General features: G+C 43.8%; 3 protein-coding genes, 1 long non-coding RNA gene and 1 other non-coding gene across 6 annotated transcripts; 4 read left to right on the top strand and 1 right to left on the bottom strand.

Annotated features, from left to right (window-relative positions):
* Window positions 1–13,484: 13,484 nt before the first annotated feature.
* Window positions 13,485–17,388, top strand: LOC127310617 (uncharacterized). The gene is made up of 3 exons (XR_007857395.2): window positions 13,485–13,739; window positions 14,300–14,417; window positions 17,068–17,388. It is a non-coding gene; the product is annotated as an uncharacterized lncRNA (long non-coding RNA).
* Window positions 17,389–45,526: 28,138 nt separating this feature from the next.
* On the top strand, window positions 45,527–49,619 carry LOC127308848 (serine carboxypeptidase 3). Its single transcript, XM_051339752.2, has 9 exons — window positions 45,527–45,873; window positions 45,991–46,159; window positions 46,724–46,843; window positions 47,418–47,561; window positions 47,648–47,798; window positions 48,111–48,199; window positions 48,281–48,539; window positions 48,886–49,019; window positions 49,247–49,619. Exons 1-9 carry the CDS (start codon window positions 45,575–45,577, stop codon window positions 49,382–49,384), a joined length of 1,503 nt encoding a protein of 500 aa, XP_051195712.1. The 5' UTR covers window positions 45,527–45,574; the 3' UTR covers window positions 49,385–49,619.
* Window positions 49,620–51,183: 1,564 nt separating this feature from the next.
* LOC127308849 (altered inheritance rate of mitochondria protein 25) lies at window positions 51,184–58,426 on the top strand. Its single transcript, XM_051339753.2, has 12 exons — window positions 51,184–51,408; window positions 53,971–54,336; window positions 54,730–54,816; window positions 54,971–55,012; window positions 55,133–55,177; window positions 56,258–56,323; window positions 56,431–56,487; window positions 56,588–56,649; window positions 56,899–57,019; window positions 57,417–57,494; window positions 57,594–57,700; window positions 57,810–58,426. The coding sequence occupies exons 1-12, from the start codon at window positions 51,280–51,282 to the stop codon at window positions 57,838–57,840; spliced, it is 1,191 nt and encodes a 396-aa protein (XP_051195713.1). The 5' UTR covers window positions 51,184–51,279; the 3' UTR covers window positions 57,841–58,426.
* Window positions 58,427–58,928: 502 nt separating this feature from the next.
* Window positions 58,929–59,000, bottom strand: TRNAT-CGU (transfer RNA threonine (anticodon CGU)). The gene has a single exon. It is a non-coding gene; the product is annotated as a tRNA-Thr (tRNA).
* An 826-nt stretch (window positions 59,001–59,826) lies between these two features.
* On the top strand, window positions 59,827–62,079 carry LOC127308850 (uncharacterized). Of its 2 annotated transcripts, none has more exons than XM_051339754.2 (2): window positions 59,827–59,986; window positions 60,872–62,079. In XM_051339754.2, the coding sequence occupies exons 1-2, from the start codon at window positions 59,970–59,972 to the stop codon at window positions 61,761–61,763; spliced, it is 909 nt and encodes a 302-aa protein (XP_051195714.1). In that variant the 5' UTR covers window positions 59,827–59,969; the 3' UTR covers window positions 61,764–62,079. The 2 variants fall into 2 exon arrangements, with proteins under 2 accessions (XP_051195714.1, XP_051195715.1); XM_051339755.2 differs by having other exon boundaries at window positions 59,832–59,986; window positions 60,958–62,079.
* Window positions 62,080–72,089: the final 10,010 nt, after the last annotated feature.

The following is a 72,089-nucleotide window of genomic DNA, read 5'->3' as shown; positions in this document are numbered from 1 at the left end:
GAGGCGGAGTCGTTGAAGACATCTGAAAAAAAAATGTTCTTTAGTCGGATCCAACATCATCTTCCACAAATTCTTCCCTACCAACTACGGCGCGAGAGCGAAGTTCAAGGACTCACCGTAATGGCGTCTGCGGCGGTCGGAGTCGCCGGCGACGAGGTTTCCGCGCGGTGGCTCGCTGATGTTAAGAACAGGATGAACACGACGCGGCGGCGAAGTAACTCCGGCGATGTTCCGGTGAGATTCCGGCACGGCGGAGAGGGAGCTCGCGGCGGCGCTTGGCAGAGAGGTGAGAAGGGGGGTGAATGGGGGTTAAGGCGTCGACGGCGGATATTTATCGGCGGGACGAGATTCGTGCTCCGCATCCTGTGGTCGGAACGCAAGCGTCGCGCCGTTGGATGCGTGACACGTGTCCTAAACCCTAAGCGGTAAAAATGGCTAGAGATAAGTTACCGCACAAATCGCGCGAAAATGGCGCCAGAATTGGCGAAACCGTATGAGTCTTTTAAGATTTCGGGTAATTGCGTGAGGATAAGTTGGTTCTCATTCGCGAGCAGGGAGTAACCCGAAAATGTTCTTTGGAACGTCGATGGATGAAGTCCCGCAGGATGGGAGCATTTTCCAGCTATAAGTTGGAAAAAGAAGAAAAATGTGAAGTTGGAGTTCTTCAAGTTCCTCCGCGTTATCAACATTTGCCGAAGATCATGATGGACCAGCAAGGCGGAAACAGCAGGTGAAACTCGGAGAACTCTGGGGGCTACTGTTGTGGGTGTACTTCATGGGTGTACCATCGACAGTGCCTAGATCCGGCAAGCCCGGGTGGCCTGATGTCTACGCCCCCCTCCTTTTCCTGTAGACAGTGTTGGGCCTCCAAGAGCAGAGGTTTGTAGAACAGCAGCAAGTTTTCCCTTAAGTGGATCACCCAAGGTTTATCGAACTCAGGGAGGAAGAGGTCAAAGATATCCCTCTCATGCAACCCTGCAACCACAAAGCAAGAAGTCTCTTGTGTCCCCAACACACCTAATAGGTGCACTAGTTCGGCGAAGAGATAGTGAAATACAGGTGGTATGAATAAGTAGCAACGGCACCAGAAAAGTGCTTTGCCCAGGACAGTAAACAAGCAGTAGTAACGCAGCAGTAGTAACGCGGTAAGAAACGATAAACAAGCAGCGATAGCAGTATTTAGGAACAAGGCCTAGGGATCATACTTTCACTAGTGGACACTCTCAACATTGATCACATAACAGAATAGATAAATGCATACTCTACACTCTCTTGTTGGATGATGAACACCATTGCGTAGGATTACACGAACCCTCAATGCCAGAGTTAACAAGCTCCACAATTCAATGTTCATATTTAAATAACCTTAGAGTGCAAGATAGATCAACATAACCAAATAGATCACATCAATACCATCATAGTAATAGTTAACTTCACAATCTACAAGAGATCACGATCATAAACTACGCCAAGTACTACATGATGCACACCCTGTCCACTTTACACCATGCAGGAGGAATAGAATACTTTAATAACATCACTAGAGTAGCACATAGATGAATTGTGATACAAAACTCATATGAATCTCAATCATGTAAGGCAGCTCATGAGATCATTGTATTGAAGTACATAGGAGAGAGATTAACCACATAGCTACCGGTACAGCCCCGAGCCTCGATGGAGAACTACTCCCTCCTCATGGGAGACAGCAGCGTTGATGGAGATGGCGGTGGTGTTGATGGAGGAGCCTTCCGGGGGCACTTCCCCGTCCCGGCGGCGTGCCGGAACAGAGACTCCTGTCCCCCAGATCTTGGCTTCGCGATGGCGGCGGCTCTGGAAGGTTTCTGTGGGTTTCGTCGAACGTATCAGGGTTTTCGCGACGGAGGCTTTAAATAGGCGGAAGGGCAAGGTCGGTGGACTTCTGGGGGGCCCACACTATAGGGGGGCGCGGCCCCCCCCCCCCTTGGCCGCGCCGGCCTAGGGTCTGGTGGCCCTGTGTCCCCCTCTCTAGCGGTTCTCGTGTGTTCTGGATGCTTCCGGGCAAAATAGGAACCTGGGCGTTGATTTCGTCCAATTCCGAGAATATTTCGTTACTAGGATTTCTGAAACCAAAAACAACAGAAAACGAGACGGCACTTGACATCTTGTTAATAGGTTAGTTCCGAGAAAATGCACGAATATGACATAAAGTGTGCATAAAACATGTAGATAACATCAATAATGTGGCATGGAACATAAGAAATTATCGATACGTCGGAGACGTATCAGCATCCCCAAGCTTAGTTCTGCTCGTCGAGCGAGGTAAAGCGATAACAAAGATAATTTCTGGAGTGACATGCCATCATAACCTTGATCATACTATTTGTAAAGCATATGTAGTGAATGCAGCGATCAAAACAATGTATATGACATGAGTAAACAAGTGAATCATATAGCAAAGAATAGTACTTCAAGACAAGCATCAATAAGTCTTGCATAAGAGTTAACTCATAAAGCAATAATTCAAAGTAAAGGCATTGAAGCAACACAAAGGAAGATGAAGTTTCAGCGGTTGCTTTCAACTTGTAACATGTATATCTCATGGATATTGTCAACATAGAGTAATATAATAAGTGCAATATGCAAGTATGTAGGAATCAATGCAAAGTTCACACAAGTGTTTGCTTCTTGAGGTGGAGAGAAATAGGTGAACTGACTCAACAATGAAAGTAAAAGAATGGTCCTCCATAGAGGAAAAGCATCGATTGCTATATTTGTGCTAGAGCTTTTATTTTGAAAACATGAAACAATTTTGTCAACGGTAGTAATAAAGCATATGTATCATGTAAATTATATCTTACAAGTTGCAAGCCTCATGCATAGTATACTAATAGTGCCCGCACCTTGTCCTAATTAGCTTGGACTACCGGATCATCGCAATGCACATGTTTTAACCAAGTGTCACAAAGGGGTACCTCTATGCCGCCTGTACAAAGGTCTAAGGAGAAAGCTCGCATTGGATTTCTCGCTATTGATTATTCTCAACTTAGACATCCATACCGGGACAACATAGACAACAGATGATGGACTCCTCTTTTATGCATAAGCATGTAACAACAATTAATAATTTTCTCATATGAGATTGAGGATATATGTCCAAAACTGAAACTTCCACCATGGATCATGGCTTTAGTTAGCGGCCCAATGTTCTTCTCTAACAATATGCATGCTTAACCATAAGGTGGTAGATCTCTCTTACTTCAGACAAGACGAACATGCATAGCAACTCACATGAAATTCAACAAAGAGTAGTTGATGGCGTCCCCAGTGAACATGGTTATCGCACAACAAGCAACTTAATAAGAGATAAAGTGCATAAGTACATATTCAATACCACAATAGTTTTTAAGCTATTTGTCCCATGAGCTATATATTGCAAAGGTGAATGATGGAATTTTAAAGGTAGCACTCAAGCAATTTACTTTGGAATGGCGGAAAATACCATGTAGTAGGTAGGTATGGTGGACACAAATGGCATAGTGGTTGGCTCAAGTATTTTGGATGCATGAGAGGTATTCCCTCTCGATACAAGGTTTAGGCTAGCAAGGCTTATTTGAAACAAACACAAGGATGAACCGGCGCAGCAAAACTCACATAAAAGACATATTGTAAACATTATAAGACTCTACACCGTCTTCCTTGTTGTTCAAACTCAATACTAGAAATTATCTAGACCTTAGAGAGACCAAATATGCAAACCAAATTTAAGCATGCTCTATGTATTTCTTCATTAATAGGTGCAAAGCATATGATGCAAGAGCTTAAACATGAGCACAACAATTGCCAAGTATCACATTATCCAAGACATTATAGCAATTTACTACATGTATCATTTTCCAATTCCAACCATATAACAATTTAACGAAGAAGAAACTTCGCCATGAATACTATGAGTAGAGCCCTAGGACATACTTGTCCATATGCTACAGCGGAGCGTGTCTCTCTCCCATACAATGAATGCTAGGATCCATTTTATTCAAACAAAACAAAAAACAAAAACAAATCGACGCTCCAAGAAAAGCACATAAGATGTGATGGAATAAAAATATAGTTTCAGGGGAGGAACCTGATAATGTTGTCGATGAAGAAGGGGATGCCTTGGGCATCCCCAAGCTTAGACGCTTGAGTCTTCTTAGAATATGCAGGGGTGAACCACCGGGGCATCCCCAAGCTTAGACTTTTCACTCTTCTTGATCATAGTATATCATCCTCCTCTCTTGACCCTTCAAAACTTCCTCCACACCAAACTTCTCATAAACTTCATTAGAGGGGTTAGTACATAATCAAAAACTCACATGTTCAGAGGTGACACAATCATTCTTAACACTTCTGGACATTGCTCAAAGCTACTGGAAGGTAATGGAACAAAGAAATCCACCCAACACAGCGAAAGAAGCAATGCGAAATAAAAGGCAGAATCTGTCAAAACAGAACAGTCCGTAAAGACGAATTTTTAATAAATACTTCCGTTGCTCAGATCAGAAAACTCAAAACTAATGAAAGTTGCGTACATATCTGAGGAACACGCACGTAAATTGGCATATTTTTCTGATTTTTCTACAGAGAAAACAGCCCAGATTCGTGACAGATAGAAATCTGTTTCTGCGCAGAAATCCAAATCTAGTATCAACCTTCGATTAGAGGCTTTACTTGGCACAACAAAACACAAAACTAAGATAAGGAGAGGTTGCTACAGTAGTAAATAACTTCCAAGACACAAATATAAAACAAAATACTGTAGCAAAATAACACATGGGTTATCTCCCAAGAAGTTCTTTCTTTTTAGCCATTAAGATGGGCTCAGCAGTTTTAATGATGCACTCGCAAGAAATAGTATTTGAAGCAAAAGAGAGCATCAAGAGGCAAATTCCAAACAAATTTAAGTCTAACATGCTTCCTATGAAGAGGAATCTTGTACACAAATGAATTCATGAAGAACAAAGTAACAAGCATAGGAAGATAAAACAAGTGTAGCTTCAAAAATTTCAGCATATAGAGAGGTGTTTTAGTAACATGAAAATTTCTACAACCATATTTTCCTCTCTCATAATAACTTTCAGTAGCAACATGAGCAAACTCAACAATATAACTATCACATAAAGCATTCTTATCATGAGTCTCATGCATAAAATTATTACTACTCCCAACATAAGCATAGTCAATTTTAGTAGTTGTAGTGGGAGCAAATTCAACAAAGTAGCTATCATTATTATTCTCATCATCAAATATAGGAGGCAAAGTATCATCAAAGAAAATTTTCTCCTCAATGCTTGGGGGACTAAAAAGATCATGAAAACCAGCTTCCCCAAGCTTAGAACTTTCTATATCATTATCAACAATGGTGTTCAAAGCGTTCATACTAATATTACTACCAGCATGCAAATAAGATTCCATAGGTTTTTTAATTTTCGCATCAAACAATCCATGTTTTAAATCAGGAAATAGCATAAGAAGCTCATTCTTGTCCATTATGCCAAACTAGTGTAAACAAGAAACAAAAAGATGCAATTGCAGGATCTAAAGGAAATAGCTTCGAGTACTTACAACGGCGCCGGAAAATAGCTTAGTAGCCGAGATCCGGAGTGTGAGTACCTTTTACCTTTCCTCCCCGGCAACGGCGCCAGAAAAATAGCTTGATGTCTACGCCCCCCTCCTTTTCCTGTAGACAGTGTTGGGCCTCCAAGAGCAGAGGTTTGTAGAATAGCAGCAAGTTTTCCCTTAAGTGGATCACCCAAGGTTTATCGAACTCAGGGAGGAAGAGGTCAAAGATATCCCTCTCATGCAACCCTGCAACCACAAAGCAAGAAGTCTCTTGTGTCCCCAACACACCTAATAGGTGCACTAGTTCGGCGAAGAGATAGTGAAATACAGGTGGTATGAATAAGTAGCAACGGCACCAGAAAAGTGCTTTGCCCGGACGATAAACAAGCAGTAGTAACGCAGCAGTAGTAACGCAGTAAAACAGTAAACAAGCAGCGATAGCAGTATTTAGGAACAAGGCCTAGGGATCATACTTTCACTAGTGGACACTCTCAACATTGATCACATAACAGAATAGATAAATGCATACTCTACACTCTCTTGTTGGATGATGAACACCATTGCGTAGGATTACACGAACCCTCAATGCCGGAGTTAACAAGCTCCACAATTCAATGTTCATATTTAAATAACCTTAGAGTGCAAGATAGATCAACATAACCAAATAGATCACATCAATACCATCATAGTAATAGTTAACTTCACAATCTACAAGAGATCACGATCATAAACTACGCCAAGTACTACATGATGCACACCCTGTCCACTTTACACCATGCAGGAGGAATAGAATACTTTAATAACATCACTAGAGTAGCACATAGAAGAATTGTGATACAAAACTCATATGAATCTCAATCATGTAAGGCAGCTCATGAGATCATTGTATTGAAGTACATAGGAGAGAGATTAACCACATAGCTACCGGTACAGCCCCGAGCCTCGATGGAGAACTACTCCCTCCTCATGGGAGACAGCAGCGTTGATGGAGATGGCGGTGGTGTCGATGGAGGAGCCTTCCGGGGGCACTTCCCCGTCCCGGCGGCGTGCCGAACGGAGACTCTGTCCCCCAGATCTTGGCTTCGCGATGGCGGCGGCTCTGGAAGGTTTCTGTGGGTTTCGTCGAACGTATCAGGGTTTTCGCGACGGAGGCTTTAAATAGGCGGAAGGGCAAGGTCGGTGGACTTCTGGGGGGCCCACACTATAGGGGGGCGCGGCCCCCCCCTTGGCCGCGCCGGCCTAGGGTCTGGTGGCCCTGTGTCCCCCTCTCTGGCGGTTCTCGTGTGTTCTGGATGCTTCCGGGCAAAATAGGAACCTGGGCGTTGATTTCGTCCAATTCCGAGAATATTTCGTTACTAGGATTTCTGAAACCAAAAACAGCAGAAAACAGGAACTGGCACTTCGGCATCTTGTTAATAGGTTAGTTCCAGAAAATGCACGAATATGACATAAAGTGTGCATAAAACATGTAGATAACATCAATAATGTGGCATGGAACATAAGAAATTATCGATACGTCGGAGACGTATCATGGCCCACAGATGGTGGTGAGGCATGTGGCCCATCGGGCGGCCCAGTTGCTGTTGTTCCTGACGGAAGATGTCCAGCCCAGGAGCAGGGAGCCGGATCTAACCGACATTGAGGAGGAACCCGGATCCACGGAGGCCCATTAAGGGACCCGGATCCGGTACGACATAGATGGAAGGGCGGATCCTTGGCATACACGGCAAGACATTGTACCGTAGTTAGGTAACCTGTATCCGGGTAGGACTCTCCATGTAAACCCTAGATCCGTGCGCCTTTATAAGCCGGATCCCGGGAGCCCTAGAGGAAAGATCTCAACTCATTGTAACATCGCGAAAGCGCCCAGATAATTCCAGACAAGCAGCAGTAGGCCCTGTCATCGTGCAGGTGTTCCGAAGCTGGGTAAATCGCGCACCACCGTCCCGAGTGCACTCCGCCCTATGGCCCCTACTTCTTCTCCACCTCGTGAGGATCCCTCCTCCGGGGTACCGTCGATTAGGCAACGACAGCCCCCACTCGTCAGGGCGGCCCAAACGCACCAGTTGCTAGATGGGCTGCGCAGTGTAATTCAAACCCGTTTCGGCCCAGTAGCATTTCCCGCCTAGCCCACGAATTCAAAAATAGATTTAATAATTATTCAAATGTGCTGCAGATGCTTTAGTAAATTTTGAATAGTTTGAAATCTAACAATCCAAATTTAGCAAACTTTATACCGTTGGAAAGCTCATGAAATTATCTAACTAATGCCACTGGTCCCACCTCCAAATTCAAAGTAAAATTAATCTGAGAAAAATAACAAGACAGAGACATTTGCAAATTGAAACTTTATTTAAATTTTAACCATAATTGATTTTGAATTGATTACAACTCTAATAAATCACAAATGATGTTCTCTAATTGATTATGCAATAATATAGACAGGTTGTTTGAATGATCATGGACTAGATCAAATTAATGACTATGTAGTCAATTCTAGTGCAACTCAATTGTGGAATTCAAATTCTATAAATAGTATGAGAGCTACTCTCTCATTTAAATTTTGATCCTAAGTGATACAACTAGAGGGAATGACCTTAGGCTAATGAACCTCTGATTATTATTACTTAGAGATTTTAAATCATTTAATTGTTAGTCTTAAATTATGTGAAGTGTAGCACTTCATTTAAATTATACTCTCATATAATAGATATGGAATGTTGACCTTGGTCAACCTATATTCCATACCTGATTATTATTTGAGGAGATTAAATCTTAATAAGATTTAATGAGAGGAAATTATTTTCTCTAAAGATCTATATAGCAAATTTAAGAAATAAGAATAATGAGAGGACATTATTTTTCTCCTAAATAAGAACCAACCCATTTAATCCACCATACCATGAGTAATATGATGCTAGGATTAATGTGTGAACTCTCTGAGTGTTTTAGCTTAGTATGTGAGCTTGGTTTAGTATTTATACCTCGTATTCGTATATAGACGCTAGTAACGAGGAGTATCAAGAGGAGGAAGCCTACTCCCAGGAAGAAGAGGAGAACTTTGACAACTACCCAGCTCAAGGCAAGCTAATCCTTGCTAAACATCAAGTGCATAGCTCTACATGAGCAAGGCACCATCACACTTTAATTTATGTATTACCTATCCCATGTTTTTACCTTACCTTTACTTTCGCTTATTTAATTTATGTATTACCTATCCCATGTTTTTACCTTACCTTTACTTTCCCGGGTTAACTGCGGTTTTCACCGGGAGGCCAAGCTCATGGGGAGAGGTGCTCATACTAGCATATATAAGTGAAAGGTTAGGGTTGATGATCCGCGTACTGAGTTACGATGATTCGGGGTTATCCTCGACGGATGTAATCAAAAGTTGTGGCACAAGAGTACAACCTCTGCAGAGTGTTAAACCTATTCGAATAGCCGTGTCCACGGTTACGGACGATTGGAAAGGCCATACTGTCTCCGTTATCATAATTTTTATCTTAAAAAGGAATGATGAATTGAAAGGTGATATTGAGGTGAATCAACATGAGTTCTGGGAATGACACTAATGTTCCCACTTGAGTTAGTCTAGCACATGATAAAGATTTACTAAATGTTTATCAAACTAAAACTTGGCTTTATGCAAATAAACCTAGAGCTTAGCACCCCCTTACTACACTTAATAAGTAATTACTTTAGTGTTAGTTTGCGAGTACTTTAAAGTACTCATGGCTTTGCCCTGGCTATTCAAATGCCAGACTTTGAAGGAGAGCAACAGTATCAGGATGACGGACAGCAGGACGTCTACGATAACTAGGATCGTCTTCTAACGTCAAGCGTTGCCTGTGGAATAGATAGTCCACGACTACTTCGCTTCCGCTACTATTTGTGTTGTTGAACAATATATTTGTGTAATATTGGATCTTGTGATCTATGGTTGTAAGAAAATATGTGTTGTAATAAATGATGACTCTATGCTACTTACTATTATGTCTCGCAAAAACATTATTCCTGGGATTGCGATGTACGGCATAATAGGCATCTGGACTTAAAAATCCGGGTGTTGACAAGTTGGTATCAGAGCCATTGTTTGACCTTAGGAGACCATAGTTAGAATGGACGTTCAAAAACTTTGTTTCAAATTCCATGAATTGACTAGTTATGAAAACTTTATTCACCCTCTTATCTTGAAGAGTCTTTGGCCAACTATAAATTCATGCTCTTTCTTATGAGTAGATTAAAATTTGGAACACTTGCACTTCTCTAACTTACTCATCTAATCCCTCTACAGATGGAGCCCATCATTCCCGCGCAGCCTTTCCTCCAGACTGAGTTCTATCAGTTGGGGAATGGTGGAGAGATCGTTTTCGAGAGGGATCTCTTCTCCCTCTCGGAATTCCTCGGACGCCCACCCCCGGAGATCTTTGGTGGAATGGTGAATGACCAGCCCGGTGGTCAGCTCCAATGGGTTATCATGGTGGACCTCCGTGGAAGGTTCACACTCCCAATGAGCCAGAGGATCCAGTTCTCCTTCCGGGAGAACAACTGGGCGGACGGTCTCGCCCGCGGACTTCAGGAGGGGCTCGCACGTCTGTGCGGGCAAAACTTCATGGACCTCGAGAGTAGTCGCTTTGTGCACTATGCAAGGCACAACTCTCTTGGGGTGCCCATGAACCTGCCATCGCACCCTCAACTGCACCACCATGTGGATCATCTCGACTACATGTTGAATGAGACCCGCATCGAGTTGGACAACTCCCGCGAGTATGCCAACCACACCCACCTTCAGCTGGCCCAACAGGCGGAGACCATCAAGGTCATCGCCGGGGAGCGCAGGGCTCTCCGCTGCGCCAACCAGAAGAAGGATTACGCCATCAACCGCCTCAAGGCCAGGATCGCCACTCTGAAGGCGACCATTGATACGTCTCCGACGTATCGATAATTTCTTATGTTCCATGCCACATTATTGATGATATCTACATGTTTTATGCATACTTTATGTCATATTTATGCGTTTTCCGGAACTAACATATTGACGAGATGCCGAAGGGCCAGTTGCTGTTTTTTGCTATTTTTGGTTTCAGAAATCCTAGTAAGGAAATATTCTCAGAATCGGACGAAATCAACGCCCAGCATCTTAGAATCCCCGGAAGCATCCAGAACACCCGAGAGTCACCAGAGGGGAGCCCTGGTGGGCCCAGGAGGTAGGCCGGCGTGGCCCAGGCCCTGGCCGCGCCGCCTTACCCTCTCACCGCCTCGTCGCCCCTCCGACTCCGCCTCTTCGCCTATAAAAAGGTCCCTGACCTAAAACCTCGATACGGAAAAGCCACGGTACGAGAAACCTTCCAGAGCCGCCGCCATCGCGAAGCCAAGATCTGGGGGACAGGAGTCTCTGTTCCGGCACGCCGCCGAGACGGGGAAGTGCCCCCGGAAGGCTTCTCCATCGACACCACCGCCATCTTCATCAATGCTGCTGTCTCCCATGAGGAGGGAGTAGTTCTCCATCGAGGCTCGGGGCTGTACCGGTAGCTATGTGGTTCATCTCTCCCTATGTACTTCAATACAATAATCTCATGAGCTGCCTTACATGATTGAGATTCATATGATGATGCTTGTAATCTAGATGTCATTATGCTAGTCAAGTGGGTTTTACTTATGTGATCTCCGGAGACTCCTTGTCCCACGTGTGTAAAGGTGCCAGTGTGTGCACCGTGTGGGTCTCTTAGGCTATATTTCACAAAATACTTATTCACTGTTATGAATGGCATAGTGAAGTGCTTATTTATATCTCTTTATGATTGCAATGTGTTTTGTATCACAATATATCTGTGTGCTACTCTAGTGATGTTATTAAAGTAGTTTATTCCTCCTGCACGGTGTAATGGTGACAGTGTGTGCATCGTGTAAGTACTTGGCGTAGGCTATGATTGTGATCTCTTGTAGATTATGAAGTTAACTATTGCTATGATGGTATTGATGTGATCTATGCCTCCTTTCGTAGCGTGAAGGTGACAGTGTGCATGCTATGTTAGTACTTGGTTTGGTTATGTTGATCTGTCATGCACTCTAAGGTTATTTAAATATGAACATCGAATATTGTGGAGCTTGTTAACTCCGGCATTGAGGGTTCGTGTAATCCTACACAGTTAGTGGTGTTCATCATCCAACAAGAGGGTGTAGAGTCTAGCATCTATCTATTTATTCTGTTATGTGATCAATGTTGAGAGTGTCCACTAGTGAAAGTATGATCCCTAGGCCTTGTTCCTAAATATTGCTATTATCGCTGCTTGTTTACTGTTTTACTGCATCTCTACTGCCCGCAATATTACCACCATCAACCACACGCCAGTCCTGGACAGCAAAGCACTTTTCTGGCGCTGTTGCTACTGCTCATACTTATTCATACCACCTGTATGTCACTATCTCTTCGCCGAACTAGTGCACCTATTAGGTGTGTTGGGGACACAAGAGACTTCTTGCTTTGTGGTTGCAGGGTTGCATGAGAGGGATATCTTTGACCTCTTCCTCCCTGAGTTCGATAAACCTTGGGTGATCCACTTAAGGGAAACTTGCTGCTGTTCTACAAACCTCTGCTCTTGGAGGCCCAACACTGTCTACAAGAATAGAAGCTCCCGTAGACATCAAGCACTTTTAGCGCCGTTGCTTGGGGAGGAAAGGTAAAAGGCACTCATACTCCGGTTCAGTAATGTGATGCTTTTACGGCGCCATTGTGTTTGTGCTCGAAGCTATTTCCTTTAGATCCTGCAATTGCATCTTTTTGTTTCTTGTTTACACCAGTTAGGCATAATGGAAAACAACAAAAATATGAGAGATCTTTATGAACTTTATCTTGAATTAGGACATGATGTGTTTGAAGCGAGAATTAAAAAACCCATGGAACTTTATATGCATGCTAATGGGAATGTTATTAATATGAATGCTTTGAACACTATTGTTGCCAATGCTATGGAAAATTCTAAGCTTGGGGAAGCTGGCTTTGATGAGCATGATCTTTTTAGTCCCCCAAGAATTGAGGAGAAAATTTACTTTGATGATACTTTGCCTCCTATTTATGATGATTATAATGATAGTAGCCTTTTAGTACCGCCTGTTATGGAGGATAAATTTGATTATGATTACAATATGCCTCCTATATTTGATGATGATAATAATAATGATAGCTACTTTGTTGAATTTGCTCCCACTACAACTAATAAAATTGATTATGCTTATGTGGAGAGTAATAATTCTATGCATGAGACTCATGATAAGAATGCTTTATGTGATAGTTATATTGTTGAGTTTGCTCATGATGCTACTGAAAGTTATTATGAGAGAGGAAAATATGGTTGTGGAAATTTTCATGTTACTAAAACACCTCTCTATGTGCTGAAATTTTTGAAGCTACACTTGTTCTATCTTCCTATGCTTGTTGCATTATGCTTCGTGAATTTGTTTATTTACAAGATTCCTTTTCATAGGAAGCATGTTAGACTTAAAAGTGTTTCATATTTGCTTTTTGATGCTCTCTTTTGCTTCAACTACTATTTCTTGCGAGTGCATCATTAAAACTGCTGAGCCCATCTTAATGGCTATAAAGAAAGAACTTCTTGGGAGATAACCCATGTGTTTATTTTGCTACAGTAACTTTATTTTGTATTTGAGTCTTGGAAGTTGTTACTACTGTAGCAACCTCTCCTTATCTTATGGTAAATACTACATATCGTCGTCCGATGGGAAGCTAATCGTCGGACCAATCGGACGCCGTCCATCTTGCCTCAAACGAACGGCCCTACATCGGCTTTGCTTTTCACGACAGTTTCTCCCATTAACCACGCAACCTTTATCCCGATTTTATTCCGGGCCGGTTACAATCGTCCATGCTGCCTCCCCTAGCTAGATCGACCTGCTCCTCGCCGCCATTAATCTCCTGCTCCAGCATACCAGAGCGCACCACCAGGCTCATCTCCCCTGCGCTGCCTGCACCTCAACTTGCCGTGGTTCCTCCAGCACCCCAGGAGATGCACCTCCTGCTGTCCCGCTTCGGAGTGTCGTCGCCGCAGTAGACGGCCGATGTGTCCATCACCTCAGTGTTTGCTTCGCCGGGATCAGAAGGCTATTTCCCTCAACTGCTTTGCCTGCGCTGTTCTACAATAGTAAGCACTTCCGATTTGATTCTTCTCTTTGCTTTCTCCTCAAATCTATGTTCTAGTTCATCCCTTTTTGCGTCTATTTTATTGTGCCCAGACCTAGATATAAAAGGTTAAATTTATATGCTTCCAGCATAATGGTTTATGTGAGATAGCACGAAATGTCTACTCATAGCATCCGTGCTTCATATGTATTTGTGTTTCCAATTTAAACATTGTCTCATTCTTCCAATATTTTCCATGCTTCATATGCCAACGATGCATGTCCCAACTCAAGCTTGCTAATTTCATGTTTCAAATTCATCTGCTTTTCACTCAGCATGACTTTTGTTGAGATGGCATGAAATGTTTGCTTCATAGTTGATATCACCAGCAATGCTTCCTGACTTCCTATATATCTTATATTTGTTTTCTTCATACAAATAAGTTTCTGGCAATGGAAACATGCTTCTACAGCTTGCGTTTTTTTTCAAATTAAGTATTGATTTCTTGTTTGTGCATACTTTTAGTTGATGATTGAGCCCACAAAACCCCTAACATGTTGGAAGTTGGTCTGTACATCACAGGTTTCTACAATTAAAATCAATGCTTCCGATATGTCTCATCTATGTTCGGTTCGCGACAAGTTACTGCTTCACAGCATGAACGCTTCTACATCTCATGCATGGGCTTCTTAGTACTGATGTATGCTTCCTATAATCATATTTAAACAATCATGCATCCTATATTTCTCGTTTCTGTTGTAAAGGATCCATGCCATTGATCGTTTGAATTATTTTCTTCGTTTTGCGGTACCTCTTCATATTGGGGAATTAGCTTTTATTTATAGTATTAACGCATATATATTAAGTAGGTCATGCCAATTAAATATGCTATGCATTTATCTTTATTTTTGTTCCTCGTCTTAACATGTGGGACTCCCTCCGTCGCTATCTATAACTATATATGCGTCAGTGCTTCCTAACTATATGCTCCCATTCAGTGGCGGAGCCAGGAATTGAACTGAGGGGGGTCGAAACCAAGCTCTAAATTTTTTTGACAGAAAAAAGCAAATGTATTCAATAAAAGAGCAAATGTATTCAATAAAAGAGGTCTAAACAGATTCAATTTGCATATTTCATCAAGTACAACAACAAAATGACTATAAATAACCAGAACACCAAAAAGACCTACATTTTGATAAGATAGTATCATACCATTAAGTTGCCTCCTCGTCGGCGTCCATCGAAGGCAGCCGGGGACGAGCCGAGCTGGGGGCAGCCGGGCAGGGCCGACCGGCCGAGCAGAGGTCAGGCGATTGGAGTCGAAGATGGGGACGAACCGAGGCGCTGAGCAGGGGGAGGCGACTGGAGACGAAGGCGGCGGCGGGGAAAGGCGGCGGGCCACCGGAACGGCGACGACAGCACCGACCTATGAAGGAGATATGCCCTAGAGGCAATAATAAAGTGGTTATTATTTATATCTTTATGTTTATGATAAATGTTTATATATCATGCTATAATTGTATTAACCGAAACATTAGTACATGTGTGATATGTAGACAACAAGAAGTCCCTAGTATGCCTCTTAAACTAGCTTGTTGATTAATGGATGATTAGTTTCATAATCATGAACATTGGATGTTATTAATAACAAGGTTATGTCATTGTATGAATGATGTAATGGACACACCCAATTAAGCGTAGCATAAGATCTCGTCATTAAGTTATTTGCTATAAGCTTTCGATACATAATTACCTAGTCCTTATGACCATGAGATCATGTAAATCACTTATACCGGAAAGGTACTTTGATTACACCAAACACCACTGCGTAAATGGGTGGCTATAAAGGTGGGATTAAGTATCCGGAAAGTATAAGTTGAGGCATATGGATCAACAGTGGGATTTGTCCATCCCGATGACGGATAGATATACTCTGGGCCCTCCCGGTGGAATGTCGTCTAATGTCTTGCAAGCATATGAATGGGTTCATAAGAGACCACATACCACGGTACGAGTAAAGAGTACTTGTCAGGAGACGAGGTTGAACAAGGTATAGAGTGATACCGAAGATCAAACCTCGGACAAGTAAAATATCGCATGACAAAGGGAATTGGTATTGTATGTGAATGGTTCATTCGATCACTAAAGTCATCGTTGAATATGTGGGAGCCATTATGGATCTCCAGATCCCGCTATTGGTTATTGGTCGGAGTGAGTACTCAACCATGTCCGCATAGTTCACGAACCGTAGGGTGACACACTTAAAGTTGGATGTTGAAATGGTAGTACTTGAATATGGAATGGAGTTCGAATATTTGTTCGGAGTCCCGGAAATTTTTTGTTTTCTATGCAACGTTATCCTACAACCTACTCGACCTGGTCAGGGACGTCGAGGCCCTGGCTGAAGCGGAGAAGGAAGCAGAGGAGGAGCGGGCGGCCCATGCGCCGGTCGACGCTGAGATGGAATAGCGCAGGGTGGCGGCCGGTGTAGCTGCAGAGGACTCCGACTCCGACATATCATGGTCTTCCGATGACCCTGATGCGCCTACCCCGGAGGAGAAGGCAGCGGAGCAGAGGGCTATAGTCGAGTCCTTCGAAACGCTCAAGGACGACGCCGCCAACGCGAGGCTGTGGCAGTGCCTGCTAGAGGATGCGGCAGCGCACCAAGCCCTAGCGGCCGCACGGGAGGCAGCGGAGAAGCGAGACGGGAAGCGACGCAACGACGGGGCCAGCCCGTCAGGCAGCAAGTAGTCTATGCTTCTAGAACTACTTTGTACAGTTTGAATGTACTAGGTTTCTATGCTTTCTATATATGTTGCAAATCTTAAAAAATAGGTCGCCTCGATGGGAGCACACCCAGGACGCGCGAACAAAATATGTCCGTGAGGCGACGCAAACGGACGCTCACGACCACTTTTAGGCGTCCGAAATGCGTCACACCGTTGAAGATTCCTTAGGATCGATTATTTTTCCCTAATTTCTGAGCCGGGTCGACCGACCCTCCTCGACCCGGTGGTGGCTCCGCCCATGCTCCCATTGTTGTATGTAGTAAGTCTATGCTTTCATGCGTCCTAACAAAACTGACAAAACTGAGACGGCAAGATTGTCAAAACATTTTCTAGTGTATGCAATTCAATGCTTCCATCGTACTTCATTATTGCTTCAAACTTGCCAAATTATTTGCTTCGTCCATCCACCATTTATCCCACAGTCATCCACTTAGCATACCTTGCTTCTATGCTTCTGATCAATATTAATATTTCGTCAAATGGAATAATGTTTTGCTTAAAGCTATTTGAGGTTTTTTGGCTGTTTTTGTGTGCTTATGTATGCACTTGGCTTGTTTGCAGTACCAAGAGCACATATTGTGGTTCTGCTCGGGGGCAAAGGAGATGGTCTATGACCCTATTGATGACACCCACGATGAGCATGTTGTGGTCATTGTCTTGTTGAGGTTATGCTGGTAAACATCGCATGTTTGAAGCATTAGACGGGAAAAAAATTTAGCCGCTGATGGAAGCATATCGGCATGCTACAACACGACGGTAAAGTTGTTTCGTTGTGTCACAGAGGCTGTGATGGAAACAGAGACTTGTTAGCTACATTGTCATAGGCCCTTCAAAAAGTAGGAAGCAACTAACGATTCCTTTGAAGCATGGATGGGATTTCATTTTCCAACCAATGAGCTTATTTGTATTTCTCGGGATCATATCCCTAATTACTTTGAAGCTTCTGTACCCATGATAATGGTTCTTGTTTATGCAAAGTGGTTTGTATTTTGTTAGAAGATATTATAGTCCATGGATGTTTTGGAAGGAAAAAAATCATTTTACATGAATGCAAATCTATTAAATCGAAGCTTAATTCACCATGGAAGCAAACAAATCGGTAGTTGGAAGCATGAATTTGCTTCAACGAAAACCAAATACTACGTACACTAGAAAAGATTACTGTCATGGCAAGCAAATTCTAGTCGCATTGCCAGCGCGTTATAGTAAGAGTAGAAACAAGTTTAGTTTGAATGGAAGCAAAGTCTGCCCTCCCTAATTCCTAAGGAAGCTCGAGACACTAATTTTGCCAGATTAATTTTTTACCTTAAAATCCGTAAATAGTATCCTACTCCAAAACGAAGGTAAATGGAGTCAACATAAGGAGTTATTCTCACCTAATTATTGTTATAAGGACTGACGTGATTTAGGGAAGCAGACAAGCAATTACGGAAACACGTGAGAATTTGTGTCAATCCCAACTACTACCAGGGCTCCTCCCAGACGCTCCAGATTAACCAAATCGTAGGGCGAGCAAGCAGTCCGATGGGAAGCAGATATCGGGCTCCGATTCCTAGTGCTGCCCTTATCTTATTTTATTGCATTGTTGTGCCAAGTAAAGTCGTTGATAGTAAGGTTCATACTAGATTTGGATTACTGCGCAGAAACAGATTTCTTTGCTGTCACGAATCTGGGAAAAATTCTCTGTAGGTAACTCAGAAAATTATGCCAATTTACGTGAGTGATCTGCAGATATGTACGCAACTTTCATTCAATTTGAGCATTGTCATTTGAGCAAGTATGGTGCCTCAATAAAATTTGTCTTTACGGACTGTTCTGTTTTGACAGATTCTGCCTTTTATTTCGCATTGCCTCTTTTGCTATGTGGGATGGATTTCTTTGTTCCATTGACTTCCAGTAGCTTTGAGCAATGTCCAGAAGTGTTAAGAATGATTATGTCACCTCTGAACATGTATATTTTGATTGTGCATTAACTCTCTAATGAGTTGTTTTGAGTTTGGTGTGGAGGAAGTTTTCAAGGGTCAAGAGAGGAGGATGATACAATATGATCAAGAAGAGTAAAAGCTCTAAGCTTGGGGATGCCCCGGTGGTTCATCCCTGCATATTTCAAGAAGACTCAAGCGTCTAAGCTTGGGGATGCCCAAGGCATCCCCTTCTTCATCGACAAATTATCAGGTTCCTTCTCTTGAAACTATATTTTTATTCGGTCACATCTTATGTACTTTACTTGGAGCGTCTGTATGTTTCTTGTTTTTGTTTTGTTTGAATAAAATGGATCCTAGCATTCATTGTGTGGGAGAGAGACACGCTCCGCTGTTGCATATGGACAAATATGTCCTTAGGCTTTACTTATAATATTCATGGCGAAGTATCTTCTTCGTTAATTGTTATATGGTTGGAATTGGAAAATGATACATGTAGTAATTGCTATAATGTCTTGGATAATGTGATACTTGGCAATTGTTGTGCTCATGTTTAAGCTCTTGCATCATATGCTTTGCACTTATTAATGAAGAAATACATAGAGCTTGCTAAAATTTGGTTTGCATGATTGGTCTCTCTAAAGTCTAGATAATTTCTAGTATTGAGTTTGAACAACAAGGAAGACGGTGTAGAGTCTTATAATGTTTACAATATGTCTTTTATGTGAGTTTTGCTGCACCGGTTCATCCTTGTGTTTGTTTCAAATAACCTTGCTAGCCTAAACCTTGTATCGAGAGGGAATACTTCTCATGCATCCAAAATCCTTGAGCCAACCACTATGCCATTTGTGTCCACCATACCTACCTACTACATGGTATTTCTCCGCCATTCCAAAGTAAATTGCTTGAGTGCTACCTTTAAACAATTAAAAATTTATCACCTCTGATTTGTGTCAATGTTTTATAGCTCATGAGGAAGTATGTGGTGTTTATCTTTCAATCTTGTTGGGCAACTTTCACCAATGGACTAGTGGCTTCATCCGCTTATCCAATAATTTTGCAAAAAGAGCTGGCAATGGGATTCCCAGTCCCAAATTAATTAACAAAAATAGACACTCCTCCATGGTATGTGATTGTTGGACGGAACCCGAAGGATTCGGTTAGCCATGGCTTGAGAAAGCAAAGGTGGGGAGGAGTGTCATCATAATAAAACTAAAATAAAAAGGCACTCCTTAATGGTATGAGATTGTTGGCAGGCACCCGAGGATTCGGTTAGCCATGGTTTGTGAAAGAAAGGTTGGAAGGAGTGCCACACAAAAATAAAATAAAATGGGAGCCGCTCTTTGAAGGTTTGTCTGGCAAGGGGGTTAGAGTGCCCACTACCATTCGTTGACAACAACAAACACCTCTCAAAATTTTACTTGTATACTCTCTATATGTTTTCAAAACCAAAGCTCTAGCACAAATATAGCAATCAATGCTTCCCTCTGCGAAGGGCCATTCTTTTACTTTTATGTTGAGTCAGTTCACCTATCTCTCTCCATCTCCAGAAGGAAACACTTGTGTGAACTGTGCATTGATTCCTACATACTTGCATATTGCACTTGTTATATTACTTTACATTGACAACTATCCATGAGATATACATGTTATAAGTTGAAAGCAACCGCTGAAACTTAATCTTCCTTTGTGTTGCTTCAATATCTTTACTTTGAATTATTGCTTTATGAGTTAACTCTTATGCAAGACTTATTGATGCTTGTCTTGAAGTACTATTCATGAAAAGTCTTTGCTATATGATTCATTTGTTTACTCATGTCATTTACATTGTTTGGATCGCTGCATTCATTACATATGCTTACAATAGTATGATCAAGGTTATTATGGCATGTCACTCCAGAAATTATCTTTGTTATCGTTTACCTGCTCGAGACGAGCAGAAACTAAGCTTGGGGATGCTGATACGTCTCCGACGTATCGATAATTTCTTATGTTCCATGCCACATTATTGATGATATCTACATGTTTTATGCATACTTTATGTCATATTTATGCGTTTTTCGGAACTAACCTATTGACGAGATGCCGAAGAGACGATTCTTTGTTTCTGCTGTTTTTGGTTTCAGAAATCCTAGTAAGGAAATATTCTCGGAATCGGACAAAATCAACGCCCAGCATCTTAGAATCCCCGGAAGCATCCAGAACACCCGAGAGTCGCCAGAGGGGAGCCCTGGTGGGCCCAGGAGGTAGGCCGGCGCGGCCCAGGCCCTGGCCGCGCCGCCTTACCCTCTCACCGCCTCGTCGCCCCTGCGACTCCGCCTCTTCGCCTATAAAAAGGTCCCTGACCTAAAACCTCGATACGGAAAAGCCACGGTACGAGAAACCTTCCAGAGCCGCCGCCATCGCGAAGCCAAGATGCGGGGACGGAGTCTCTGTTCCGGCACGCCGCCGGGACGGGGAAGTGCCCCCGGAAGGCTTCTCCATCGACACCACCGCCATCTTCATCAACGCTGCTGTCTCCCATGAGGAGGGAGTAGTTCTCCATCGAGGCTCGGGGCTGTACCGGTAGCTATGTTGTTCATCTCTCCCTATGTACTTCAATACAATAATCTCATGAGCTGCCTTACATGATTGAGATTCATATGATGATGCTTGTAATCTAGATGTCATTATGCTAGTCAAGTGGGTTTTACTTATGTGATCTCCGGAGACTCCTTGTCCCACGTGTGTAAAGGTGACAGTGTGTGCACCGTGTGGGTCTCTTAGGCTATATTTCACAGAATACTTATTCACTGTTATGAATGGCATAGTGAAGTGCTTATTTATATCTCTTTATGATTGCAATGTGTTTTGTATCACAATATATCTATGTGCTACTCTAGTGATGTTATTAAAGTAGTTTATTCCTCCTGCACGGTGTAATGGTGACAGTGTGTGCATCGTGTAAGTACTTGGCGTAGGCTATGATTGTGATCTCTTGTAGATTATGAAGTTAACTATTGCTATGATGGTATTGATGTGATCTATGCCTCCTTTCGTAGCGTGAAGGTGACAGTGTGCATGCTATGTTAGTACTTGGTTTGGTTATGTTGATCTGTCATGCACTCTAAGGTTATTTAAATATGAACATCGAATATTGTGGAGCTTGTTAACTCCGGCATTGAGGGTTCGTGTAATCCTACACAGTTAGTGGTGTTCATCATCCAACAAGAGGGTGTAGAGTCTAGCATCTATCTATTTATTCTGTTATGTGATCAATGTTGAGAGTGTCCACTAGTGAAAGTATGATCCCTAGGCCTTGTTCCTAAATATTGCTATTATCGCTGCTTGTTCTTGTTTCTTTGCATCTCTACGCCCGCAATATTACCACCATCAACCACACGCCGATCTGGACAGCAAAGCACTTTTACGGCTGTTGCTACTGCTCATACTTATTCATACCACCTGTATGTCACTATCTCTTCGCCGAACTAGTGCACCTATTAGGTGTGTTGGGGACACAAGAGACTTCTTGCTTTGTGGTTGCAGGGTTGCATGAGAGGGATATCTTTGACCTCTTCCTCCCTGAGTTCGATAAACCTTGGGTGATCCACTTAAGGGAAACTTGCTGCTGTTCTACAAACCTCTGCTCTTGGAGGCCCAACACTGTCTACAAGAATAGAAGCTCCCGTAGACATCAAGCAACCATCGAGACCCAAGCCGAGCAGATCCAGGAACTGGAAGGCGAAGGTGAGGGGGAGAACATCCAGGGGGACGGCTACTCCTACGTCAGCAACGACGACGACTACGAGGAGGAGGAAGACGACGACCTGGAGTTCCACCCTTACGAGGATGGCCACGAGCACCTTGCTGCCGGAGTAGACAACGTCTACCCGATCAACGTCGATGGAGAGTAGTCCCGTCTGAGCACTTGCGTCCCGTGTTATGTATCGGTCCTTTGTATCTGCCCCATGTATCGTAGATTGTTGAAAGGGTTCTTCAAACCCTCCGGATTGTTGGCTTGTAATATTTGCTACCTCCATGACTATGTTTGTGTGTGTAATATTATTATTATTTTATGAATCAAGTTTTAAACTGTGTGAAATTTTATCCCAAAATGAGCCATAGAAATTTCCCTCTCATCTCATGATCCCTATCACTGTTCAGATGGCACCTCCAACCCGCAACATGACTCAGGAGGCAATGATGCAGATGTTGCAACAGATGTTGGCTGATAGAGAAGTTGAGAGAGCTGAACGGCAAGCCAACCTAGCTGCACTTCAACAGATTGCTCAGGGCAATCAAGGCCACGGAAACCACGTCCACCCAGGGTCAAAGCTGAAGAACATCTAGAACACCAACCCACCGGTGTTCAGCAAGACGGAGGAACCCCTCGATGCTGATGATTGGCTCCAAACCATGGAGAACAATCTCGAAGTTGCCGGAGTTGAGGACAACGAGAAGGTGTTGTTCGCCACCCACTATCTGGCTGGACCTGGACGTGCCTGGTGGACAAGTGCTCGCGCATTGAATGCGGGGCAAATGATGACTTGGGAGGATTTCAAACTCAAGTTTAGCAAGTATCATGTGCCCCCGGGCCTGATCAAGAAGATGAGGGATGAGTTCAGGGAACTGAAGCAAGGCCGGATGACCGTGGTGGAATACCGCGACAAATTCCTCACTTTGTCAAGGTACGCCCCGGATGAGACAGATACCGTCGAAAAGAGGAAGGAGAGGTTTCTGAATGGACTGCATGATGAGATGCAGACTGTGCTGATCAACATCCCCTTTGCTGACCTGGAAGCCCTCGTTGACTCCGCCATTTAGATGGAGGGGAAGATACACCAAGCCAATGAAAACCGCAAGCGCCGCATGATGAATCAGAGTGGGCCCAGCAATACCCATAAGTATCGCCCCAGCTCAAGTGGAGGGTTCGCCCCAAGGAACAACAAGCCCCCGATGCAGAATCCACGTCCGAGTTATCAGAACCGGAGTGGAGGAAACCCCAGGCCAGGAGGCCACAACAACTACAACTACAACAACAACTTCAACCGCGCTCCACCCCGCGCCCCCAACAACAACTCCAACACCGCTCCAAGGACTGGGAGCAATGCAGTTCCCATCACCCCCAAGGACAAGTCCACCTACAACTGCTACGAGTGCGGAGTGGCGGGGAACTTCTCCTACGAGTGCCCCAAGAAGCTCGCCAAGACTTCCGCCAACACCTCTGGCCCTGCTCAGCAGCAACGCCGTGTCACCAACAACAAGAAGTTCGCCCCCAACAACCCGAACAACCGCAATGGCCGCCTCTATCACATGAATGCGGAAGAAGCTCATGAAGCCCCAGATGTTGTGCTGGGTATGTTCTCTGTTAACTCAATACCTGCAAGAGTGTTGTTTGATTCTGGAGCATCGCATTCATTTGTTACCGAAGATTTTGCATGCACTAGTAAGATTCAACCCATCAGTTTGAAGCATGTCATGATAGTTCAAATACCTGGGTCAACAACTAAAGCTAGAAAAATTTGCAAAGATGTGCCTATCAGAATTCATGAAATAGAATTTTATGCAAATTTGATTGTTCTGGGAGCCAAAGGTTTGGAAGTAGTCCTGGGTATGAATTTGGATGGCGAAACATCATGGACTGATTGATTGTGCCAAGAAGGCCATCACCATGACTAGTAGCAGGAATAATAGTCGAGCACATTTACGAAAAGATGCCCGAAAGTTTACACCGCAACCAAAGTCTAGCCAAACCCACCTTGGATCAGATCAGGGTCGTTTGTCGATACCCTGATGTGTTTCCAGATGATCTACCTGGTATGCCCCCAGATCGGGATATCGAGTTTATCATCGAGTTAATCCCTGGAACCGGACCCATAGCCCAGAGAGCCTATAGCATGAACCCGACAGAGTTAGTAGAACTGAAGAAGCAACTGGATGATATGCTATTCAAAGGTCTGATTCGACCAAGTGCGTCGCCTTGGAGATCCCCAGTTTTGTTTGTGGATAAGAAGGATGGTGCCACTCGTTTGGTTACGGACTATCGTAAGCTTAACGATGTCACCATCAAGAACAAGTATCCGTTGCCCAAGATAGAAGATCTGTTTGACCAACTGACCGGTGCCAAAGTGTTCTCGAAGATTGATCTGAGGACAGGATACCATCAACTGAAGATTCGTGCCACCGATATCCCCAAAACTGCCTTTACCACCAAATATGGATTGAATGAGTACAATGTCATGTCATTCGGATTGACCAATGCCCCCGCTTATTTCATGAATCTCGTGAATAAGATCTTTATGAACTTCCTGGACAAGTTTGTCGTTGTCTTCATCGACGACATTCTCATCTACTCCAAGTCCGAAGAAGAACATGAGCAACATTTGGAAGTGGTCCTAGATACCCTTCGGGAACATCAGTTGTATGCCAAGTTCAGCAAGTGTGAGTTCTGGTTGAAAGAAGTAGGATTCTTGGGTCATATCTTGTCTGCCGGAGGAATTGCCGTTGACCCCGCAAAAATCAAGACTGTTGAAGAATGGAAAGCCCCAACCACTCAGACCGAAGTCCGTGCATTTCTTGGATTGGCGGGATATTACCGCTGATTCGTTGAAGGATTCTCGAGCATAGCAAGACCGATGACTCAATTGTTGAAGAAGGACAAGAAGTTCGAATGGACCGACAAGTGTGAAGAGAGCTTTCAACAGCTCAAGCGCAGGTTGACATCAGCCCCAATACTAGTTATGCCGGACATTACTAAGCCATTTGATGTGTACTGTGACGCCTCCAAGATTGGTCTTGGATGTGTGCTGATGCAAGAAGGCAAAGTGATATCGTACCTGTCAAGACAGCTGAAGCAACACGAGCAGAACTATCCAACCCATGACTTAGAGCTAGCAGCCGTGGTTTTAGCCCTGAAAGTATGGCGTCATTACCTCATGGGTAATCGATGCGAGGTTTACTCGGATCACAAGAGCCTGAAGTATATCTTCACGCAGAAGGAGCTGAATATGAGGCAGCGCAGATGGATAGAATTAATCAAGGATTACGACATGGAAATCCACTATCACCCCGGCAAGGCCAATGTGGTAGCGGATGCTCTGAGTAGACTGCCGTGTCAGTTGAACTCCATGTTAGCAAGTGAGCAACCTAGCCTGTTTCAAGAGTTTGAACAGTTTAGACTTGAACTGGTTAGCGAAGGATATCTCGCTAGCATTGAACTCCAACCCACCCTGGTTAGTCAGATCAAGGAAGCTCAGAAAGGAAATGCTAGCACTGACGGGATCAAGAGCCAAATAGCTGCGGGAAAAGCACCGGGATTCACCGCAGATGAAGAAGGAGTGCTATGGTACAACGGACGCCTTTGCGTGCCGTCGGACTCAGAGCTGAAGCAAGTTATTCTGAAGGAAGCACACGACACCCTTTACTCCATTCACCCCGGAGGAACCAAGATGTACCAAGATTTGAAGGAACAATTTTGGTGGCATGGAATGAAGAGAGAAATTGGAAGCTACATCGCCAAATGTGACATCTATCAAAGAGTGAAAGCAGAACATCAACGCCCCGCAAGACTGTTGCAACCCCTACAGATTCCCGAATGGAAGTGGGATTCCGTAGGAATGGACTTCATCACCGGACTGCCCAAATCTAGTAAAGGGAATGATTCCATCTGGGTAGTGGTCGACATACTGACCAAAGTCGCCCACTTCATCCCCGTCAAGACCACCTATCAAGGACCAAGACTCGCAGAGTTATATATCTCAAGGATAGTCAGCTTGCACGGAACTCCGAAGTCGATAGTGTCCGATAGAGGATCCCAATTCACCTCAGTTACAGCGAGAAAGTACATGAAGGACTCGGAACTACTTTGAATTTCAGCCTGACCTATCACCCGCGGACGGATGAATGACCGAACGAGTCAACCAGATACTAGAAGATATGTTGAGAGCATGTGTGCTAGAGTATGGATCTAAGTGGGAAGACTGCCTGCCATACGCAGAATTCTCGTACAACAACAGCTATCAAGCTAGCTTACAAATGCCCCCCTTCGAAGCACTGTACGGAAGGAAGTGCCGTACCCCTCTGAATTGGTCGGAAGTAGGAGAGAGTCAAGTATTTGGACCAGATATTCTCCGAGAAGTAGAAGAGAAGGTTCACAAGATCCACGAGTACCTCAAGACAGCCCAATCCAGACAGAAGAGCTACGCCGACAAGAGACGCCGAGAGATGACCTTCGAGATCGGAGATTTCGTATATCTCAAAGTGTCCCCACTTAAAGGAATGCAGAGATTCTAGCTTAGAGGAAAGCTTGCACCCCGATATGTCGGACCCTTCAAAGTCCTAAGTCGCCGAGGAGAAGTATCCTATCAACTGGAGTTACCGGAAGAAATGTCAGCGGTACACAATGTGTTCCGCATCTCGTTACTCCGGAAGTGCTTAGAGGTACCTGAGAAGACCGAGGTTTTCAAGAACATCAATCATCGAGCTGTGGATATCAACTCAGATCTGACATACCGCGAAGTACCTATTCGCATCTTGGAAGAAGCTTTCAGAACCACCCGTACCCGGAGTATCAAGTTTCTGAAGATCCAATGGAGTAATCACACCGAAGAAGAAGCCACTTGGGAGAGAGAAGAATTCATGAGGACTGAGTACCCAGATCTCTTTAGTACCTAGTTTTCTCTCAGATCTCGGGACGAGATCTTTTGTAAGGGGGAAGGGTTTGTAACATCCCAAGTTTCAACACTATTAAATAAGAAAGAAAATTTCCCAAACTCAAAATTTGCAACAAACAAAAACTTTTTCTATGCATATAGTGCCACATATAGTTCCATGCATATGAGTGTTTTCCTTTTTGTGCAAATGCCATGATGAGTGTTAATATGTTGATCAAGTGTGCTTAAACCCTAAATCAAGATCATCTAACCCTCATTTGAGAAAAATAGAAGAAATGGAAAAACAACTCTCTTCTCACTCACATACACATTAGGCCAATTTTCAAATCTTCATCAAAGGCCATAATTGCTTGCTCTCTTGCTTGTAGAATGCTTAGATATGATAAACAAACACAATTGCATCAATGAAACAAAAATCAAACCAAAGGAAATCTCAAAACCTTCACACATATGATAATGGTCATATGTCACCAAAATATTTTCTTCATCACTTTGCCCCTCCTTATCTTTTTATTCCTAAACTAAACTTGGTCAACCAATGCTATGTCATCCAAGACCATGTCAAGGTGAGTAACTTTCATGTTGACCACCATTGCTAGAGTTGACTAGGTTGACCAGAAATGATGTGCCAAAATGGAACCCGAAAATAAAAACAAGATAACCTCAAATTTGAAACTTTGCATTTCAACTCCAAATTGAATACCACCACCACCAATCCTTCACTTTAATTATATAAATGAGATGTACCAAAAAGATTTCCAAAATTCATCGAAAATGTTCATGCGGGCATTGTGTCGAACACTTGGCAGACATGAATCCAGAATTGTGTTACATGCTATTACCCGATGGATTTTGACCTAAACCGATTCTATCTCGTGATCATTAGCTCTCTCTATGATCCCTGCATCTAGCCGATGCCTTGGTCGATTAAAGCAGAAAGGAGAGGAGAGAAGCACCATGCCATGCACACCCGGCCACCTTTGGCCAATCCTTCCCTGGCCTCCCTCTCAACTCTTCTCCTTGTCCCAGAGCATCTCTGCATCACGAGGAACCTCACCGTACACAGCACCAGCTCGCCGAGGCTTGGCATTGGCCAGAACGCGCGCGTCCAAAGCTTGCCAGGACGTGCCAACACGCGCGCTCACCGCGCTCTGGCCGCGCCAGTACGTCGCGCGCTTGAGCGACGTCGTCCTCCTCTGCGCCAGCTACGCCTGCGTCGAGCATCGCCTCCCCGCCCTCTACACGCTAGACAACGCCGATAGCCTGCCCCTGCTCCATCGCCATCGTCCTCGTCGGAATCTTGCCGCACGCTCTGCCGCACTCCCTGCAAGCTCGTGAGCAATCCCGTCACCCTTTTCTCTGCCTCGCTGCACGTTGAGCATCGCCAGGACAATGCCTAGCCATAGCCGTCCTTCACTTGCCCCTTCGCTCGCCAGAAGCGCCACGCCATGGCCGCTCCTCCACAGCACCTCATGGCCAACTCCGCCCGCTATAAATAGAGGACCTCCGCTCTCCATTTCTTCACACAACTCGCTCCCCTCTCACCACTGATCCTCCTCCCCCAGTCAATTTCACCTCACCTCGCCGGAGTAGCTCGAATCGCGAGCTCGAAGCCACCGGAGCCCGCGGAAGCTATGCATCGACTGGAGCCTCGCCGAGCTCCGCCGCTGCACCAGACGCTTCCCCATCTTCTTCCACTTCACCGAGCAGCCTGCCCACCCTCTCCGACGGCCTGGTACCTCCTCCCACCCCCTAGGCTCGCCGCCAGTGAGCCCGTCGCTCGTCGGAGACGACGACGCTCACACGCCGTTGATTCATGTTCTAATCCAACGGCTCATCGCACTTGTACCGTTTCGCTGTTTTAAAGTTCAATGACGGGTGGCCCCCACTCGTCAGGGCGGCCCAAACGCACCAGTTGCTAGATGGGCTGCGTAGTGTAATTCAAACCCGTTTCGGCCCAGTAGCATTTCCCGCCTAGCCCACGAATTCAAAAATAGATTTAATAATTATTCAAATGTGCTGCAGATGCTTTAGTAAATTTTGAATAGTTTGAAATCTACCAATCCAAATTTAGAAAACTTTATACCGTTGGAAATCTCATGAAATTATCTAACTAATGCCACTGGTCCCACCTCCAAATTCAAAGTAAAATTAATCTGAGAAAAATAACAAGACAGGGACTTTTGCAAATTGAAACTTTATTTAAATTTTAACCATAATTGATTTTGAATTGATTCCAACTCTAATAAATCACAAATGATGTTCTCTAATTGATTATGCAATAATATAGACAGGTTGTTTGAATGATCATGGACTAGATCAAATTAATGACTATGTAGTCAATTCTAGTGCAACTCAATTGTGGAATTCAAATTCTATAAATAGTATGAGAGCTACTCTCTCATTTAAATTTTGATCCTAAGTGATACAACCAGAGGGAATGACCTTAGGCTAATGAACCTCTGATTATTATTACTTAGAGATTTTAAATCATTTAATTGTTAGTCTTAAATTATGTGAAGTGTAGCACTTCATTTAAATTATACTCCCATATAATAGATATGGAATGTTGACCTTGGTTAACCTATATTCCATACCTGATTATTATTTGAGGAGATTATAAGATTTAATGATAGGAAATTATTTTCTCTAAAGATCTATATATCAAATTTAAGAAATAAGAATAATGAGAGGACATTATTTTTCTCCTGAATAAGAACCAACCCATTTAATCCACCATACCATGAGTAATATGATGCTAGGATTAATGTGAGAACTCTCTGAGTGTTTTAGCTTAGTATGTGAGCTTGGTTTAGTATTTATACCTCGTATTCGTATATAGACGCTAGTAACGAGGAGTATCAAGAGGAGGAAGCCTACTCCCAGGAAGAAGAGGAGAACTTTGACAACTACCCAGCTCAAGGCAAGCTAATCCTTGCTAAACATCAAGTGCATAGCTCTACATGAGCAAGGCACCATCACACTTTAATTTATGTATTACCTATCCCATGTTTTTACCTTACCTTTACTTTCGCTTATTTATTTTCAAAGTACTTTTTGATTTATGATTCACTTGTTCTAGAGTAGAACAATATTTAGAGTGAGCTTAGAATAAATCCAAGCTAGATAGCAACCCTCATGAAATAGTTGCTAGTGCTAATCAAATAAAATTGACTACTCTAGATGGGAACATGGTGAAGTGAAATGACTTTGAAAGAATGTAAAGTTGAAGGTGAATATGACCCAGAGAAGATGGTGATTTTTGATAAAACTGATGATTGGGTTTGAATGCGATACCCTTCCAATTATACAAGTACCCCCACAATACCTGATTATGGGTAGGGCTTAACTAGAAACTTGTGTATGTTAGTATGGGTTCCCTCTAAACAAGCATCATAGGGGTTACGCAGAGGCTGCCTCCGTTAAGTGTGGAACGATGTTAATATGAGGTGAATGTACGGCCCAAGCCCTGTGCAGTTCCCGGGTTAACTGCGGTTTTCACCGGGAGGCCAAGCTCATGGGGAGAGGTGCTCATACTAGCATATATAAGTGAAAGGTTAGGGTTGATGATCCGCGTACTGAGTTACGATGATTCGGGGTTATCCTCGACGGATGTAATCAAAAGTTGTGGCACAAGAGTACAACCTCTGCAGAGTGTTAAACCTATTCGAATAGCCGTGTCCACGGTTACGGACGATTGGAAAGGCCATACTGTCTCCGTTATCATAATTTTTATCTTAAAAAGGAATGATGAATTGAAAGGTGATATTGAGGTGAATCAACATGAGTTGTGGGAATGACACTAATGTTCCCACTTGAGTTAGTCTAGCACATGATAAAGCTTTACTAAATGTTTATCAAACTAAAACTTGGCTTTATGCAAATAAACCTAGAGCTTAGCACCCCCTTACTACACTTAATAAGTAATTACTTTAGTGTTAGTTTGCGAGTACTTTAAAGTACTCATGGCTTTGCCCTGGCTATTCAAATGCCAGACTTTGAAGGAGAGCAACAGTATCAGGATGACGGACAGCAGGACGTCTACGATAACTAGGATCGTCTTCTAACGTCAAGCGTTGCCTGTGGAATAGATAGTCCACGACTACTTCGCTTCCGCTACTATTTGTGTTGTTGAACAATATATTTGTGTAATATTGGATCTTGTGATCTATGGTTGTAAGAAAATATGTGTTGTAATAAATGATGACTCTATGCTACTTACTATTATGTCTCGCAAAAACATTATTCCTGGGATTGCGATGTACGGCATAATAGGCATCTGGACTTAAAAATCCGGGTGTTGACACCTGCCACAGTAGGTGCAGGGAGGTGCTGTCGTACCACGAGGCTGCTGAGGCTGACTCTGGCCCTGGACTAGAGGAGTAGAGAGTATCGGCGGTGCTGGAGACCGCAACGAAGTCGGCGTCGTAGGAGGTCCACGAGCAGACGGCACAAAAGGGCCACGAGCAGCAAGTACAAAGGGAACCTCAAGAAGACCAGCACCATGAAGATGAGTCTCCTCAGCACGAAGCTCAGCCAGGACCTCAGAGAGCGGAACACTGCCACGGGCAAGCAACTGTGCACGGCGCGGCTCAAACTCCTTACAGAGTCACGACAAGAACTCAAAAACGCGCTGAAACTCCAGATCCGCGCGCACAGTCAGACAACAGGGACAGGTGGCACACACAGCTGTAAGAAGAGAATCATGCTGACGCTAAATAGCAGCACTCTGAGTGTAGAACTCATCAATAGTAGAATCACCCTGCTGAAGGGCATGCTCATGGAGGACCACAGACAGGTAAAGAGCATCCCCAGACGGCTGATAGCGCTGACGAAGAAAAGCCCACTGAGCAGAAGCAATGGGAAGACCCATGAACTCAGCAGCATACTGAGGCAGAACACTGGAGGTGAGAACAGCAGCAGCACGAGCATCCTCATCGATCCACTGAGTGTAGTCAGTCAGATCCAGCCGGTAAGCCGCAACAGCAGTAGAGTGGTCCTGGACCTTACGGTCATAATCAGCCAGAGCAGGATCATAAGCACTCTTGGCTGCATCCCTATCCGCCTGAGTAGCATCAGGGGCAAGGGCAACGGGCGGCGGTGCAACGGGCACCATAGGAGCAACGGGGCACGGCGGACAGGAGACCTCGCCAGAAAGCACACCCCAAAGAAGAAGACCGCGCATGTGGACGCGCATGAAGGCAGCGAAATCAGGATAATTCGCGCCATCAAAGATCACCGGACAGCGAGGAAAATCGCAACATAGCCCGAAGAGGAAGACATATCTCAGATTTTTTTTCCGGAGCAACTCAGATCGGGATCACGAAAAGTTACTGGAACGCAAAGCCGCGGGACGGGGCAGCGGAACTAGATGAAGCTGCGGGACAGGGCAGCGAAGGCCGGCAGCCAGGTGATGACGCGTCAAGCACACGCCCGTTGGGAACCCCAAGAGGAAGGTGTGATGCGTACAGCAGCAAGTTTTCCCTCAGTAAGAAACCAAGGTTATCGAACCAGTAGGAGTCAAGGAACACGTGAAGGTTGTTGGTGACGGAGTGTAGTGCAGCGCAACACCAGGGATTCCGGCGCCAACGTGGAACCTGCACAACACAATCAAAGTACTTTGCCCCAACTTAACAGTGAGGTTGTCAATCTCACCGGCTTGCTGTAAACAAAGGATTAAATGTATGGTGTGGAAAATGATGTTTGTTTGCGAAGAACAGTAGAGAACAATGATTACAGTAGATTGTATTCAGATGTAAAAGAATGGACCGGGGTCCATAGTTCACTAGTGGTGTCTCTCCAATAAGAAATAGCATGTTGGGTGAACAAATTACAGTTGGGCAATTGACAAATAAAGAGGGCATAACAATGCACATACATACCATGATGACTACTATGAGATTTAATCGGGCATTACAACAAAGTACATAGACCGCTATCCAGCATGCATCTATGCCTAAAAAGTCCACCTTCGGGTTAGCATCCGCACCCCTTCCAGTATTAAGTTGCAAACAACAGACAATTGCATTAAGTATGGTGCGTAATGTAATCAACACAAATATCCTTAGACAAAGCATCGATGTTTTATCCCTAGTGGCAACAGCACATCCACAACCTTAGAACTTTACGTCTTGTCCCAGATTTAATGGAGGCATGAACCCACTATCGAGCATAAATACTCCCTCTTGGAGTTACAAGTATCAACTTGGCCAGAGCCTCTACTAGCAACGGAGAGCATGCAAGATCATAAACAACACATATATGATAGATTGATAATCAACTTGACATAGTATTCCATATTCATCGGATCCCAACAAACAGAACATGTAGCATTACAAATAGATGATCTTGATCATGATAGGCAGCTTACAAGATCTAACATGATAGCACAATGAGGAGAAGACAACCATCTAGCTACTGCTATGGACCCATAGTCCAGGGGTGAACTACTCACACATCAGTCTGGAGGCGATCATGGTGATGAAGAGACCTCCGGGAGATGATTCCCCTCTCCGGCAGGGTGCCGGAGGCGATCTCCTGAATCCCCCGAGATGGGATTGGCGGCACCGGCGTCTCTGGAAGGTTTTCCGTATCGTGGCTCTCGGTAATAGGGTTTTCGCGACGGAGGGAATAAATAGACGGAAGGGCAGAGTCGGAGGAGGCACGAGGGCCCCACACCATAGGGCGGCGCGGGCCCACCCTTGGCTGCGCGGCCCTATGGTCTGGGCGCCTCGTCGCCCCACTTCGTATCCTCTTCGGTCTTCTGGAAGCTCCGTGGAAAAATAAGACCCTGGGCGTTGATTTCGTCCAATTCCGAGAATATTTCCTTTGTAGGATTTCTGAAACCAAAAACAGCAGAAAACGACAGAATCGGCTCTTCGGCATCTCGTCAATAGGTTAGTGCCGGAAAATGCATAATAATGACATAAAGTGTGTATAAAACATGTGAGTATCATCATAAAAGTAGCATGGAACATAAGTAATTATAGATACGTTTGAGACGTATCAAGCATCCCGAAGCTTAGTTCCTACTCGCCCTCGAGTAGGTAAACGATAACAAGGATAATTTCTGAAGTGACATGCTATCATAATCTTGATCAATACTATTGTAAAGCATATGAGATGAATGAAGCGATTCGAAGCAATGGTAAAGACAATGAATAAACAACTGAATCATATAGCAAAGACTTTTCATGAATAGTATTTTCAAGACAAGCATCAATAAGACTTGCATAGGAGTTAACTCATAAAGCAATAGATTCTTAGTAGAAAGTTTTGAAGCAACACAAAGGAAGATATAAGTTTCATCAGTTGCTTTCAACTTCAACATGTTTATCTCATGGATAATTGTCAACACAAAGTAATATGATGAATGCAAATAAGCAAATATGTAGGAATCAATGCACACAGTTGACACAAGTGTTTGCTTCTAAGATAGAAAGAAGTAGGTAAACTGACTCAACATAAAGTAGAAGAAAGGCCCTTCGCAGAGGGAAGCATGGATTGCTATATTTGTGCTAGAGCTTTTATTTTGAAAACATAGAAACAATTTTGTCAATGGTAGTAATAATTCATATGTGTTATGCATAAGACATCTTATAAGTTGCAAGCCTCATGCATAGAATACCAATAGTGCTCGCACCTTGTCCTAATTAGCTTGGATTTACATGGATTATCATTGCATAACATATGTTTCAACCAAGTGTCACAAAGGGGTACCTCTATGCCGCCTGTACAAAGGTCTAAGGAGAAAGTTCGCATTGCATTTCTCGCTCTTGATTATTCTCAACTTAGACATCCATACCGGGACAACATAGAAAACAGATAATGGACTCCTCTTTAATGCATAAGCATTCAAAAACAGATAATATTCTCATAAGAGATTGAGGATTGATGTCCAAACTGAAACTTCCACCATGGTTCATGGCTTTAGTTAGCGGCCCAATGTTCTTCTCTAACAATATGCATACTCAAACCATTTGATCATGATAAATCACCCTTACTTCAGACAAGACGAACATGCATAGCAACTCACATGATATTCAACAAAGGTGTAATAGTTGATGGCGTCCCCAGAAACATGGTTACCGCTCAACAAGCAACTTATAAGAAATAAGATACATAAGCGACATATTCTTCATCACAATAGTTTTTAAGCTATTTTTTCCATGAGCTATATATTGCAAAGACAAGGAATGAAATTTTAAAGGTAGCACTCAAGCAATTTACTTTGGAATGGCAGAGAAATACCATGTAGTAGGTAGGTATGGTGGACACAAATGGCATAGTTTTTGGCTCAAGGATTTGGATGCACGAGAAGAATTCCCTCTCAATACAAGGCTTAGGCTAGCAAGGTTGTTTGAAGCAAACTCAAGTATGAACCGGTACAGCAAAACTTACATAAAAACATATCGCAAGCATTATAAGACTCTACACTGTCTTCCTTGTTGTTCAAACTCCTCACCAGAAAATATCTAGGCTTTAGAGAGACCAATCAGGCAAACCAAATTTCAACAAGCTCTATGGTAGTTCTTCATTAATAGGTGCAAAGTACATGATGCAAGAGCTTAAACATGATCTATTTGAGCACAATAATTGCCAAGTATCAAATTATTCAAGACATTATACCAATTACCACATGAAGCATTTTTTGTTTCCAACCATATAACAATGAACGAAGCAGTTTCAACCTTCGCCATGAACATTAAGAGTAAAGCTAAGAACACATGTGTTCATATGCAACAGTGGAGCGTGTCTCTCTCCCAAACAAAGAATGCTAGGATCCGATTTTATTCAAACAAAAACAAAAACAAAAACATAAAGACGCTCCAAGTAAAGCACATAAGATGTGACGGATTAAAAATATAGTTTCACTAGAGGTGACCTGATAAGTTGTCGATGAAGAAGGGGATGCCTTGGGCATCCCCAAGCTTAGATGCTTGAGTCTTCTTGAAATATGCAGGGATGAACCACGGGGGCATCCCCAAGCTTAGACTTTTCACTCTTCTTGATCCTATTGTATCATCCTCCTCTCTTGACCCTTGAAAACTTCCCCCACACCAAACTCAAAACAAACTCATTAAAGGGTTAGTGCATAATCAAAAATTCACACATTCAGAGGTGACGTAATCATTCTTAACACTTCTGGACATTGCACAAAGCTACTGAAAGTTAATGGAACAAAGAAATCCATCAAACATAGCAAAACAGGCAATGCGAAATAAAAGGTAGAATCTGTCAAAACAGAACGGTACGTAAAGACGAATTTTTCTGGGGCACTTAACTTGTTCAGATGAAAATGCTCAAATTTAATGAAAGTTGCGTACATATCTGCGGATCATGCACGTAAATTGGCAGATTTTTCTGAGTTACCTACAGACGGGGCTGCTCAATTTTGTGACAGTAAGAAATCTGTTTCTGCGCAGTAATCCAAATCTAGTATCATCTTTACTATCAAAGACTTTAGTTGGCACAACAATGCAATAAAATAAAGATAAGGAGAGGTTTCTACAGTAGTAACAACTTCCAAGACTCAAATATAAAACAAAAGTGCAGAAGTAAAATAATGGGTTGTCTCCCATAAGCGCTTTTCTTTAACGCCTTTCAGCTAGGCGCAGAAAGTGTGAATCAAGTATTATCAAGAGATGAAGCATCAACATCATAATTTGTTCTAATAATAGAATCAAATGGTAACTTCATTCTCTTTCTAGGAAAGTGTTCCATACCTTTCTTGAGAGGAAATTGATACTTAATATTACATTCCTTCATATCAATAATAGCACCAACAGTTCGAAGAAAAGGTCTTCCCAAAATAATGGGACAAGATGCATTGCATTCAATATCCAAGACAACAAAATCAACGGGGACAAGGTTATTGTTAACCGTAATGCGAACATTATCAATCCTCCCCAAAGGTTTCTTTGTAGAATTATCAGCAAGATTAACATCCAAATAACAATTTTTCAATGGTGGCAAGTCAAGCATATTATAGATTTTCTTAGGCATAACAGAAATACTTGCACCAAGATCACATAAAGCATTACAATCAAAATCATTGACCTTCATCTTACTGATGGGCTCCCAACCATCTTCTAACTTCCTAGGAATAGAAGTTTTAATTTCTCTTTTCTAGCTTTTATGAGAGCATTTGTAATATGTTTTGTAAAGGCCAAATTTATAGCACTAGCATTAGGACTTCTAGCAAGTTTTTGCATGAACTTTATAACTTCAGAGATATGACAATCATCAAAATCTAAACCAATATGATCTAAAGCAATGGGATCATTGTCCCCAATATTTTGAAAAATTTCAGCAGTTTTATCACAAGCGATTTAATGATTTTAACGATTTGAGCAGTTTTGCACGCTTTACATTAGGGGTAGAAACATTGCCAACACCAATTATTTTACCATTGATAGTAGGAGGTGTAGCAACATGTGAAGCATCAACATCACTAGTGGTGGTAATAGTCCAAACTTTAGCTACATTATCCTCTTTAGCATTTTCTTCTCTTTCCCACCTAGCATGCAATTCAGCCATCAATCTAATATTTTCATTAATTCGAACTTGGATAGCGTTTGCTGTAGCAAATGACTTAATATCTTTAGTTTCATTAGGCATAACTTTCAATTTTAAAAGATCAACATCAGCAGCAAGATTATCAACCTTAGAAGCAAGAATATCAATTTTACCAAGCTTTTCTTCAACAGATTTGTTAAAAGCAGTTTGTGTACTAATAAATTCTTTAAGCATGGCTTCAATACCAGGGGGTACACTCCTATTATTGTTGTAAGAATTACCATAAGAATTCCCATAACAGTTACCATTATTAGAAGGATATGGCCTATAGTTGTTACCATAATTATTCCTATAAGCATTGTTGTTGAAATTATTATTTTTAATGAAGTTTACATCAACATGCTCTTCTTGAGCAACCAATGAAGCTAAAGGAACATTATTAGGATCAACATTAGATCTACCATTCGGAAGCATAGACATAATAACATCAATCTTATCACTCAAGGAGGAGGTTTCTTCAACATAATTTACCTTCTTACCTTGTGAAGCCCTTTCAGTGTGCCATTCAGAGTAATTAATCATCATATCATCAAGAAGCTTTGTTGTGGTGCCTAAGGTGATGGACATAAAAGTACCTCCAGTAGCTGAATCCAATAGGTTCCGCGAAGAAAAATTCAATCCTGCATAAAAGGTTTGGATGATCATCCAAGTAGTTAGTCCATGAGTAGGGCAATTCTTAACCAAAGATTTCGTTCTTTCCCATGCTTGGGCAACATGCTCATTATCCAATTGCTTAAAATTTATTATGCTACTTCTCAAAGCTATAATTTTAGCAGGAGGATAATATCTACCAATGAAAGCATCCTTACATTTAGTCCATGAATCAATACTATTCTTAGGCAAAGATAGCAACCAATCTTTAGCTCTTCCTCTTAAGGAGAAAGGAAACAATTTCAATTTTATAATGTCACCCTCTACATCCTTATACTTTTGCATTTCACAAAGTTCAACAAAATTATTAAGATGGGCAGCAGCATCATCAGAACTAACACCAGAAAATTGCTCTCTCATAACAAGATTTAGTAAAGCAGGTTTAATTTCATAAAATTCTGCTGTAGCAGCAGGTGGAGCAATAGGTGTGCATAGGAAATCATTATTATTTGTGCTTGTGAAGTCACACAACTTAGTATTCTCAGGAGTACCCATTTTAGCAATAGTAAATAAAGCAAACTAAATAAAGTAAATGCAAGTAACTAATTTTTGTGTGTTTTTAATATAGAGAACGCAAACATGATAGTAAATAAAATAAAGCAAGTAACTAATTTTTTTTGTATTTTGATATAAGAAAGCAAACAAAGCAGTAAATAAATTAAAGTAAAGCAAGACAAAAACAAAGTAAAGAGATTGGAAGTGGGAGACTCCCCTTGCAGCGTGTCTTGATCTCCCCGGCAACGGCGCCGAAACTTGATCTTGATGACGCGTCAAGCACACGCCCGTTGGGAACCCCAAGAGGAAGGTGTGATGCGTACAGCAGCAAGTTTTCCCTCAGTAAGAAACCAAGGTTATCGGACCAGTAGGAGTCAAGGAACGCATGAAGGTTGTTGGTGACGGAGTGTAGTGCGGCGCAACACCAGGGATTCCGGCGCCAACGTGGAACCTGCACAACACAATCAAAGTACTTTTCCCCAACTTAACAGTGAGGTTGTCAATCTCACCGGCTTGCTGTAAACAAAGGATTAAATGTATGGTGTGGAAAATGATGTTTGTTTGCGAAGAACAGTAGAGAACAATGATTACAGTAGATTGTATTCAGATGTAAAAGAATGGACCGGGGTCCACAGTTCACTAGTGGTGTCTCTCCAATAAGAAATAGCATGTTGGGTGAACAAATTACAGTTGGGCAATTGACAAATAAAGAGGGCATAACAATGCACATACATACCATGATGACTACTATCAGATTTAATCGGGCATTACAACAAAGTACATAGACCGCTATCCAGCATGCATCTATGCCTAAAAAGTCCACCTTCGGGTTAGCATCCGCACCCCTTCCAGTATTAAGTTGCAAACAATAGAAAATTGCATTAAGTATGGTGCGTAATGTAATCAACACAAATATCCTTAGACAAAGCATCGATGTTTTATCCCTAGTGGCAACAGCACATCCACAACCTTAGAACTTTCTGTCACTGTCCCAGATTTAATGGAGGCATGAACCCACTATCAAGCATAAATACTCCCTCTTGGAGTTACAAGTATCAACTTGGCCAGAGCCTCTACTAGCAACGGAGAGCATGCAAGATCATAAACAACACATATATGATAGATTGATAATCAACTTGACATAGTATTCCATATTCATCGGATCCCAACAAACACAACATGTAGCATTACAAATAGATGATCTTGATCATGATAGGCAGCTCACAAGATCTAACATGATAGCACAATGAGGAGAAGACAACCATCTAGCTATTGCTATGGACACATAGTCCAGGGGTGAACTACTCACACATCAGTCCGGAGGCGATCATGGTGATGAAGAGACCTCCGGGAGATGATTCCCCTCTCCGGCAGGGTGCCGGAGGCGATCTCCTGAATCCCCCGAGATGGGATTGGCGGCGGCGTCTCTGGAAGGTTTTCCGTATCGTGGCTCTCGGTAATAGGGTTTTCACGACGGAGGGAATAAATAGGCGGAAGGGCAGAGTCGGAGGAGGCACGAGGGCCCCACACCATAGGGCGGCGCGGGCCCACCCTTGGCCGCGCGGCCCTGTGGTCTGGGCGCCTCGTCGCCCCACTTCGTATCCTCTTCGGTCTTCTGGAAGCTCCGTCGAAAAGTAAGACCCTGGGCGTTGATTTCGTCCAATTCCGAGAATATTTCCTTTGTATGATTTCTGAAACCAAAAACACCAGAAAACAGCAACTGGCTCTTCGGCATCTCGTCAATAGGTTAGTGCCGGAAAATGCATAATAATGACATAAAGTGTGTATAAAACATGTGAGTATCATCATAAAAGTAGCATGGAACATAAGAAATTATAGATACGTTTGAGACGTATCACCAGGGAGAGTAGCCGGCAGCGGCGGACGGCGGCGACCGGCGGGCGGCGGAGATGGCCGGGCGGGCGGAGAGCGCCGGCGGCAGAAGGCGCACGGGGCGGGCGAGCGCACGGGGGCGGCGGACGGGAGATGGAGGGCGGCGAGCGTTGGCGTGGAGCAGCGCCGGAGGGGTGGCGGCCGGAGGTGGAGGACGGCGAGCGGCGGCCGGAGGAGCGGCGGCCGGAGGTGGAGGACGGCAACTTCGGCCGGGAGCGGCAACTACGGCCGGGAATACGGGATTAGAGGACCAAACTTTGCTCTGATACCATGTTAGGGCAATATGCTTGATGTATTACCAGGGGGCCAAAGGTCACAATATATAGTACATGTACAGGTGTAAATATGCAGGAAGCCCCCTAACATATGGGAAAAACTAATATACAGATATATACATCTAACATCGTTCAGAAGCTATCTCTCTTAGTGTTCAGCGCAAGGAAATGTTGTCAATGCAGTGCACACATTTCCTTTTCCTTTATTTTCAGTTAATCTAAATAGTAAATAGAAAAGTCAAGAAACTGCAATTATATATGTGTTTTCAATCGAAAACTCCACCAGCAATGCGTCAGTGAACACTAAGTATTGACAAGTTGCAGGTCAGTAGACTAGTAGAGGTAACAAGGACGAGAAGAGCAATTTGATAGATAGACGGATGGGAAGAGTTTTTTTTTTTGCGGGCAAAAACAGACTTTTATTAATCAGATGGGATTACAAGGGACTCAGACTCAAGCACCTGCACTACACACTCAGGTCCTGAACCAAGCTCTTGCCAAATTAGCAAGGCAATGACTAATCCTCACCTGACTACGATCTACTTTTACAAAGTTGCAAATTCTATTACCACTAGCTAAAACGTTAATCTCTGAGATACTACGTAGATAGGGCGAACGGTCTTTTCCATTGGCCAAAATAGACGAGATTAGCTGAGAACAATCTAACTCAACAACGATAGGCAAATCACTATAAAGCAGCCCCAACTCCAGGCCTTCCAAACAGGCTGAGACTTCCGCTTCTAGAGCCTGCTCACATGACGCAAGTGATCGACAAGCTGAAAAAATTACTGTACCAGCATAGTCACGTAGCACCATACCAATACCTGCAGAACCATCATCACTCTTAAAAGAACCATCGATCGTCAACTTGACCCAACCCAGAGGGGGTTTAAGCCAGCGTTTAACCAGTGGTTTCTTCACTTCCACTGGATTGATTCGCTGAGCACCAGAATCCAGCATCGGTTGTTTCCCTTTTAAGACTTGGTCGGTGGATGTGTTTTTTATTGAACCAAGGAATCTTCACATAACTACATAGGAATCTCTTTGAACTCTCTGTAGTCGGAATAGGCTTCTCATGAGTTACTTCATTCCGCTCATACCAGGCCCTCCACGCTACCAAAAGTGTGTGATCAATCATATGAGTCGGAGCAGAAATGAGGACTGATCGGAACCAGGACGTAGTGGACACCTGTAGATCAGACTCAGAAGGAAGAAGCCAACAATCTCTCATCGAATGCCAAAGACGACGAGCATGAGGGCAGTGTGCGAGAGCGTGCGCCTCATCCTCCACGGCCGAGCCACATATCCTGCATAAACCTGTGACATGCATCTTCCTTCTTAGCTTATTACCCTCTGTAGCTAGGGCATTAGAAGCTGCTCTCCATGCAAAGGTTTTAACCTTTGGTGGTACATAGGAACTCCATATTTTGGACCAACAAGGATCATTTCGGTCAGGACATGCACTCGAGCTGCCATAGGCACATTGTGTCGGAAAGCTATTGAAAGCCAAATGATACGCAGACCGCACTGTGAAAATTCCAGAGCTCTCTGGTTGCCATGCCAGGGCGTCATCGAAACCCCTTCTTGAGGGCTTGATTTTAAGTATAGCATCAGCATCTATAGGGTAGAAGGTATCCCGAATCAGATGTGTCTTCCATCGACCATGCTCATCTAATAACTCTGAAACAAATTTAATATGCCTGCTCCTCTTTGGAGTAAGAACCTGGCTGTTCGCTGTTCTTGGTAACCAGCAATCACGCCAAATACGTATGCTGGTACCATTTCCAACACGCCACACAATGCCCTTCTTCAATAACTCCAGGCCATAGGAGATGGCTGTCCAAGTAGAGGAAGGGTTCCCGGTAAATACGGTATCTAGAAGATTTCCACGAGGATAATAGTGGGCCTTCAATACACGGGCACAAAGACTATTTGGACAAGTAATTAACCTCCAAGCTTGGCGGGCCAATAATGCCGGATGGGAAGAGTTGTCAATGCAGTGCACTGGCAAGTTGCAGTTTAGCAGAGGTTAACAACAACGAGCAGAGCCATTGAGACCAGAGGGGAGCGGTTGATGTTCCTCTCGGGCTAGACCAGAGGCACAATTCATCCAGCTAGCACTCCTCTGAACTTTGTAGCGCCAGCAGTCTCTCGCAGCAAGCAAGGCGGAAAAGCACATTCGTCGACAGGTCGCCTAGCCACATAATATGGACATGAAGTAATGAAGATGACGCTACCAGTGAGAGTTTGGCGGTTGCTTTTCGTGTACATGTTGCCTTGTCTCGCCCTCCGAGCGCGAGCGGCATGTGATGTGAACAGCCATCAGTCTCCTTCCTTGCCTTTTATCGCTGGGTTTTGCTGAGTTTGCGAGTAGCGGAAGCCAAGCAACCTCTGCAGCTTACTCTCACACAGACACATACAGAGTCTGAATCTGCAATCCACAAATTAATCAGTCGATCGACCGGAGCAATCAATCAATGCCGCTGCTGCTGCTGATGCTGCGTGCAAGGAACCCTGCAACGCAACGCGTGCACTCCACCGCGCTAACCAATCAATTATCCATGCGTGTTACGGACGACGCTGCCTCCATTAGTAACTCATGCCCAGATATCCAGCCTAATTTCATTCAGAGATCCACTTTGCCTTCCAAGCCAACTCAAAAAAGGGAACAAGATTCAGACTCACACCAAGTCCAGGTTCAGATCCGCGATAAAGTCTGTGTAACCGACTGAGCCACACCGGTGGTTGTTGGAGCTTTCAAGGCAAAAGCAAAAGTATTCATCTAGCTTAGGGAGATGACAAAGAGGATGAAGGAGACTCCGAGAAGGCGCAACTGACGGTGACTGCAGCCTGAAGCCCCCAACAGATTTCAGTTCAGCTTGCAAACGTGGTGAAACCAGATTCAAAGCTGGAGTTCGAATTCTTCTGCCGTCCATGCAGCGCAATCACCTGGCTAACAGACCCAACCGATTTCGTTCGTGTTTTTTGTCGTTGCCTGTCGTCCTGTCGGCCGTGTATATATAGACGTAAGGGGAGAAAAAGGTCAGTAAAAAACCAAAAAAATAACCACTTAGATGTGACCAGTTAATGGAGGAGAGTATGAATATCGACGTGCTACATTGGATACTGAAGCGTCTAATCCAGTGGAGTTCAGAACTGGTGCCATGGTTATCTTTCTTATTATTTCACTTCGTAGACAAGATAGTGAGTGCGAAAAGCAAAGACAAAAAATGAGCCAGCGCATTTGAATTGTTGGATTTGTATGGACTGTAGTCTATATAGAAATTTCATGTAGCTCACAAATTCTGAAATCTCAAGGGCAATCTAACATGACACCTTGGTGGTTGTAGTGGATAAAGTTTTGTCTTAGAAGAGAGTTGGAGCTCCTAACAAGGAAAATTATACTAACGCCACTATGTAAGTGAGAAAGAGTTCGCGCCCACTACTTCTTCGATGCGGCTTGCCCCGTTATGCATCACATGCGCGTCGCACGAATCGAGTTAGAAACCTGTTTTTGCTTGGTGCACCAAGTTGGGTACATATGGTGTTCGACGTGTGTCCCTGTCTACTAAACATGTTTCACATTGTCTACGTATGTGTCTCCCGTCGTTCGGGAGAGCATGCCTATGAAACCCGACCATTAAGATTCTGCACCAGGAGTCAGCGATAAGGTTTTTGAGTAGCATCTCAGTACCGTTGCTCGTCTCTATGCAAACACTTCATCGCCAGCTTAGAGCTTCCTCGTCGACATCAACGGATTTGATGAATTCGACAACACCATAGCCGCGGCCACAGTAGCAAAACTGTGGAGGCGACATTCCTATTTGCAATGTGTACATGCTTCTCATCTATTAACTTGCACTACTATTCGTTCCATATTCAGATGTACTAAATGTGTTTAATCTCATGAGTATGGTTATGTTTGCTAGTGCATATGTGATGTTACTTTCGATAATTAAACTCACTTCAAAATTTCATACAATAACCTAATGAGAATAACCGTACAAATATGTGAACTAGATTCAGTTTCCATTAGAGTTTATATTTGGAAAATTATAAAGAGCGAACATTCAGCGGAAACTCCAAGTGTAGCCCGAGCTACATGGCTCCTGTTGTTTAGCAAATTTTGAATTCAACATTTGAAAGCTTCAAAAAATTCTGACTTTTTTTTGAGGAATTTTTCTGAATTTTTTTTTCTCAATGTACGCAATTAAATGATGTACTCTACCACTATGCAAAATCTCGGAGAAACACATTATATTCTAGGCTATAAAAAATAAGAAATTCTGACAAATTTTGGATGTTTTAAAATCTGTATAGATCCTACTATTGCAGTCCTTTTATTTTACTTTGTCGCGGAAAAAAGTTTTCAACGTGACGATGACTTGGACGAGACTAGTTTAGGATTACGTCAGAATTACCAACTAATTATCAGTTGACACGTTGATTCGAATAAGATTTCGCTTGGAAGCAAAGTCATCAATCAAGTCAGTAAAGAGCAGAGCAGCAGTTCGTTCCGAGCACCACCAACGCTATAAATTCTCTGCCGAAACCTCCACCAAATCCCCACGAAACCGCGCTCCCCACCACTTCCGCTCCAATGGCGACGGCCCCACGCCTCCTCCTCCTGCTCGTGGTCTGCCTGGCCGCCGGCGCCGCGGTGGACGGGCTCCGGCTGCCCCCGGACGCAAGCTTCCCGGCGGCGCAGGCGGAGCGGCTCATCCGCGCGCTCAACCTGCTGCCCAAGGAGTCCGGCCGCAACGCCGGCGTTGCCGGAGCGGATGTGGCGCCCGGGCAGCTGCTGGAGCGCCGGGTCACGCTGCCGGGGCTCCCCGAGGGCGTCGCCGACCTTGGCCACCACGCCGGATACTACCGCCTCCCCAACACCCACGACGCCAGGTGCTTCTTCCTGCTCTTCCCACGCTGATTCGCTTCGGTTCTTCCGCACCAAATTCCAAGGCCCTAGCTTTTTTGCTGAAAAAACCAACTCTTTTTTGCTTTTGCGGCTCATGGCAGGATGTTCTACTTCTTCTTCGAGTCGAGGGGCAAGAAGGAGGACCCCGTCGTGATCTGGCTCACCGGAGGCCCCGGCTGCAGCAGCGAGCTCGCCGTCTTCTACGAGAACGGGCCCTTCACCATCGCCAACAACATGTCCCTCGCCTGGAACAAGTTCGGATGGGACAAGGTACAAATCAGCACAATCTCAACTACTGTATTATTATTACATGCACTTTGAATAAATGCTTTATGCGTTTCGTGAAGAAGGAAGGAAGAAACCAGAGTGCTCTGCGCTCTCGCTTACGTTGTTGAGCGTAACCGACGAAAACAGTCGCCTAACTTCCGTATCTGAAAGACTCGCCTAATTTCGGGTGAAAGCAACGCTACTCTGAACTGAAGCATTTTATTACCTGTATTTCTTTTTCGGTAAACTCCAAATCTAAATTATGCACTTTAATGCTTTATATGTTCGTATAAGAAACCGAGTGCTTACTTCGCACGCAAAAAGTACTAGCCTAATTTTGGGGGACAACTGAGGTGTTTTGCCTGTGTTGACAAGTAAATCAAAAAAAAAAAAGTATAAATACAGCCATGGGTAAGTAATGGTGACGATAAGGACAATTTTGAGGCCTTGCACTGCAGTCGGTCAGCTCCTGATTACCGTGTCAATTACGCCACTCTGCTTCCGAGAGTGGTCTCTAAGTTTCTGTTACCTCCTCCTGTGCTGATGCTAATAAGTTGCTGCCTGCAGATTTCAAACATAATATTTGTCGATCAGCCCACTGGAACTGGCTTTAGCTACAGCTCCGATGACCGTGATACTCGTCACGATGAGACAGGGGTCAGCAACGACCTCTATAGCTTTCTCCAGGTACTACTACCAATCTTACACCTGATGTGTTTTTTCTTCTAATTACTTTACAGATTCCACCTGATTCATTGTTACAGTTTACTGAACCGTGGTTACTTAGAATCTTTACCAGTAAGCTAAATACTCTCTAGTGTAAGATAATATAAGAACATACAGATTACAAACACAACAGGGCTCTTTCTCTCTTGGTAATATTAGTTCGGTTTCAGATACGAATGCTCATATACAGGGTTGATATGTCCTATTATTTATCCTCTTTAATCTGTCTATAGTGTGAATTGGTGCCCATGCCTGCTATGTTGCTCTTGAACTTCATGCCCCCCTGTACCACAAAACTTGTTCAGGCTAGAACCGGGAACTTGATTACATGAAAATATGAATATACCACATGTCAGTGTGTAGCTTCACTGGAATCGGTAAACAATAATTTACCAAAAAAATTAGCCCTCAAATCTTACTAGACGAAGCAGAAAAATCATGTGCAGAGCTGTGCCTAGTTATATGGTTTGACTTAGAGTTTGTTGGCTTGACTGAAAACAGAAAATTAATTATCTGTTTGTAACTTCCATTCCAGGTTTTCTTCAAAAAGCACCCTGAGTTTGTAAAGAACGACTTCTTTATAACCGGAGAATCTTATGCTGGGCACTACATTCCAGCATTTGCAAGTCGCGTTCACCAAGGAAATAAAGCAAAGGAGGGCATTCATATAAATTTCAAGGTCAGATCCTTGCAGAAGTTTGCACTGTCTTTATTCTCTCTTGATTCTTCGTTAATGTGCATAACTCTTTCTTATTTGTACTCTAGGGTTTTGCAATTGGTAATGGCCTCACGGATCCAGCAATCCAGTACAAAGCCTACACAGACTATGCATTGGACATGAACCTTATTCAGAAGTCTGACTATGAAAGGATCAACAAGTTCATCCCACCATGTGAATTTGCGATTAAACTTTGTGGTCAGTACTACAATAATTCTTTGAATCTAGTACATACTTTATTTTCTAGTATTCATTTACACAAGATAAGAGCATTCTTATGGTATTGCCTGATAAAAACATATATACTAAGTGACTAACATCTTGAAAATTGAACAAACCCAGTTAGGATATAAATGGGGTTGAGTAAACTTGTCAGTATCTTCTCTTGACAGTTATATAGGGTTGTATACCTTTTCTAGTATTTTCTACCAACCAATGCATTTCAAATCACATCATTGGGATCTCTTCAAATGAAAACAAACCATTACTAACGATCTACTGATGTTTCAGGTACAAATGGGAAATCATCTTGTATGGCAGCATATATGGTCTGCAATTCTATTTTTAACTCCATCATGAAGCTTGTTGGGACAAAGAATGTAAGTAATTAAAAATTGATGTTAAATTTACTAGCAGCATCAGCTGACCAAGACTGAAACATGTCAATTGCTTCTTTACAGTATTATGATGTTAGGAAGGAGTGCGAAGGGAAACTTTGCTATGACTTCTCAAACATGGAGAAGTTCTTTGGTGATAAGGCAGTCAGACAGGCAATTGGAGTAGGAGATATTGAATTTGTCTCATGCAGCACTTCTGTTTATGAAGCAATGCTCACAGACTGGATGAGGAACTTGGAAGTCGGCATCCCTGCACTACTTGAAGATGGGATTAATGTGCTTATATATGCTGGGGAATATGACCTTATATGCAATTGGCTTGGTAAGGATACTGTCAGGTCAATATGTTTTTTATGGCCATTTTGCAAGTTTGCTTCATAATAACTACACCCATTTGTAAGTAGATACACACATCTTGATGTTTCCTTGACAGCATACTAGGACTAGTAATATACTGACGACACTCCGAGTTCTGCACTGTTTTCCATCGTTACTACCCTCCAAGCCATAGTTAGCATCTTTTTTTAGGGCAACAAAATGGCATCCCCGTTCATCAATCCTACTTAACCTAACATGTGTAATATTCCGAATGCAGTTTATGTGGTTAGTATTATATTCTTCGTTGTCTTAAACATCCGTGATCAGATTATTTTATGGTGTTTGGGCAGGAAACTCGAGGTGGGTCCACTCCATGGAATGGTCTGGCCAGAAAGACTTTGCATCGTCTGCTGAATCATCATTTTTAGTAGATGATGCCCAAGCTGGAGTGTTGAAGAGCCATGGGGCACTCAGTTTCCTCAAGGTTGTGATAAGCACTTTTTCCATCTCATAGTGGTACCTAACTGCTCCACAAATAATTCAAAAATAAGTTGCAACAGTAATATGCCTAGGTAGCTTAATAAAGTCAGTTCATAACTTTAGGCTTATATGACTCGATACTACTTAAATACCAGATCTAGGATTAACAGAAGCCGATCCTTGGCCAATCTATATTGCTGACAAATAATCTGTTTGTCTGCGCAAATGCAGGTCCACAATGCTGGCCACATGGTTCCAATGGACCAGCCGAAGGCTGCCCTCGAGATGCTGAGGAGATTCACACAAGGGAAACTCAAGGAGCCGGTTGTTCCGGAAGAAGAAACATCGATGTTTTACGCCGCGATGTGATCCTACACCGGCCTGAGAAACAGCTCACTGGCCTGGGCCGCCGTTTCAAGGAACGAGTGTCTGCAAACTCACTCCTGTTTTAACTGTCTTTTGCCCACTGTTTCAGCTGAATGTGTATAGCTCTAATAACAAGAACAACGGTTGTCCTGCAATGTAACCTAGACACATGTACCGATGTACCCTGCTGCTGATGAATCATCAAATACACCATGGGGGTGATGTTTCTGATGTTAAATTCTGCCTATGTATCTCTCTCTTTTGCTCTGAACTGGCAAAAAAACACCTTCCGATTTAGTTCGCCTTGTTCGCCTTGACAACTCTTTCCTGTGTGATTGTCTTGGCAAATTGGTGTCCGATCTGCACAGTTGCTGCGCGATTCACGTGCAAAGCTCAAACTGTTTCTGCGAACAAAATGCAGACCAATCAATGTTCAGATGCATATGGCGTTCATTAGAGTTAAAAAAAAAAGAGTGGTCCTTGGATTTTACAGCAGGGTGGTGTTCCATGAGCTGAAGGAAATATCTCTCCTGGAGTGTTATCGGGTCTATCCAGATATTGATGTCCGAAAGGTAGAACGCGTGAGCAATGGCGCAGCTCATGTATTAGCGCAATTAGGCAAATCTGGTTGTATTGGTTTTCTCCGTGATGCAAAACCAACCTGTGTGTGTTGGAAATGATCACAAACGATTGTAAGAATCGTCTACCTAATTAATAAAGCTCGTTCCCTATCGAAAAAATAGAGAAGACCTAGCTTAACCAAGAAGATGACGACCCGTCACCACAATACATGAGGCAATCTGTGGTTGGATGGTATGTGAACCAACCTTTGGATGGTTAGAAGGGTAGTGAGAGAATCTCTAGTAGTAACCGAAAATGTCTAATTCAGTCTCCCGAAAACGTACATATGTTAGATTGATTTTGCCACTCGCACATAATAGAAGACGTAAAATAGGAACTGAAAAAACGAAATTAAATTCTCGCGGGAGTTCATTGATGAACACATATAGATGATAGTTGATGCTCCGATTGAGCCTCAAATTTTACATAATTCGTACTAAGAACCTAAATGACCAAAATGCGGCCCCGAGGGCCTCTGCACTATCGTACACCGGTTGGCGAGGGGGCGGCACGACCCGCCGGAGGAAGACCCCTCTCCTCCGATCGCGTACGGCGCGAGTTTCCCTAGTGGCGCGATCCCCCAATTCGTCCACCAGCGGGCGCTGCGCTTGCCCGCGCCCTCCGACCGGTTGAATTTGGGCCTCTCCGCCTCCATGTGGAAAATGGGGGGCCGTGGCGGCGAGTCTGCGCCGCCCAAACCACCGCCTCCCCTAGTGAAGCTACCGCGGCTAGCCATGGGGAGGTAGAGTGACGACAAAGCGGTGCTGGCAAGGTGACGATTTCTCATCGGAGGAGATGGAGCGAGGCGGCTACGGCGCAGGGGAGTAGGGTTTGAAAACTGAACTCCTCTCCGCAGCCCGTTTTAATACGGGGCGAGCCTCGCGTTTCCCGGGCCCCCGAGAAACTTTTACGGGCCGGGCGCCGTTTTTGGGCTCTGATCTATAGCGTATTCGGCTCGGGCCCGTAAATCCGCTGGAAAAGTTCAGTTTTGGCGGGGTTTACGGGTTCTATTAGAGATGCTCTCACCTTCCCGTTGGCAGCGAGACGTTTGTGGTGACTCTCTCGGAGGTGCTCTTAGGGGGTAAGGTCTGAGTGTGTGCACGTATATGTGAGCGCATTTAATTGTATTGTGTGTAAAAAAAACCGTATGTGAAGATACAAAGCAAGATTAGGGACCGTAACTATGAATTTCCTGAGTTCACTCCTCTTTCCGTTCTAGAGAGACAGGAGAGAAGAGAGAGCGAGCCACCGTCTCCTAGGCTGGGTGTCCGGCGGCGATGGCCATGGCGGCGGCGAGGGCGGCGCTGTCCAGGACCCCGGCGAGGTTCCTGCAGAGCAGGCTCCGCTCCTCCGGCGGCAAGATGCTCAGCGAGGAGGAGAAGGCCGCCGAGAACGCCTACATCAAGGTATAACCCGCGCCTCCCCCTTCCTCACCCATCTAGGGTTTCGAGGTGATGATTCCTGCGAGAGCCGCGGACGCGATATTCGGGCTCTCTCGATTAGGCCCGCTGGTTCCGCGAATCCCCCACTCACTCTAGGGTTCTACGATCGGCGCGCCCGTGGTGATCCAGGGAGAAGATGGACTGCTTCTACCGGCTGTTTGATGGTGTCCGCCCGCCCGCGTGCTCATTGGTGGAATAATAGTACCTACCTAAATGCTGGGAAATTTCTGTTGCTCGCGTTGTTGCTGTGTAGTTACAGGAAGAGGAAGTATTTTGCTCTCTGGCGCTGTGTAAAAAGCGTGCAAACCTGCAACTGAACTGATTTTAGTTGTTCATGCTTTTCACTATTCAAGTTTCAGTTAAATGGTTGTGGGAATGTGCGATCCCAGGTGGTTTCGAATTGGGTTGTACAGATGGAACTGCAAATAGTATAGTTGGCACTGGCAATTATGTGTTGCCGCCAGGTTTCTGTGATTATGCAAATCTTTTGTTCGTGTTCAGGGTGTAGGATTTTGCCACTATATATGTGACCTTTGGCCCGAACCTTGTGTTTCTTCATTTTCTGCTCCAGTTGGTCTGTATTTTCTCTTGGTTGTGCTGTTGCTGTGTAGTTACTGGATGAGGATCAGCTATTTATGGTGTATAAACATTGTAGTAGCTATTGATTCAGAGTAACTTGCTGCTCGCCTAGTTGGATAGTAGAATATATTTTGCAGCTGCTGTGTTGATTGCTGCACCTGCCATGCCGTCGAATTTGGGCTGACCAGTTAATGCTTGCTTTAGTTAACGGCAGCACATTACTGATGTATGGTTGGTTGCTCAGTTTATCCTCGTTGATGTGATAGCTGCTCCAGTGGCGTTGTAGGGGAATTGAGATGCCTGCAAATCTGCCACTGAACACTGGATTTTTAGCTATGATTTCTGTTGTTAGTCATGTTCATCATGACCTGGTCCATTGATCTTTTTTTTTCTTTTCATTTTGTGGTCCAGTTAGTTAGACTATGATCTTAGCTATCACTCTTGTGAACTCATCAATTATCTTGATCATTTTTATTGTTCAGTACGGAATTGTGTAATTAGATGACTAAATCGTAGCCAAGTTCGTGGTGAGTAGAAAAGTAGCAGCCATGCCAGTTTTTATTTTGTTCAGTCTCATAAAATCTCCCTGAAAATATTTATGTTTCATTCTTTCTTCAGAACATCAACAGGTGCTTAGATAAAACATTCTGCTGCTACAGGTTGGCATGTCTGAACGATAGGATCATTGGACTGGATCTGCTACCTTGCTTTTACTTAGAATCGAACCATAAAATGTTTGTGCTCAACAGCGATACTTGCTTGGACAGTACTATGTTCATCTTATATAACTATTTATACCACTTAATTTATGGTGTTATGGTATGTTATCCTTGATTCAGGATAGATGTGCTATGGTTATTGCAATGCTTTCAGAGTGTAGCATGTTTCCCATTATGTAACCTTTTTCCTTCATTTCTGGTCCAGTTGGACTATAATTTTTTGCTATGGTTCATGTTAACTCAGCAGTTAGTTATCTTGACCATTTTCTAGTTGTTTCATGCTTTATATGTTTTGTTTGGTCTCCTCAGATCCCAAAAACATCGACATTGTATTAGTTATGCAGAACATTAATAGGAAACATGTGCTTAGATAAAACACACTGTTGCTTCACATAATCCCTGTTAACACATATAGGTTTCATTCTTTCTTAAGAACATCAGTATGAGCTTAGATACAACAAGCTGTTGCTCCACATAGGCATGTCTTAACATATAAGATCATTGAATTGGATCTGGTCCTTTGTTTTCACTTGAAAGTCTTGAACCATAACATGTTTTTGCTCAACAGCGATATTGCTTGGACACTTTTATGTTCATCTTATGTAGTTATTAAGTATACCACTTAAATTATGGTTTAATGGTCTGTTATCCTCAATTCAGTTGAGATATGCAATTGTTATTGTAATTGTGCCAGAGTGTACCATGTTTCCCACTATGTAACTTTTTTTGTTCATTGTTTGGTCTAGTAGGAATTTAATTTTTGCTATGGTTCATGTAAACTCAGCAGCTTGTCATCTTGATCATTTTCATTGTTCAGTTGTAGAAAAAATTCTGCTACTATGCTAGTTATTTTCTGCTTTATATGTTTTGTTTGGTCTCCTCAAATCCCGAAAAACATCGACATTTCATTTGTTCTGCAGAACATCAATAGAAAACCTTTGCTTAGATGCAACACACCATTGCTCAGTATATCACAGTATCTGTGGTTTTCAGAGGCTCGTGAAAGTAGAAAATCTACTAGGAATGCTTTGAAATTAGTCGGACATCCAGTTGTTACAATTATACAGATAGATGTTTTTTTATCTGGTGGGCTTTACAAGCTCTCCCAGAGTCACCAGTTTCCCTGTTTGTTACTCTGTTATAAGCTATACTATTGGCGTGAGTGATCTTTGTGTGTTTATGCCTTGCTAAATACTTAACAATAACATGCCTGATGACCTTTCTGCAGAAAATGGAACAAGAGAAGCGGGCGGTGGCAAGCACTAACAACAGCCATGTTAGAGGATCCAACGAGTCCGCAAGCGGCACCGGTAGAGGTGACAGGTCGCCGCTTCCCCGTGAGTGGCTGCGGAGTCTGTGGGTCGAGGAACTGAAAAAGCAGAAGGAGGCGCCTGTGAGGGGATGGGGAAAACGCGTCGAGGTTGCCAAGGCTGAAGGTGGCGGTGGGGAGGATCCGCTCGGCTATTTCGCTAACGCTGCGCGCGCGCTTGTGAGTGCCGGGTCGGACGCGGCGGGGCTTGGGAGGGTGAAGGCTGGGGGAGCCGGCAGTGGCGAGGTGGCGCAGTATGACATTCGGGACCTCGGGCACCTAGAGGCAAGTGGATTCTGTAATCTCTAATCGCGTATTGATATGTGTAGTGCCATTCAATTTTGTTTTGTGTCATGTTAGAACAATAGCGTACGATGAAGTTATTTTTTTAGATAATTGAAGAGTAAAACCCCCAGCGGGTGCATGATGTAGTGTTTCCACTTTTGAAACTGATGACTTGCTTGGAATTACTATATGATCTGTGTTGTAGGATATTTCTATAGGTCTGAGAGTGGGATATAGATAAATAATTCTGGGGGTAAAGTTTGTTCCCTACCGCTTACATTCTACTTGATGGTTGATGTGTTATCCAACTCTAATAATGTCAACATGTTCAAACTTTGATGTATGTGTAGGTACTTGAATAACCGAGCTAACCTGTATATATTTGTTTTATAGGCCAAACTGAAGCCTCTCCTCTCAAGAGCCAACCTCCTTATTGCCAGGGATGTGGAGTGGGCTAATCTCATGTTTGCTTTCGAGCAGGTCATGTCTCTGAAGCCACTATATAGACATTTAAGCTGGCTACTCTAGGATGCTTCTCCAACAATTTGTAGAATGAAATAGTAGCTTATGTTAACTATATTGATAATTTGGCCATGCTAGATGATTTTACTTACTATTATCGTTTGAAATGCAGGAGAGTAGGTATATCATAATGGATCCACTGTTTCCTCAATCTGTAAGTGTGTCTCCTTCCAGATTGTAGCTGGTTCCATCATTGTATAATTTTCATCATCGTTGTATAATTGTAGCTGGTTTCTAATCCTACCCATTGATTTGTTTTTTCTTCTAATTCCAGCCTGTTGGATATATTCGAGAGAAAAGCAATGTCATCTTTAGGCAGGTATATCTTTGTGGTTAGTTGATCCTAAATAAATTAGTATTAGTTGTTCTGATACTTTATAGAGTAGTAATTTAGTGAAACTGATTTTACTGACCAAAGTTTTCGTTATCCTCCCTGTGTATCTTTGGTAGCATGTCACTTTTCGTCATGATTATTGGTTCGACAGATTACTCAAGTCTCCCAGTATGCCATGTTTTATTTTATTTTAGGATTTTTCGGCTGCTTTTTGGCTTTTTGCTGGACAAGGGTTCTTTAGCATTGGTTCTTATATATTTTTTTCCTTTTTGCAATGACTGATGTTACATATTTGTAATTAGAACTGGCCATGATCTTTATGTAGTGCATGCATTGTGAACATGCCAATAATTTCTTTCCGATGCAAAAATAGGGTCAATATATAGCTTTTAGGGATGGGGAAAATGGTCATACAGGAAAATTGGATGGGTTGGAGAGAGGTGTTGGTGGTGAGTGTTGAATGTCGTGGTCAGTTGGTTGCTGTCCCATTTCTAATCGTCCACTATGTAATGTTATCATACTGAGTAGTTCTTGGGATGCTGTGGAAGGACTGTATTACGTGTTGGGCTTCTTTTTCAACTTAGTGGAAACAGTATGGTAACCTTGCCTGAGAAAAAAAAGCAGTTACCATCAGGAATTTGATATGTATAATGTGTTTTATCATCTGGTAATCGAGGTATGGCATAAAAGTTAGAGAACCTTACCCAGCTGGTAATATATCTCTGACAGCGTAGAAGAAGTGTTATGTTCTGTATGTTCATGTTATTATCTCTTAAGGTCTGTTCTATGTTCTATGCCAGTTGCAGATTGAATCTGGCATATATTTATCTTAAATCATTTCAAAATTTCGATTGTGCCATGACTTTCAGATATGATGCTAAAAGTTATTTATTTGTTGTTTCTTATAACTGCAATTCTGGGAAATGGCCCCATTGTTATTATCTTTTAGAAAGAAAGCATCTTATTGTATTTCCTTTTTTTATCTGCTTTTCATTTATGTTTGTTTCTCTTGATGGTGACTACTACCTTCTAAGTTATAACAGTTCCTTTTTGCTGATATTTCAGTTACTTAGGTCGAGACGTCCATTTGTTGCAGAATTTACTGATGCAATGGGTAATGAGATATTTACGGTGAGATTTCAAATGATTGATGTATTTTGTTGTAATTACATTGAGTACATAATTAGAAAAAAAAACCCTGCAAAGATCTATACTGACGCTATTGATACTGGGTTCAGGTCCGCCGGCCATTTTGGTTCATCAACAGCTCCATTTATACAGAAGTGGATGGCAAGGTACACACTAATTGTGTTAAATCATTCACATGTGAGTGCTATCCTCATATGAACACACAAGCATACTACTGATGATGTTTCATGATTTCTCTTTGATCAGGAGGTAGGTGTAGTCCACAGGCGTTGGCATCTTTGGCGTAGAATTTATGACCTGTACTTGGGGTAACCTGGCCTTTTGATCACCCATTCCTTGCTTCTTGACCAATTCAAATACTCCCTCCAATTCATATTAATTGACACAACTTTGTCTTGATTCGTATGTATCTAGTTAAGTTTCTGGACTAGATGCATGTGAATATACATAAAGTGGAGTCAATTAACTTGGATCAGAGGGAGTAGCTCGGTTCTTTATGTCGTCTTCTGTCTTGGTATACTACTTCACAGGTTGAGTTCAACCTTTTTGTTCTTCAGGAACAAGCAATTTGCTGTGGTCGAGAATCCTGGATTTTGGAACTGGACCTTTACCCTGATTGATGAGGATGAAAAAGTGTTAGCCCAGATTGATCGTAATTGGAGAGGAATTGGCTTTGAGGTAATGTTCTTTTAGGTGGAAAGTTATCAAATGATGTGTATTTCTTACATTTAGAGGACATTCATGTTGGAAATTGTTCCATTGATATCTCCAACAATACAGTCAGTAACATACGAGCTGAGAATTTACACATTGATCGCTATACTGTTGTAAATTGCTGTGATGCTATTGTTTCTGCGCAAGGAAAATGTTCTAGATAAAGTTATACATGACATATCTATTGCATAATTATATGATTCTGCTACGGTGAGTCCGCTTGGGCTTGATACTGTTTGATATAATTATAGCATGATTTTACACCCCATTTCTTTTCAGTGTGCATTTTGTGTTTGTTGTACTACCATAGCCTGTAGAGAGAATGTTGGCTGATCATGATATCTTTGGTTCTTCATTGCAGCTCTTCACGGATGCTGGCCAATATGCAATTCGGTTTGGTGATTCTGGACAAAGCCGTAAATATGGTCTCGCTTCCGATGTAAGTGTTCTCACTTGGCAGTAAAAACCATCTTCCTTAATGAATCTATTGGCCGCTCTTTACACTGACTGCAATCTCACATCTCAACGATGCTTCCAGATCGAAGAACTAGAAGTTGTTCGCCCGCTGACTTTACCTGAAAGGGCTGTAGCTCTTGCTCTGGCGGTATCTCTGGACAGTGATTACTTCTCTAGGAGAGGGGGCTGGTATGCATATGTTGCTTCAGTTTTCCAGTTGACTTATCCATACGGCGGCCTTGTGTTTATCATCGCCTACATGTGCTCTGAAACTAACTGAAGTGTTTGTTTCTTTCAGGGGTCTTCCGTTTCTTATCGCCACAGAGTAGACAAGCATACAAATTGCCATCACTCAGTTCACAGTGAAGCTTAAATTGCCAGTTGTTTCACTGTTGATTTCTGAACTCTGGTGGTCTTCTCTACTGCCATGCCATTGAGATCATCACAGGAGTGTAATGTGTTTTTTTTTTGGGTTCTGTAACCGTGCCTGGGCACTCACTCACTCCACTCGTGACCTGAGAAGCTCGGCAGTTTGCATTGCATTGAGGTTTGCGACTGGTGTGACTGTTCGAGGAGCATTGAGTTTAACTAACTATGAGCTACCACAACAACAGCCAACAAGTGTGCTACAAGCTAGACGAAGGAGACTAGTAAATGATGACCTCAAGTGATGTGAGCTACATACGCCTGCACCGACAAGTGTAATGCAATTCTCCTCATCTTCTCAGAAGTGGCCTGATTTCCTGGGTCCCACCGTGGCTGAACGATACTCCCTCGGTAGCATTTGCAGATTGTGCCCTGTTGGTCCCATCTAGCATGGGATCCCTCGCTGGAGGCGAATGTGCTGCCATTGTTTCTCCGTTATAAACTGGATCTTAAACGACCAGAGATGGATGAACCTCTCTTTCCACGCTCTGACCGTTTTGTGTGCTCGCTTGTTACATTCTCACCTGTGATTTTTTTTTGTCACTGTGTTAGTTCTATCATACCGATTCAAAGTTCACGCAACCATAGAAAAACTCAGGAATTTGAACCACGCGGGTACCCATTTACCCTACCAGGTAACTTGTATGGGATAAAATTGTACCCATCAACGGGTATGAGTATGCCTGACAGATGAGATTGAAGGAGATGGGTATGGGCTGGCTCCACCCGCACCCATACCCTGTGGGTATCAGTCTAGACCCTGCTCGCCCCCTCTTCTTCTGCCCCTGGTGTTATGTTATCCAAGAGAGAGATAAATAAATGGGATAAAATTAAGCTAGATCAATATGCTGTGACACATGGATTCAAGAAAGCAGTAGCATACGATTTGGTTGCAAATGAAATGTGGGGGGGACGCGATACTCAGAAACAAAACATATCAACAAAAATAAACTGAAGAGCCCCCAAAACATATCAGCAAAAAGAAATGAAGAGCCCCCGGTGAGGATCGAACTCACGACCTTTCCCTTACGAAGGGAACGCACTACCACTATGCTACGGAGGCTTTGGTGCTCTCACTCACTATAGATACTATATGTTAGTAGTACAAAGTTGGACGATTAGTAGTTGCTTGCAATCACCAAATTTCGAATTCTATAGGCTAAGTAAAAGGAGAGAACAGACAAATTAGTCATCCTGCTGAATGGCTCGCCGGTGCGCAGCTTAGTGATACATACTTGCCAAGCAACAAGATGCGTTCATGTGGAAGTGACACACAGGATAAGTGGGATCTCCTTCTACATCATCTGACTTATTTCACTTTTAATAAATTCGAATTTTATTATCTCACTTATTCCACAGAAAGAAGAGTTTATAGTAAAAGTAATTAAGTAGAGATGTGAAAGTGGAATCCCACATCATGTCTCCCCATCGAACGATGCATAAGACAAAATCAGGTATTGTAATATTCGAGAACTGTAATGCTCGGTTTCTTCGGAGGATAGAGTAGAAGAGATAATATCTATGGCAATTTCGTCAATGTTTTGAGTTCTGCGGCTATAGCATTTAATTATGCGCTTCCAAAGTATATTGTGCCGGCTCGGGCCTGCGTACCATTGCATCTATATACGTCCCTATCTAGATAAATTTGACCAAGTTATTTTTTGAACTGAGCGAGTAATGATCTTCGGTAGACGTTGTGTGGCAATATGCAGCTGTACTGTATTTGAGTTCTCTTTCTACTACTACTACTCTAAATGGATTTGTTACTTCGTGAAGATTCCAAAACGTGCACCGACCAAGACCAGAACTCGCGAGTCGGTAAGTCTATCCCGATTTTGCCCCTGAACCTTCCAACTATTTATCTATCTCTGCCATCGACGCCATAACAACAGCAAACAACGCCCGATCCAACCCGCTATCCCTAGCCTCCTCCCGCTGACCTCTCGCGATTAGGGTTTCCGCCGCCGCCGCCGCGCTCGTCTCGCCCGCCGGCTACCCCTACCTCCCTCGCGGACCACCGGTTGCCGCCGCCATGTACGGACACCGCGGGTAAGCGCCTCTCGGAACCCTGCTTGATTATTCCCCTCGGCATGGGGATTTTTTTTGTTTTGTAAATCGGCCCGTGGGTTGACGATTCGCGGCCACCTGTTAGATTTACCTGTCGATTTCGAACATAGCGATTCCTCTCCCTACTTCGGCGCGGAATATGTGTGGCCTGTTTGGTTCTAGGGTGCGAAACCTGTTGCCTATTTCGAACGCTAATGTTATGCTAGTTATCTGCAAGGAATTTGCCATGCTAGGTTCAGTGCTGAGAAGAATTAGTATGTAGGCTATCCACCTTGTTTTGAATCGAGTTAAAATAGGGCGCAGGATCTGTAGTGTTCATCAGTTGACCAACTGAAAGGACACGATAGTGTGCAGGACCCGATGATAGGTTAGGCGTTTACATAGTAATGAACTGGATAAACTTGATTGCCATGAAAATTTAGCATGATAGTAATGGATTTACTATATAATTTAGCTGCTAGTTAGTTGGCATGGCTAATTGTCGTACTCTGACAAGATTATCCATCTCATTAACCTGCATGATCTACAATCTGTCGTGTTCTATAGCAATACTATTTGTAGTTACCTGAATTCAATACATTTTATTTAGCTTTTTGCCCATTTAGATTAGCTATAGTATAAATTATGTTGCTGCTTCAGTCGTTAGTACAAAATAAAGGCCGTATACCGCCAATCGTTAACAGCATTAAATGCATTCAATGTAAATAATGTCCTCGTTCTTTAATTCTGTTTATCTTCCAAGTCTGTAGATTCTTTATCTTGTGCGCAATTACCTTCATTTATTTGGGTTATTTTTTATGAAAATGGGATTGAGAGATGGGGGGATCTTCTCCTTTTTCTTTTTTTTTGGGACTGGATTATTTGAAGGGCAATGATGGGAAGCGGGGGGGTTTCGGATGGGTACGAGGGATCAAAGAGGCCACGAATGATGGAATCGAATCCATACTTCGCAGTGAACGCAGGGAGTCCGTTGGATGTTTCAAAGAGGGCCAGGATGATGGAGCCGGGCGCTCCCTATTTTGGAGGAGCCATGGGCAGCAACGCTGGTGGCAGCGGCGCCGGCTTCTACCCTCCCTACAGTGCCAACTTGGCTGGTGCAGGGGTTAACACTAGCCTACAGAGCTTTCCTGGGGTTCGTCTGCGGGGGCTCCCCTTTGACTGTGAGGACCTTGATGTCGTCAAGTTCTTTACTGGGCTGGACATAGTGGACATCCTCCTGGTTCACAAGAATGGCCGCTTCTCTGGCGAGGCATTTGTTGTCTTCCCTTCGAACCTGCAAGCCGAGTTTGCTCTGCACCGCAACAGGCAGAACATGGGCAGGAGATACGTGGAGGTGTTCAGATGCAAGAAGCAGGAGTACTACGTTGCAATAGCTTCTGAGGTGAGCCAGGGTGGTGGTTTCGTCGACTCAGAGTACCGACACTCCCCACCTCCCCCGGTACGCCCCAGGAAGCCGGCTGAGGACAAGAGCAGCATGGAGTACACCGAGGTGCTGAAGCTGCGTGGGCTCCCCTACTCTGCTACCACCGAGGACATCATCAAGTTCTTTGTGGAGTATGAGCTGACAGAGGAGAACGTGCATATCGGGTACCGCTCTGATGGCAAGGCTACTGGTGAGGCCTTTGTGGAGTTCCCAACAGCTGAGGTTGCGAAGACGGCCATGTGCAAGGATAAGATGACGATCGGGACGAGGTACGTGGAGCTGTTCCCGTCCACCCTGGAGGAGGCGAGCAGGGCAAAGTCGCGAGGCAGGCAGTGAAAATGCTTGCTACTACTAGATGCTGAATCCTGGGCGGTGTGAAGAGCTGTATTGCATTCGAGTTTAGCTTTTTTCCATGCTTAAATCTATCACTGTTTGATGGTGTCAATTTGTGCTCATGCTACTAGCTTGCTATATGGTGACTTTATGATAATTCTATATAAGATGCTTTGCTGGGCATGTAACTGCTACTCAATCCTTGTCGAAAGCACTTGTACGTACAACATTTTGTTATTATTTTTCATGTCCTTCTGAGATTGTCTGTAACCTTTTTCCGTGGGATATCTATTCTTATGAAGTGACACGACTTTGTTGATGTGGTGTTTTGGTTGTTCGTGCGAAATCCTTGATTATTTTGTTTGTTAATTGTTATTACAATGTTTGGCAATGAGATGGGTATAGTCCTGCTGTTTTAGCTGCACCTGTAACTTTGTTGGCCTTGCAATTTTGTTGTAACTTACAATGCGAACTGCTGATGAAGAAATCTACAAATATGTGTGTCGTTTTGATCTTGCCAAGAGATGTGCCAAATTCATCTCTGGCAATTCTTGCGTAATTCTCCTGACACCGGAAAAAAGCATGTAATCTCTCCTGCGGCTTTATGTACTGTGTTTGTTCTGACCCAACCAGACGTGTACCAGGATTTTCTTTTCACTTCAAATACCAATGGAAATCCGATTGCATTGGTATCTCGCTTGATCAATGGCTCCCCTCTCTATTTGTCGAGCAAATAGAGCGCTCTAAGAAGACTTTGATATAGGATATCATGGCTCAGAAGACGAATCCCAAGAGCTCTGAAGCCACAACGGCGGAACTTTATCGATTAGCCAAGTTTGCCCCAAGAGGTAAGGCAAACAGGCTCATTTTACCAGAGTAAATGCAGGCTCTGAAGTTTCAATTGTTTAACTTGAACATTATTGGCGCTGGGAAGCTTAGCCACCAGTACTTGTAAATTGTAATCCTCTGTATTTTTCTAAAGACAGAAGAAATATTATTTGCAGTCTTGCAGCACACAAGTCTGTACGTCTCTGTCGCACTGACACTAACACTTAGAAGAAGCAAAGCAACTATACACCCGGAAAGTGTCCCACATGAGCACTACTGCTCCTGAATTTTGGAAATCATATTTTTTGGGTTCCAAAAAATTTGGAAGTGAATACGTACATATATATAAACTTTGGAGAAAAATATGTTGTAGTTTGAGCTAAAAAAAAGACAAATTTCTGACATTACACAACTACAAATTTGTTTTTTTTCCTATAGCTCAAAATACCATGCAATTTCTACCGAAACTTCGCTCGAGTATTCAGAACGTGTGCTCATGTGCACCAAATATGCTTCCCTGTACACCCTGATATCTATTGTTAGTTTCAGATCAAATGAATAAACAGCTTTACCCAGCCTGCATGTATTCATGATGAGAAAAGCCTATCTGGCAGACTCCAGGACATGATACGCTGCTAGTACTTACTAGACGACAATATGTTACACTGCCAGATTGGTGATAAACTGATAACCCTGACTTGATGTTTCGGTCCCTGTAGTTAGTTCCCACACTGTTTGCATACCAAAACAGAATTATACAATCAGTTCTAATACGAGTAAGCATAAAAGGAAACAAGAGAAAAAATAATTATACAATTGTTTGGGAATGAAATGGATACTCCTGCTGTTTAAGTTGTAATCTGACGATGAGCACTGCTAATGAGGAAATCTATATGTATGTCATTTTGATCTGGCAAGGCAAAGAAGCTTCAATTCACCTCAGGCAATTCTTCTGCGATTCCACTGATATGGGGAAAGAAAATGACCTCCCTTGCGAATTGATTGCCATGTTTGTTCTGACCCTTAGGATTTCCACCGGTAGACATCGAGTCTCAAGGCCATGACATGACACAACGTCCAGCAAGCGATGCTTGCCAGGATCAACAAGGACAATACGGATCACGAGCAGCGATATATTACAATATTTATGATCACTGGTGGCGTAGTTTATAATGAGTCTAAATTCGGTGGCTGATCATGTGGTGCTTCCATTTTAGAGCAACTTTAACAGAGCCCGTAAATCCCGCCGGAACCGAACTTTTCCGGCGGATTTACGGGTTCGGGCTGAAATGCGCGCAGATCAGAGCCCGAAAAGATGGGCTGGCCCGAACTGGAAGTTCAGGGGCCCGAAAAACTCACCGTGCGACCCCTATTAAAAGGGTTCGCGGAGGGGAGTTCGGTTCGGAAACCCTACTCCCCTCCCGCCGCCGCCTCCGACGAGCAATCCCGGGCGCTCGGCCTCCGCTTCGCCGCTACGGCCACCACCCCGCCGTCCGAAATGACAAGGGCAAGACCCGTGGGTAGGGGCGGCGACCGATCCGGCGCCGGAAGGGCAATTCGCCGTCCGCCGGGCGTACGGGCGGAGACCGAGCGCGGCAGGCGGGCGCGCTCCGACGGCGCATGGAAGCGGGCCGGCCGCAAGTGGCCGGCCATAATGGCGGGCGCGCTCCGACGGCGCGCGGAGGCGGCTGCGGCGGCGGAGGAGCCCCTCGCTGACGGTGGGTGCAGCCCGCCGCTGCCGCCATTGCCCCCGAGCGGGGACGACGACGACGCAGATGGACCGCCGCTGCTCTGCGGGAGCGCCTCCGGCGCGACCGCCATCGAGCTGGCGGCCCTCGTCGTCGCCTAGCAACCGGCGGCGTCGAAAAACCCTCCGCCGCCGCCCGGTGACAGTAAAGTCGCCGGGAATCTTAATTTTTAGTCTAAATAGATCAGTAGTACGTAATTTAGGTGCAATGCGGTTGTATTTTGCCACTATTTAGTGTGAATTATGATCGAATCCAGCGTGATCGGCTGAAATCGACTTCAATCACGAAACTTGTTTTCCCGCGTCGTTTGATTTTCTCGAGTTCGGTTTGGGTTTACAGTTTCTGTTCTGCGCCGTGCCAAAATGCGCTCTCAAATCATTTTTCGGGAGACTGAACTCCGTTTTTTTCAGTTCGGACTAATACAGGCTCTGTTAGAGATGCTCTTAGACTGCTTTTATGCAAGGCAGATACATCTTAGATGGTGTTGTCACTTTACATAAAACAATTAATGATGTTGAGTAACATATTGTATAGGTATAGGTCCCCGTGTTTTTTCAGGGTTGTACCTGTAATTGTACATGTGTCCGCCTATATAAACATGAGCAGCCGGCCCTATTGGTGATGAGCAATCTCCAATAACTCTTCTACATGGTATCAGAGACCCTTCGGGTCCTGCCCTAGCCGCCGCCCTCCTCTCTCCTTGGGGCGCCGCCGGCCACCTCCTCCCTAGGGCGCCGCCTGCCACCAACCCTAGCCGCCGCCCCATCCTCCCTAGCCTCCGCCCCCTTCTCCCTAGGGCGCCGCTGGCCACCAACCCTAGCTGCCTCCTCCTCTCCCCCGGGCGCCGCGGCTCCCCGTCTCCCACCGCCGCCTCTCCCCACTCCAACCCTAACCCTAGCCGCTTCTGCCCCTACCACCACTTCCGCCATGGAGCGCTTCGACTCCTCCGGCTCCGGTTTCAACTCCTCCGGCTCCGGCAGCAACAACCCCTTCGCCGGCCCCTCCGTCGCCGTCATCCGCGACATCCCCATCGCCGAGCGCGTGCCGCTGAAGCTCTCCACCACCGATGCCAACTTCTTCCCGTGGAAGACGTACTTCGGGCTGCTCTTCCGCGAGTATGATCTCCTCGATCACGTCGACGGCACCATCGACCTCCTCGCCATGCCGCACGACCCCGAGTGGCTCGCCATCGACTCCACCATCATCCGCTGGTTCTACCAGACCGTCTCCAACGACATCTTTCGCACCGTCGTCCGCGACGGCGACTCCGCCCACACGGTCTGGGCTAAGATCACCGGCCTCTTCACCGACAACAAAATCCAGCGGGTCACCTTCCTCCAACAGGAGTTCTTTGGCACCCACTGGAACGACTTGTCTCTCGACAACTACGCCCTCAAGCTGAAAAGTCTCTCCGACGAGCTCCGTGACTTGGAGTTCCCGATCGATGATCATGCTCTCCACTCTGTCGGCGGGTCTCGGCGAGGATCTCAGCAACGCCGCCTCCAACCTCACGCTCCTCACCACGCCCACCTTCTAGCAGGCTGTGGCCCACCTGCGCCTCGAGGAGCGCCGCCTCAAGCATTTCCGGGCTCGGGCGGCCCACACCGCCTTCGCCGCTGGCTTCTCCCGTGGTGCCCAGACTCCCGCACCCCGCGCCCCTGCGCCTCGTCCCATGGGTCCGCCGCCGGCCTGCCGCCCGGTCAGACCGGACCGTGGACCGGCCAGTCCGGTCACCAGGCCGGCAAGACCGGCCCCTGGACTGGCCACGCCGGCGCCCAGGCCGGCCAGACCGGCCCCTAGACCGGGCAGCCGGCTCCTTCTGGCGGTAGCTGATACGTCTCCGACGTATCGATAATTTCTTATGTTCCATGCCACATTATTGGTGATATCTACATGTTTTATGCATACTTTATGTCATATTTATGCGTTTTCCGGAACTAACCTATTGACGAGATGCCGAAGGGCCAGTTGCTGTTTTCTGCTGTTTTTGGTTTCAGAAATCCTAGTAAGGAAATATTCTCGGAATTGGACGGAATCAACGCCCAGCACCTTAGAATCCCAGGAAGCATCCAGAACACCCGAGAGTCGCCAGAGGGGGGCCACAGGGGCCCCAGATGATAGGCCGGCGCGGCCCAGGCCCTGGCCGCACCGCCTTATGGTGTCGTCGCCTCGTTGACCTCCTGACGCCGCCTCTTCGCCTATTTAAGCCCCCTCGACCTAAAACCTCGATACGGAAGAGCCACGGTACGAGAAACCTTCCAGAGCCGCCGCCATCGCGAAGCCAAGATCTGGGGGACAAGAGTCTCTGTTCCGGCACGCCGCCGGGACGGGGAAGTGCCCCCGGAAGGCTCCTCCATCGACACCACCGCCATCTCCATCACCGCTGCTGTCTCCCATGAGGAGGGAGTAATTCTCCATCGAGGCTCGGGGCTGTACCGGTAGCTATGTGGTTAATCTCTCTCCTATGTACTTCAATACAATGATCTCATGAGCTGCCTTACATGATTGAGATTCATATGAGTTTTGTATCACAATTCATCTATGTGCTACTCTAGTGATGTTATTAAAGTAGTCTATTCCTCCTCCATGATGTAATGTTGGCAGTGTGTGCATCATGAAGTACTTGGTTTATGCTATGATTGTGATCTCTTGTAGATTATGAAGTTAACTATTACTATGATGGTATTGATGCGATCTATTCCTCCTTTCATAGTGTGAAGGTTACGGTGTGCAAGCTATGTTAGTACTTGGTTTGGTTGTGTTGATGTATCTTGCACTCTAAGGTTATTTAAATATGAACATTGAATTGTGGAGCTTGTTAACTCCGGCATTGAGGGTTCGTGTAATCCTACGCAATGGTGTTCATCATCCAACAAGAGTGTAGAGTATGCATTTATCTATTCTGTTATGTGATCAATGTTGAGAGTGTCCACTAGTGAAAGTATGATCCCTAGGCCTTGTTCCTAAATACTGCTATCGCTGCTTGTTTACTGTTTTACTGCGTTACTACTGCTGCGTTACTACTGCTTGTTTACTGTCCTGGGGCAAAGCACTTTTCTGGTGCCGTTGCTACTGCTCATATATATTCATACCACCTGTATTTCACTATCTCTTCGCCGAACTAGTGCACCTATTAGGTGTGTTGGGGACACAAGAGACTTCTTGCTTTGTGGTTGCAGGGTTGCATGAGAGGGATATCTTTGACCTCTTCCTCCCTGAGTTCGATAAACCTTGGGTGATCCACTTAAGGGAAAACTTGCTGCTGTTCTACAAACCTCTGCTCTTGGAGGCCCAACACTGTCTACAGGAAAAGGAGGGGGGCGTAGACATCAAGCTATTTTCTGGCGCCGTTGCCGGGGAGGAAAGGTAAAAGGCACTCATACTCCGGTTCCAGGTAAAGTACTTTTCTGGCGCCATTGTGTTTGTGCTCGAAGCTATTTCCTTTAGATCCTGCAATTGCATCTTTTTGTTTCTTGTTTACACTAGTTTGGCATAATGGACAACAATGAGCTTCTTACTCTATTTCCTGATTTAAGACATGGATGGTTTGATCCGAAAATTAAAAAACCCATGAAACATGTTAGTATGAACACTTTGAATACCATTGTTGCTAATGATATGGAAAATTCTAAGCTTGGGGAAGCTGGTTTTGATGAGCATGATCTTTTTAGTCCCGCAAGCATTGAGGAGAAAATTTACTTTGATGATACTTTGCCTCCTATTTATGATGATTATAATGATAGTAGTCTTTTGGTGCCACTTGTTATGGAGGATAAATTTGATTATGAATACAATATGCCTCTTATATTTGATGATAGCTACTTTGTTGAATTTGCTCACACTACAACTAATAAAATTGATTATGCTTATGTGGGTAGTAATAATTTTATGCATGAGACTCATGATAAGAATGCTTTATGTGATAGTTATATTGTTGAGTTTGCTCATGATGCTACTGGACATTATTATGAGAGAGGAAAATATGGTTGTAGAAATTTTCATGTTACTAAAACACCTCTCTTTTTGCTGAAAATCTTGAAGCTGCACTTGTTTTATCTTTCTATGCTTGTTGCATTATGCTTCTTGAACTTGTTTATTTACAAGATTCCGATGCATAGGAAGCATGTTAGGCTTAAATGTGTTTTGAATTTGCCTCTTGATGCTCTCTTTTGCTTCAAATACTACTTCTTGCGAGTGCATCATTAAAATTGCTGAGCCCATCTTAATGGCTATAAAGAAAGAACTTCTTGGGAGATAACCCATGTGTTATTTTGCTACAGTACTTTGTTTTATATTTGTGTCTTGGAAGTTGTTACTACTGTAGCAACCTCTCCTTATCTTAGTTTTGTGTTTTGTTGTGCCAAGTAAAGTCGTTGATAGTAAGGTTCATACTAGATTTGGATTACTGCGCAGAAACAGATTTCTTTGCTGTCACGAATCTGGGCAAAATTCTCTGTAGGTAACTCATAAAATTACGCCAATTTACGTGAGTGATCCTCAGATATGTACGCAACTTTCATTCAATTTGAGCATTTTTATTTGAGCAAGTCTGGTGCCTCAATAAAATTCGTCTTTACGGACTGTTCTGTTTTGACAGATTCTGCCTTTTATTTCGCATTGCTTCTTTTGCTATGTGGGATGGATTTCTTTGTTCCATTGACTTCCATTAGCTTTAGGCAATGTCCAGAAGTGTTAAGAATGATTGTGTCACCTCTGAACATGTGAATTTTTGATTATGCACTAACCCTCTAATGAGTTGTTTCGAGTTTGGTGTGGAGGAAGTTTTCAAGGGTCAAGAGAGGAGGATGATACAATATGATCAAGAAGAGTGAAAGCTCTAAGCTTGGGGATGCCCCGGTGGTTCACCCCTGCATATATCAAGAAGACTCAAGCGTCTAAGCTTGGGGATGCCCAAGGCATCCCCTTCTTCATCGACAACATTATCAGGTTCCTCCCCTGAAACTATATTTTTATTCCATCACATCTTATGTACTTTACTTGGAGCGTCTGTGTGTTTTTGTTTTTGTTTTTGTTTGAATAAATGCTTGTGTGGGAGAGAGACACGCTCCGCTGGTTCATATGAACACATGTGTTCTTAGCTTTTAATTTTCATGGCGAAAGTTGAAACTGCTTCGTTAAATTGTTATATGGTTGGAATCGGAAAATGATACATATAGTAATTGGTAAAATGTCTTGGATAATGTGATACTTGGCAATTGTTGTGCTCATGTTTAAGCTCTTGCATCATATACTTTGCACCTATTAATGAAGAAATACATAGAGCTTGCTAAAATTTGGTTTGCATAATTGGTCTCTCTAAGGTCTAGATAATTTCTAGTAAAGTGTTTGAACAACAAGGAAGACGGTGTAGAGTCTTATAATGTTTACAATATGTCTTTTATGTGAGTTTTGCTGCACCGCTTCATCCTTGTGTTTGTTTCAAATAGCCTTGCTAGCCTAAACCTTATATCGAGAGGGAATACTTCTCATGCATCCAAAATACTTGAGCCAACCACTATGCCATTTGTGTCCACCATACCTACCTACTACATGGTATTTCTCCGCCATTCCAAAGTAAATTGCTTGAGTGCTACCTTTAAATTTCCATTCTCCACCTTTACAATATATAGCTCATGGGACAAATAGCTTAAAAACTATTGTGGTATTGAATATGTACTTATGCACTTTATCTCTTATTAAGTTGCTCGTTGTGCGATAACCATGTTCCTGGGGATGCCATCAACTACTCTTTGTTGAATATCATGTGAGTTGCTATGCATGTTCGTCTTGTCTGAAGTAAGGGCGATCTACCACCTTATGGTTAGAGCGTGCATATTGTTAGAGAAGAACATTGGGCCGCTAACTAAAGCCATGATCCATGGTGGAAGTTTCAGTTTTGGACAAATATCCTCAATCTCATATGAGAAAATTAATTGTTGCTACATGCTTATGCATAAAAGAGGAGTCCATTATCTGTTGTCTATGTTGTCCCGGTATGGATGTCTAAGTTGAGAATAATCAATAGCGAGAAATCCAATGCGAGCTTTCTCCTTAGACCTTTGTACAAAGTGCATAGAGGTACCCCTTTGTGACACTTGGTTAAAACATGTGCATTGCGATAATCCCGGTAGTCCAAGCTAATTAGGACAAGGTGCGGGCACTATTAGTATACTATGCATGAGGCTTGCAACTTGTAAGATATAATTTACATGATACATATGCTTTATTACTACCGTTGACAAAATTGTTTCTTGTTTTCAAAATCAAAGCTCTAGCACAAATATATCAATCGATGCTTTCCTCTTTGAAGGACCTATCTTCTACTTTTATTGTTGAGTCAGTTCACCTATCTCTCTCCACCTCAAGAAGCAAACACTTGTGTGAAATGTGCATTGATTCCTACATACTTGCATATTGCACTTGTTATATTACTTTGCATTGACAATTATCCATGAGATATACATGTTATAAGTTGAAAGCAACCGCTGAAACTTCATCTTCCTTTGTGTTGCTTCAATACCTTTACTTTGAATTATTGCTTTATGAGTTAACTCTTATGCAAGACTTATTGATGCTTGTCTTGAAAGTACTATTCATGAAAAGTCTTTGCTATATGATTCAATTGTTTACTCATTGCATTTACATTGTTTCGGATCGCTGCATTCATTACATATGCTTTACAATAGTATGATCAAGTTTATGATGGCATGTCACTCCAGAAATTATCTTTGTTATCGTTTACCTGCTCGGGACGAGCAGAAACTAAGCTTGGGGATGCTGATACGTCTCCGACGTATCGATAATTTCTTATGTTCCATGCCACATTATTGGTGATATCTACATGTTTTATGCATACTTTATGTCATATTTATGCGTTTTCCGGAACTAACCTATTGACGAGATGCCGAAGGGCCGATTCTTTGTTTCTGCTGTTTTTGGTTTCAGAAATCCTAGTAAGGAAATATTCTCGGAATTGGACGAAATCAATGCCCAGCACCTTAGAATCCCCGGAAGCATCCAGAACACCCGAGAGTCGCCAGAGGGGGGCCACAGGGGCCCCAGATGATAGGCCGGCGCGGCCCAGGCCCTGGCCGCGCCGCCTTATGGTGTCGTCGCCTCGTTGACCTCCTGACGCTGCCTCTTCGCCTATTTAAGCCCCCTCGACCTAAAACCTCGATACGGAAGAGCCACGGTACGAGAAACCTTCCAGAGCCGCCGCCATCGCGAAGCCAAGATCTGGGGGACAGGAGTCTCTGTTCCGGCACGCCGCCGGGACGGGGAAGTGCCCCCGGAAGGCTCCTCCATCGACACCACCGCCATCTCCATCACCGCTGCTGTCTCCCATGAGGAGGGAGTAGTTCTCCATCGAGGCTCGGGGCTGTACCGGTAGCTATGTGGTTAATCTCTCTCCTATGTACTTCAATACAATGATCTCATGAGCTGCCTTACATGATTGAGATTCATATGAGTTTTGTATCACAATTCATCTATGTGCTACTCTAGTGATGTTATTAAAGTAGTCTATTCCTCCTCCATGATGTAATGTTGGCAGTGTGTGCATCATGAAGTACTTGGTTTATGCTATGATTGTGATCTCTTGTAGATTATGAAGTTAACTATTACTATGATGGTATTGATGCGATCTATTCCTCCTTTCATAGTGTGAAGGTTACGGTGTGCATGCTATGTTAGTACTTGGTTTGGTTGTGTTGATCTATCTTGCACTCTAAGGTTATTTAAATATGAACATTGA

Source organism: Lolium perenne, chromosome 6 (assembly GCF_019359855.2).
Source record: "Lolium perenne isolate Kyuss_39 chromosome 6, Kyuss_2.0, whole genome shotgun sequence".
Lineage (NCBI taxonomy): Eukaryota > Viridiplantae > Streptophyta > Magnoliopsida > Poales > Poaceae > Lolium > Lolium perenne.
This window is presented reverse-complemented; position numbering and strand designations above follow the sequence as displayed.

Bases quoted from the DNA above. Each gene is read 5' to 3' on its own strand.
- LOC127308848 (XM_051339752.2), top strand. From the start codon at position 45,575: ATGGCGACGGCCCCACGCCTCCTCCTCCTGCTCGTGGTCTGCCTGGCC. The intron at 47,562-47,647 runs GTCAGATCCTTG...TTTGTACTCTAG, and splicing joins GCATTCATATAAATTTCAAG to GGTTTTGCAATTGGTAATGG. The intron at 47,799-48,110 runs GTCAGTACTACA...CTGATGTTTCAG, and splicing joins ATTTGCGATTAAACTTTGTG to GTACAAATGGGAAATCATCT.
- LOC127308849 (XM_051339753.2), top strand. From the start codon at position 51,280: ATGGCCATGGCGGCGGCGAGGGCGGCGCTGTCCAGGACCCCGGCGAGG. The intron at 51,409-53,970 runs GTATAACCCGCG...ACCTTTCTGCAG, and splicing joins CCGAGAACGCCTACATCAAG to AAAATGGAACAAGAGAAGCG. The intron at 54,337-54,729 runs GCAAGTGGATTC...TTTGTTTTATAG, and splicing joins GGGACCTCGGGCACCTAGAG to GCCAAACTGAAGCCTCTCCT.